Raw genomic sequence first — 70880 nt, 5'->3', positions numbered from 1 at the left:
TCTCTGGCACTTGAGTTATTTAGATTCTGGCTACCGTGAACAGCGCTGCAATGAACAGATGCATATGTCATTTCTATCGTGCTTTCTTGCACCCTCTGGATATATTCCCAGAAGCGGTATTGAGGGATAATATGGAAGCTCAATTTCTAATTTTTGAAGGAATGCCCATATTGTTTTCCAAATAGGTTGGACCAGTCGGCATTCCTACCAACAATGAAGAGAGTCCCTTTCTCCCTGCATTCGTGCCAGCAATGGTTGTTCTGGTTGTTCTTGTTCTTTTTAATATGTGCCAGTCTCTGTGGTGTGAGATATTTCATTGTTGTTTTGATTTGAATCTCTCTGATCATTAGCCATTTGGAGTATTTTTTCACGTGCCTTTTGGTCATTTGTATTTCTTTTTTGAGGAAGTTTCTGTTCATTTCTTCTCCCCATTTTTCGATGGGGTTCGAGGTTTTTTCCTTGTACAATTCTACTAGTATCTTGTATATCATGGATATTAATCCCTTATCAGATGGGGATTGGAGAAACTTTCTTTTCCATTCTGTGGGTTTTTTCTGTATTTTGGTCACTGTTTCCTTTAAGGTGCAGAAGCTTCTTAGTTTCACATAATCCCATTTGTTTGTTAATTGTTTGCTTCTTAGTTTAATGTAGTCCCATTTGTTTGTTTCCACTTGCTTGGTCAGTGGTGTCTCATCCTTAAAGAAGTTTTAGCATCAATGTCATGGAGGGTTCTGCCTACATTTTCCTCCATGTACCTTATGGATTCAGGTCTGATACTGATGTCTTTAATCCACTTTATCTGACCCTAGTGTCTGGTATGAGACAGAGGTCAGAGTTAATTTCTTTGCAGGTAGCTGTCCAGTTTTCCCAGCACCATTCATTAAAGAAGCTTTCTTTGTTCCACTTCACGTTTGTTATTCCTTTATCAAAGATTTAGTGATCATATACTTGAGAGTTTGCGACAGAATATTCAACTGTGCTTCATTGATCTGCAGGTCTGTATTTAGTCCAATACCATGCTGTTTTAATTACTACTATATAGTTTGAAGTTAGGGAAGGTGATGCCACTCATCTTCTTTTCCCCAAGGATTGCTTTAGCTATTCGTGGGGGGTTATTGTTCCATATGACTTTCAGGAGTGTTTTTGTCTATTTCTTTGAAGAATGTCATGGGTACCTTGATAGAGACTGCATTAAATCTGTGTGGTGCTTGGGGAGTATTGCCATTTTGATCATGTTAATCCTCCCTATCCATGAGCAAGGGATGTGTCTCCATTTCCTAGTGTCCTCTTTTATTTCTTGAAGTAGTGTTTTCTAATTTTCTTTGCATAGGTTCTTCACCTCTTTAGTTAAGCTGATTTTGAGGTATTTGATTTTCTGAGGCACTATTGTGAACTGGGTTTTTTTTTTTTAAATATCTCTTTCTTCTCTTTCATTATTTATATATAGAAAAGCCATGGAATTCCTCTTGACATCATTCCGTAGTTCTCTCACGTGTTGTTTTCATGGAATGTAGTCTTTTTCCCATTTTCTTTTTTTCTAAAGGCTTCCTGTATTCCGTCTTGGGACTCCCTGATATTGTCCTCAGTTGCTGTCACTCTGCTCATTCTCTGGAATTTTTCATTTCACTACCAAGCTCCACGTTGTCGGTTCTGGGTGCAGTTTTCTCTTCTGACCACACACTTCTTGTCCCCGTTCCATCGTTTCTTTGAGCTTCTTGAACATCCTCAGCGAGCTGTGTCTGAGGCGCTCATTTGAGAGCTTACTGAACTGTATAGTGCCAGTCAAGTCTTGAGCTATTCTGGTCCCTTTAAGATGGGGGGGGGGGGGGTGTCCTGTGCTGCCCTCCATGGTGGATTTCACAGTCTGGGGGGTCTTCTAATTCACTCCCCTGTCCCTCCACCAGAGAGCTCACCAAGTGATTCCCGTGTCACTTTCTTCCTTTGTTATTTCTGAGTAGTTGTTTGGATTTTCAACTTCCCTGCCTCTCTCCCCCTGTCATTTCTGACTCCTGCGACTACCTTCCTGTGCTGGGGGGGTGGTGCAGGAGGTTGGGTCCCGACTTAGCATTCACAGAGTGGCTGGGAAGTGTTTGGTGTCACCGTGGGAGCCCCACAGTCTCCCTGATGAAGTACAAAGGCAGGACATACTGCTTCTGGGGAAGTGTTTCCCACTGAGGTTTGCTGCTGTGTCATGGAGGTCATTTTTACAATAAATTCCTTTGTGACTATTAGCAGTGGATGTCTGATTTGTGTATCTGTTTGGTACACCTGTATACCCAGGTTTTCATAACAATTTCTCAGAAGCAAAGAGGCTGTGGATGCGAAAAGTTTTAAGGAGCCCTTCCAGGGCTGACAGGCCCTAAACCCTCCCCACTTGTTTTTGTCAATAAAGTTTTATTGGAATAATGCTGTGCCCATTCATGGACATTTTTTCTTGCTGCTTTCCCCTTGCAAAAGCAAAGCCGGGTAGTTGTGATTGGCTGTATGGTCCCCAAAGCCTGTAGTGTACAGGGCTCAGGAGCAGGCGGGGCTCACCTGGCTTCCATCCCGGGAACCGCATCATCCTGCACAACACCGATGCTGCCCTGGAGGCCCCCAGCAGTGCCTGGACCGTGGCCCCGAGCAGCGCAGCGACCTCAGGCCCACACCTGAGCTGCTGCCTGACGCAGAGTAGCACAGGGAGTGCCCCACGTCGTGATCTCTCTCTGTTATATATGTTTCTGTATGGTACTTGTAGGATTATATACTTCTCTCATCCCCTTATGGGAAATGTTTGCTGGGTCCTGTGCCAGAAATGTTGGTTTGGTTTTGCTTTGTACGCAGTTGGTCCAGGTAGCACCAAGCGTCTCACTGCAGACCACTGTTCCCATATCCTCCCCGTTGCCGTCTTTGCTGTACGCTTTGGACTTTTGACCCAGCACAACTTGTGCCTGCTCATCCCCACGATTAGAGGGTGCCTGCTGCCCTCTCAGAGACCTTCTGACCCCTCCTCTGGCTCCAGGGACCCCGTTTCCTATTCGGTAACTGAAATGACCATGTTCTTTGTGAAATCTGGAATTTCAGCTGCCGCCCCTGCCCTTGCGCAGGTCCAGGGGAGAGGGACAAGAAGTGGGAATGGGAATCCCCCCTACCCCCACTCCTTCTGGCTTGCAGAACCCTCTCTCATCTCCTCTGCTCAGAGCAGTGAGGTTTGTGACCGTAGCAGATTTTGATCCCTGCCCTGACACAGCCCCTGAGACCTCCATACTGAGTGCTGGCCATGCTCAGGGTGTCTTCCCAACATTTGGTGTTTGATGTTTCTGACAAACACCATTTCCTGACATTTGGCTCCGTTTCCCTCCCCCAAATCTCTTGGAACTTCCTGGTAACAGGAGCATCTTTTGTTCTAAAGAGGCAGCATTGGTGGGCTCCCTGAGACCTTCCGGTGTCTCTGCTCAGCAGACAGACTTCCCACCCACTGAGGAGGAGAAAGGAGCCAGGCTGGCGCTGGTAGTCAGCTGCGCCTCTGCAACAAAACCTCCGGAAACTCCTTCCAGCATTCAGAGTCCAGGTTACTGAGCCACAGGGACCAGAGCTCCAGCCAGGGATACCGCACCCTTCCTATGAACTGGTCAGGCAGCCGGGCCTCTTCTGAGCTGTTCAGCCAGCCCAGGAAACAGTTGCTGGAACCTCTCACCTGTGGCCAGTTCGAAGTGACTTCCTAGCCTGGAGACCAGGAGAGCGAGCAGCGAGGGGAGAGAGGCACCCGGGGGAGTTGGACCTGACCCTGGCAGGAACTGCATCCTGCCCAGGCAGGAGGAATCAGAGCTGAGTTGAACAGTACCTGTATCAGGTTCGAAAGTTGGAGATCGGCGGAGGTGGAGAAAAAAATCCACACATTTGGTATTGGGAGTGTTGCGAGTTGAGTGGAGAAACAAGAGCTCTTGAGGTTTTTTCCAAGAGTTTTATTGGTCTTTGGGCCACTCAGTGGTACAGGGGGCTTACCAACCTGGCACCGTACTGAGGCGTCACTCCTGCTAGTGACCGGGGTCAGCCACATGGAAGACTTCATACTTGCACTTTCTTGTAGGCTCTCCTCTGAGAACTTTTGCTGCCTCTGCTACCAGGAAGCCCCCCTCCCGCCCCCCCCCCCCCAGGTATGGCCAATCCTCAGGTTAAAGCTGTGGGAAGAGAGGAAATACTGGACAGAAGCGACCCCCCAGATAACTTCTCCCAGTTTGTCAGGCTTCCCGCATCCTAGTTCTCCACTAGTTGTTGTGTAAAGACAAAAAAAAGGACGGGCAAGGGGGACAGTGGTGGCCTATCTCTCCCGCCGCCCGCGTTCGGTAATCTCAGGCCGTTTCCCCACTCCACGGAGGTCGATGGCGATGGTCAGGCGAAGGAAGGAAACGAGGGCCAGGCTGGTTGGTCTTAGCAGCCGTTTATTACAGGGAAGAGATGTATGTCATGGAGGCCGCAGGATCTCTCAAGCACGTGCACCTTTGTTCTCTCAGCTTCTGTCCTCAGCCCCATCTTCCCAGGTTCTCTGACACACGTGTCCCCCCAGAGCCTGGAATCTCCCTTATATAGATCATGTACCTCTAAAGGGCACAATATAGTGATGTCATCAAAAGGAGTTACAGAAAGAACATTGAGGCAAACCAGACATGTTTCTTGACATCCACATTGTTTCTTGACATCCACAGGCCAGGAATCCTGGCCTCACCTTTTACAAGCACTTGGATTTGCATCCCAAAGACCAGCCTGGCTAGAGCTGGGAATCTACATCCCAAAGATCAGGCCTGGCTAGCACCTGAGATCTGCATATCCAAGACCAGCTAGGTTTCTGTGAGAAAAGGGAAACTGCCTCCATATACTGAAATCATTTACTGAAGGCAGTGTGAAGGGGAGAAAGTTCAGTCTCATCCAAGCTAGTCAGGACACACAGGAAAACTGCTTCTAGGACAGTTTCTCATTTAGCAGATCAACCCACCCTAGAACAGATTTCCCTGGATGTGTTTCTCCTCTCCTTGTCTGACCAACCTATTATAAGAATACATAATATAAACCATTTTATATGGACACAGTAAGAAATACTTTGAGCTGGGGCTGGAGCGATAGCACAGCAGGTACGGCGTTTGCCTTGCACGCGGCTGACCCGGGTTCGATTCCCAGCATCCCATATGGTCCTCTGAGCACCGCCACGGGTAATTCCTGAGCGCAGAGCCAGGAGTGACCCCTGTGCATTACCGGGTGTGACTCAAAAGCAAAAAAAAAAAAATACTTTGAGCTTATAGAATTGCTCTCCCCCAGGGCCATCTCCATCTCAGACTGCAGTGCCCAGGCCAGATATCTTTCCTATTCCCAGCAGCAGGGTCCTAGTCTCGTCGTTACCTTTGGATCATGACAGCATTTGCCTATGATCAAACTCTTAACCTATAGTTGAGAGTCGTGGCACCTTGGCCTGGCCCATGGCGATGCCAGTGCAGCACATAACTTACCAGCTTGTCCTGGTTCCATCCAGTCCCACGTCGCGACCCTGCTTTTGGGGTGCTAGGAAGTGAGGGCAACTGAGGCTTAAGTTGAGAAGGCAGGTGCCCAGGATTGAATCATGTTCAATGCCAATCAACTCCTACGTTAGAAAGCATAATATTAACGGTCTTCCTATATCTGTACAAAAAGGACATTGTATTAAAGCAAACTCTTCAAAAGACATACGGAGAGGAGAAAGGCAATATTAACTTACAGTACAAGTTCAGTGTCCTTGAAGGATGAGCCCTTACAAATTGGTTGGGGAAAAGAGCACAAAGAAATAGTTACAGACAAACAAAGTAATGGGAGTGGCTTGGGAGCACTGTGATGGGTGCGACCTGATAAACCTAAGCTCCTTGTACTCCAACACCCATGGGATGTTGGGAATCGAACCCGGGCCAGCTGCGTGCAAGACAATTTCCCTACCTGCTCTACTACCTAGCTCCAGCCCCGATGACAGGATTTGGGATACAAACGTAGCAGCATCCTCCTGTGTTACATTTATGATCATCACCTAAAGTTCAGTTCTATTGCAGTCAACAGGAACAAATGAAATAATCAAGAGAATATTAATTCAGCATTTAAGGAAATGACACAGCAAGGTCTCCCTGGCTTCGTCTTGGTGGGTAGGGGCCTAGCCAGCGCCTGGTCTGGCCCAGGCCTCTCTGTGTCCGCCTGCGTTGAGGTGCCTTGGGACCACCGGGCCAGGTGTCCAGGACTCTCTTCAACAACTGTGCAATGGGGTGGGACTCTCTTGGCTCCCCGCCTTGGAGCCTGGGGACCCCGGCCCCTGGGGCTGCTGGCCCAAGGTGTTGGGCTGGAGAAGGACCTTGCCTACCGTGGCGCCCTCGCTGGATCTGTGGTGGATGACAGGGGCATCCACGCAGTCCCCAGCGGTCCGGCACAACACAACGATGTAGGTGGCTGAGACACGGTGGTCTCGGGGTGAGGCTGCAGAGAACGGGGCCCCACCAGACGGGAGCCGGCAGACCAGGCCTGGGCTGGACTCTGGACAGCGGGAGGGTTGCCCTGGAAGGGTGGTTTTTGTGGGTGTCTCGGGGCAGACTGCAGGGATGGGCCTCCGCGCAGCTGGGGGAGCCAGGGCAGGAGCAGTGGCTGTCGACGGGCAGGATGCAAGGTGGCAACTGGGCGTGGACAGCGTGGGCCTGCTGATCGACTTCACAGTGAACCACTGCTGGCGAGGCAAAACGTGCCTGGACACGAGGCCTGGGCCCGAGGAGGGGTGGGGAGTGGGGCGGGCGTCCAGGACTGGGAACCTGCAGGGGAGAGGCCTGCGGGGCCCAATCCCGTCGCTGGACGGCCACTCTTCTCTGGTGGGTGGAAAGGTGCTCCGCAATCTAGGAATCCACGCCCCGGCACAGCAGGAGGACCCGAGACATCCAGCCTGTTCCCGCGCTGGGATGAGAGGTGGCGGAGATGTCCAGGAAGTGAGGGCAACTGAGGCTTAAGTGGAGAAGGCAGGTGCCCAGGATTGAATAATATTCAAGGCCAATCAGCTCCTAAGTTACAAAGCATAATATTAACGGTCTTCCTGTATCTGTACAAAAAGGACATTGTATTAAAGCAAACTATTCAAAAGACATAAGGAGAGGAGAAAGGCAATATTGACTTACAGTACAAGTTCAGCGTCCTTGAAGGATGAGCCCTTACAAATTGGTTGGGGAAAAGAGCACAAAGAAATAGTTACAGACAAACAAAGTAATGGGAGTGGCTTGGGAGCACTGTGATGGGTGCGACCTGATAAACCTAAGCTCCTTGTACTCCAACACCCATGGGATGTTGGGAATCCAACCCAGGTCAGCTGCGTGCAAGACAATTTTCCTACCTGCTATACTACCTACCTCCAGCCCCGATGATAGGATTTGGGATACAAACCTAGCAGCATCCTCCTGTGTTACATTATGATCATCACCTAATCTCGCCTGCACGGCAGAGCCTGGCAAGCTACCCGTGACGTATACGATATGCCAAACACAGTAACAACAAGTCGCACGATGGAGACGTTACTGGGCCCGCTCGAGCAAATCAATGAACAACGGGAGGACCGTGACCGTGAAAGTTCAGTTCTATTGCAATCAACAGAAAAAACAGAAAAAACGAAATGATAAAGAGAATATTAATTCAGCATTTAAAGATATGACAGCAAGGTCTCCCTGGGGTCATCTTGGTGGCGTCGTCCGGGCCCTGGGGCTGCTGGACCTGGGTGTTGGGCTGGAGAAGGACCTTGCCTACCGTGGCGCCCTTGCTGGATCTGTGGTGGATGACAGGGGCGTCCAGCGGTCCCCAGCGGTCTGGCACAAGACAATTATGTAGGTGGCTGAGACACGGTGGTCTCGGGGTGAGGCTGCATTGATCGGGGCCCCACTGGACGGGAGCCGGCAGACCAGGCCTGGTCTGGACTCTGGACAGCAGGAGGGTGTCCCTGGAGGGGCGGTCGTGGTGGGTATCTCGGGGCAGACTGCAGGGATGGGCCTCCGCGCAGCTGGGGGAGCCAGGGCAGGAGCAGTGGCTGTCCACGGGCAGGATGCAAGGTGGCAGGTGGGCGTGGACAGCGTGGGCCTGCTGATCGACTTCACAGTGAACCACTGCTGGCGAGTCAAAGCGTGCCTGGACACGAGGCCTGGGGCCAAGGAGGGGTGGGGAGTGGGGCGGCGGTCGTCCAGGACTGGGAACCAGCAGGGGAGAGGCCTGCGGGGCCCAATCCCGTCGCTGGACGGCCACTCTTCTCTGGTGGGTGCTCCGCAATCTAGGAATCCACGCCCCGGCAGAGCAGGCGGACCCGAGACATCCAGCCTGTTCCCGCGCTGGGAAGAGAGGTGGCGGAGATGTCCATAAAGAGGTTGGAACCACTGGCCGGCGTGGTGATGCTGCCGCTACCCTGCTGGGAGGCCAGCGAGTGGTTGGAGCTGTCCGCCAATTCGCAGGAGGTGTGGATGGTCGCATCAGGGGAGCCGGAGGCCTCGGCCGCAGTGGTGGCGGTGGCGGCAGTGGCGGCGGTGGCGGCGGTGGCGGCGGTGGCAGCGGCCGGGGCAGCCATAGCCGAGGCCGATTCTACGTCGTCCTTCGCCTCCTGCATCTTGCGTTGGAAGGACCACAGCCACCAGATAAGGCTGACGAAATAAAAACTAGCAGCGACATAAATCATCGCAGACCAGGACCCCTGGCCGGTCCACACTCCAGCTAGCAGCAGGGAGACGCTGGCCATGATAAAGGCCAGTGTCAAGGCGCACAACAGCTGGATGCGCCGCAGTACCACCCACCGCTGCTGGGCAGACAACTGCCACTTCCCGGGCAACCACGTGCTGCCCTGGGATTCCATGGCATAGGACAAACTGTCACTAGGCGTATTGAAGCTTCTGGCCTGAAGCACAGCTACAGGCCAAATGAAGCCTAGGCAGCCCCTGCCTCTCCTAGGCACCACATCGGGGCGTGGCCCGCACTGTTATGTCATGTACAGGGCACAATGGGCTGGGACAGGAGGGGTTGGGGCCCGCATGTGCAGTTGCTCTGCTCAGCCTGCCGGCCTTCCCTGCCGGCCCCTAACCCATCCATCTGAGTTGTCCTGGGAGGAGGGTGGTCTGTGTCCTGGCCACGTGGCACAGGAAGTGGTGCTGCTGCCTCCTCCCAGGTCTGTGCCTTCCAGAACGAGGGCGAGGTTCTGGAGGAGAGCCAAAGTCAGCCAAAGTCACTCCCGGCAGCCAGTGTTGGTGCTAGGTCCCGAGTTCTCCGTCCTTTGGTCCCTGCGAGTGGGTACCAGGTGGTTGTTGATTCTGAGGTGGGAGGAGAGCCTAGACCCCCAAGGACCGTGGATTCAGGGAACTTCCAACAGACCAGTGATGCTGCCTGGCCCCGAGGTGCAGTCGCCTGTGGGATCTGAGTTTCCCCACCGTTTGGGACCTGCAAGTTGGGTGTGGGGTGCTTATGGTGTTAGGTCTTCCGTGGGCCGGATCTTCTTTCCCATGGCCTGGCTGACTAGTGAGATGGTGCTCTTGGTGGGGGGAAATAGGTCAAAGAGCTGAAGCACTTGCGTAGTGTGACGCAGCTCCAGGTTTGATCTCTGGCAATGCCAGGGTGACCCCACACCCTCTCACCCCAACCCCAGCCACAAAGTTGGGACCCGGAGGCAGGGTGTATGAGCAAAGATCACTCCTTGAGCTAGTCAATAGCAAGCCTGGATGTGTATTCTCTCTATGGGTTTTCAACCTGGCTTCTTTCCTTCCTTCCCAAAGATCAGGCCTGGCTTAGCACCTGGGATCTGCATACCTACGACCAGCTAGGTTTCTGTGAGCAAAGGGAAACTGCCTCAATATACTGAAATCATTTACTGAAGGCAGTTAGGGCTGGAGTGATAACACAGCGTAGGGCATCTGCCTTGCACGCGGCCAATATGGCCGACCCCAGTTCGATTCCTCCACCCCTCTCGGAGAGCTTGGCAAGCTATCGAGAGTATCTCACCCGCATGGCAGAGCCTGGCAAGCTACCCGTGACGTATTCGATATGCCAAACACAGTAACAACAAGTCTCATTGTTGGGATCGGGAGTTCCCTGGCCCTGGGAGGCGCGGAAAGACCAGATAGACACAATTCCTGCAGGAGTAAAAACGGGGTTTATTTAGACCAGCATGCTGGGGCTCCGCAGCATACCCCGAAAACGGGCAGTGGCTGAGAGCCCCGAACTTCTTCAAAGGGGATCTTATATAGGCCTTCACTGGCCGTTACAGCAAAGCCCGCGCATTTCATAGCCAATAGATTTGTAACAACATATACTTTCTTAACCAATCCATTTAAAAGTACCTCACTCCTTAGCCTATAGATTCAAATATCAGCATTTACGTACATCGATTGTCAGCACAAGCAAGGTTATAGCTGGAATCATTAAGCCTTAGGTAATCTCCCTTGACCATCCTCGTTTTGTGTTACCCAAGTCTGCAGGGTGCTTTAGTGAGACAATACATTCCAGGAAAGGGCAATTTCCCCCAACCACCAGCATCCTGAGTTAGCCTTTACCCAAATCTGCAGGGTGCTTTACTGAGACAATACATTTCAGGGACAGTAAATACACCTGAATCTTGTAGAAAGAAGTTATGCCCTGTTCACTTTGCAAGTCCCCTCTCCCCCAGGTGCAAAGCAGCCAAGCAGTTTTACAGAAAGCAATGTTGCAAGTTAGCTAAAGTACACAAAAATTTGATGCCCTAATATGGATTCTTTCATCATGATGGAGACGTTACTGGGCCCGCTCGAGCAAATCGATGAATGGTCACGGAGGACCGTGACCGTGAAGGTAGTTTGAAGGGGAGAAAGGTTCAGTCTCATCCAAGGTAGTCAGGACACACAGGAAAGCAGTTTCTAGGGAAGATTCTCATTTCACAGATCAACTCACACTAGAACAGAATTCCCTAGATGTGTTTCTCCTCTCTTTGTCCAACCAACATATAAGCATACATAATAGAAATCATTTTGTATGGACACAGTCAGAAATACTTTGAGCTTATAGAATTGCTCTCCTAGGGCCATCTCGATCTCAGACTGCAGTGCTCAGGCCAGATACTTTTCCTATTCCTAACAGCAGGGTCCTAGTCTCGTCATTACTTTTGGATCATGACAGCATTTTCCTATGATCAAACTCTTAACCTATAGTTAAGAATCATGGCACCTTGGCCTGGCCCATCGCGATGCCAGGGTAGCACATAACTTACAGGCTTGCCCTGGTTCCATCCAGTCCCACATCAGGACCCTGCCCTTGAGGTGCTAGTAAGTGAGGGCAACTGAGGCTTAAGTTGAGAAAGCAGATGCCCAGTGTTAGGGCGCAGATCGTGATCTCCCTTTAATGACAAAGAGACTCCAGAGACTGCAAACAGCAAGCAAGGTTTATTGGAAGACTGGCTAGCCAGGGTCAAGCCACCTACACAGACACGGTGGTCAGATAGGCGAGGCAAGACCCCGAAACTCTTCAAAGGGGATCTTATATAGGCCTTCACTGGCCGTTACAGCAAAGCCCACGCATTTCATAGCCAATAGATTTGTAACAACATATGCTTTCTTAACCAATCCATTTAAAAGTACATCACTCCTTAGCCTATAGATTCAAAGATCAGCATTTGCGTACATAGGCATTGTGGCTAGTGGGCTAGTGGGCATCTGGTAGCTCGGACATTTGGTTATCACCAGGCTCCCTTTGATTTGGTGGAAGTGGATAAGGGAAAAGTTCCTAACAGAGGTAACAGATAAGGAAGGGCCAACAAATGGTTTCCGAATTTGCATCCCAGCAGGGAAGAGTCAACAAATGGTTTCAGAATTTACATCCCAATAAGGCAGGGCTTCACAGCTAAGGCTCTACTAGGAAGGGGGCAGGAAAGGGAGAGTTACGAATTAGTGGAGTTTTAACTCTGGAATCTCCCTCGGGGTCCCAAGGGACCTTACACCAGGAGTGAATAATATTCAAAGCCAATCAACTCCTAAGTTTCAAAGCATAATATTGTCTTCCTGTATCTATACAAAAAGGACATTGCATTAAACTATTCAGAAGACATAAGGAGAGGAGAAAGGCAGTATTATCTTACAGTACAAGTTCAGTGTCTTAGAGGGATGAGACCTTACAAATTGGTTGGGGAAAAGAGCACAAAGAAATAGTTACAAACAAAGTAATGGAGTGACTTGGGAGCACTGTGATGGGTGCAACCTGATAAAACTAAGCTCCGTGTACTCCAACAAGTTGTATTTTGCCAAAGTTGTTTCCATTATAGTTGTGGCAGAGAAAGTCTAGTGGACTTACTCCATCTTGTCTAGAACCAGAAATCCAAACTTTTTTTTTTTAAACCAGAACAGTTTATGTACAGACATATTCCACACACAGTACTCATCCCTCAGCTGGCCTCAGACCTGTTCACTGTATTTTATTTATTTTTAAATTCTGATTAAGATTCATTATTGAGTGCTAATTTGAGTTTGAAAAATTCACCTCTACTGAAACAGGAAAAATAAGGTTGCACTCATTTAAATAAATGTGAACACATTTCAGTAAGTCCTGAATAATAAGTATCAGAGCTGATGGTATAATGGATTTAAGAATAAAATCTTTTTAAAAAAATATGATGGAAAGGACCGGATAGTATAGTGGAATGGTATTGGCCTTGGCACTGCCAGGAGTGATTCCTGAGTGCAGACCCAGGAGTAATCCTTGTGCATCACCAGGTGTGACCCAAAAAGCCAAAATTAAAAAAAGTACGATGGGATTATAGAAATGATAGCATTGGACTCTAGGAGGCTCCCCCTGGGAGACACCCCACTGCCTAACCCTAGGACCCTAGGAAGGCTCCCCAGGAGAGAACCCCCATTGCTTAACCCTGTTTGTTTTTAATTGACTCACCATTAGATACAAAGTTACAAAGCTCTTGATGATCCAGTTTCACTCATACAGTGTTCCGTCACCCATCCCTCCACCTGTGTACATATCCTAGCAACAGTGTCCCCAGGTTCCCTCCCACTGCCTCTCCCTCCCCCCCCCACACTCCCAGCACCCTTTTTGGCAGTATGATTTGAAATACAGAAACTGAGAGGTTCTCATGTTTGTTCCTTTACCTCCTTTCAGCACGTCTTTGCCCTCTTTTTTCCCTTTCCTCTCCGCCTTAGTGAAATCAGAGTGTTAACACATTTGAGCTGAACGCTAATCCTTGTCAAGTGAAAGGGTGTAGCTAGCCAAAAAGGAGTGTGATGTTTCCTGCAGTGCTAATTTCAAGTGCAAAACATCGACTTCAATGACTGATTGCAGATATCTCCAGAATGTAATAAATTTGATGACGCATATAAGTACTTCCTAAAAATACACTTGATTACAGGCATCAGAACTATCTTCATCTCTATGCTTCAAACTCCACGTTTACATAAAATAGCACTCAACACACAAGCTGTCCGAAACTGTAGCACTGTCCTCCCTTTGTTCATTGATTTGCTGGAGCGGGCCCAGTAACGTCTCCATTGGAGACTTTGTTGTTACTGTGTCTGGCATATCGAATACGTCACGGGGAGCTTGCCAGGCTCTGCCATGCGGGCGAGATACTCTCGGTAGCTTGCCAAGTTCTCCGAGAGGGGCGGAGGAATCGAACCCGGCTTGGCCGGGCTGGCTGCGCACAAGGCATTATTTTCTCCTCACCTACTTGTGGTTACCTAGAACATTTTCCTCTCAAAAACATCTACTCCTGTATCCTATTCCTGAATCCTTCCCATAGAGTGCTTGATATGGGTATGGGCAGAAAGGAGATTAAAAAGAAGAAGAAATAGAAGAATAAGTGTAAGGCTGGAGAAATAGGACAATGAGTCGGGCACTTGCCTTGCACGAGGCCAGCCCGGGTTCAGTCACTAACACCCCATCAGGAGCGATTCTGAGTGCAGGGTCAGGAGTTACCTGAGCATTGCAGGGTGTACCCTTCCGCAAAAAAAAAAAAAAAAGGGAATACGTAAAACAAATGAGAGTAGTCATTTGTGAAATATACCCCAGCTTCACAATCAATCAATACACACACACACACACACGCACGCACACACAGACACGCATGTACACACATTCATTATCTAGGATTTTACTCCCCCACGTTATCTGAATTCCTCTGTGCCCAGGAACCCCTCACTTCCCAGCTTACTCCCAAGATGATTGAGTGAAACAATCTGTTGAAAAGCTTACCTGCATTCTTACAGACTACGTAGAACAAAGAGATTTTAAGATGTATAACAAGAACCCTTTCTTTGCTATTCAATCTTTTGAAAGCATAGTAAATGCTACTTATTCCTCATGGAACCTCACACGTTTCAGACCTATTAGTAGAGCTGGGCTCCCAGATTGGACCGATCCTTATTTACAGAGGGAAGTATTTTGTTTAGCCACTTAAAAAACCTGAAGATGGACGAGAAGAGTCCCGAACTAACTGAAGGGGTGTCTACAGCTATTAGCTTAAAGCGGAAACCATCCTTCTCCCACATCTTTTAGGGCAGAGAAAAGACAAAGGGAAATAGGCTTATACCTGCAAGCGAAGATTGCTGCAGATGACACTCCATTTTTCCACAACAAATACCAAAGAATTGTTGGGAACTTACTACATACCCAGCATAGCAATCTCAAAGCAGTTAACCAAAATCCTATAACCCTAGAGACAGTAATACAAATTAAATGCTTCCATTATCATCACCTGCACTTTACAAATGGGGAAGTAGGTTTGCAGAAATCAAGTAACTTCTCAAGTTCTTAGATCAAGTAGGTATCAGAATGGGCCTGAATGAAAACTATTTGACCTAGACCCTGCCTTCCGAAGTGTGCCAGTCGCAAGCCTGGCATCTCAGCTGGTTCAGCACGACCGCTCTGAGGTCTAGGACCCTGTGGAGCAGCACAGCGAAAGAAGCAGAAGCACTGCCAGGAAGAACAGCTCCAATGAGTATGTACGCTGAACACTGGCGACACTAAGACCACAATTTGGGGTGGGGGTATTTGGGCCACGCCTGGCCGTGCTCAAGAAATCACTCCTAATGGTGAAATGCCGCAAACTGAACCAGGGTCTGCCACTGGCAGAGCAAGGTCTGTGTCTGGCTCCACAAGCAGGACTTAGGTATCTCAGTTAAAGGTGTGACACCAAGCCAGCATGTGAGCACTGTAGCGGAAGGATTCGACCTGGTGAGTACTGAAGACAAGTGTCCAAGCACCACTGCCTGACATGGCCGGATAAACACTCAGAAACTGTGCGTCAGCCCGTCAGCAATAACCCCGGGGGGGGGGGGGGGGCAGCAATGAAAACAATTATAAAGAAGAAGCAGCTATATGAATTGAGCATACAAATAAAAATGCACTGATTATGAATCATAAATATATTTTAGGGGCTGGAGAGATAGCACAGCGGGGAGGGCGTTTGCCTTGCATGTGGCCAACCCGGGTTCAATTCCCAGCATCCCATATAGTCCCCTGATCACCGCCAGGAGTAACTCCTGAGTGCAAAGCCAGGAGTAACCCCTGCATCGATGGTGTGACCCAAAAAACCAACAAAAAAGATATTAATTTTAAAATAAAATTTAAGAACCTGGAGAGATAGTAAGGGGGTTCATGAGTTTACCTTGCATATGACAAGCCCCAGGTTTTTTAAATTTGGGGGCCACACCTGACAGTGCTCAGGGGTTATTCCTGACTCCACACTCAGAAATTACTCCTGGTGGTGCTCAGGGAACCATATGGGATAACCAGGGAGCAAACCCTGGGCCAGTCCATGCAAGTTAAGGGCTTACCCACTCTGGGCCCTGGTCAACCCGTTTGAGCCCTAGTACTGTCAGGAGTGAACCCTGAGTATAGAGTCAGGAGTAGCCCCAAGCACCATCAGGTATAGCTCCAAGTACACAAATAAAATGTTCCCAAACCCCCATATGGTTTTGCAACCTGTAGTTTAAGACGCAAGGCTTAGAGAAGGGCCAGGGTAGCTAAAAGGAAAAGCTCCTGAGAATTCCTGTGAGATGGCAAAGATACAGAGAGCACAAATTTATAGCATTCTGCAAGCTGCCTCGTGGAGAAAGTTCCCTGCAGGACATGGAACCAGGGACAAGCTCCTAGCTAGGGAGGGCTTCCCTGGGTGCAAGCGACTGAAAGAGGAGAGGCGCCAGCGACCCAGAGTCAGGAAATGCCAACCTGAGGTGGGAGGGTGCAGGACATGAAAGAATTAGAGAATTCCAGCCTCATACCAGCACTCGCAGAGCCAAAACCAGACTCAGATCCCGTGTTGAGGGTGAAAGCACAGTGGGTACTACTGCTGGCATGGACTGGGAGCACCGTTCCATGGTGCACCCCTCCCAGTGGCACTGTGTCAGGGTCCGAGATTGATAATCTCCCCTCTCCGAACCACACAGAGTCCAGCCAGTAATGCAGAACACAAGTGTTTATTCAAGCCAGCTAGCTGGGGTCAAGCTCTTGGGCACGCAGGTTAAAGCAAGACCCTGAGCAAAGGAGAAGCTGCAAATTTTATAGTCAGTGTGTGCGTCATATGGGGGGGGCGTGGAAGAAGCATAATTCTAAGAACCAAGACCGAGTTTTCAACCCAGACATCCTTTTTTTGCAGATGGCAGGGTGGGGGGTGGGAGGGAGGAGCAAAATCCTGAGAAAGCCAAAGTGTAGGGGTATGGAGTTACCAGGGGCTCTAAAAATGGAGTCCGTTATGGAGCCCGTCTTCTCCCGCACCCAACAACCGCAGCCTTATCTCTCCCCTTCAGACTCAGCTGACAGGGCCCTGCCCCCCACCCGGTTGGTGCTGAGTGCCAAGGATTTTTATAGAACTTAGTTTTGTACTTGAACCTGCCGAGTTGAAAAATGTCTTGACTTCTGAAACCCAACAGAGGGCACTGCCATCCCCAACCCAGACTGGAAACATTGTCCCCAAGGTCCCTCCCCCCCCCCCCCCCAGCACACTTAAGCTCCACCCAACAGGGCTCAGCTTTACAACCAACCTCCAGGGTCACAGTTGTGCAGGCTGATAGATGGGTGGCCATAGCCAGCCCCTCAGGGTGGGCGCACCAGACCTGTCTCCAGGAGAAGAGAGAGCTCCACTGGTGCTTTAAAACCCAGGGTGTAGCTGTCCCTAGGCCATAGCAGGGAGAAAACACCAGACGTGAGCCCGTCGCCCTCGCTGTGGTTCAAAGCAGATATCCCCAAACTGATACTGGCAAATTCAAAATCCTCCCATAGCCATGAAGGTCACCTTGCTGAACGGCTATTACAGGGTTCAAGGGATGGGAGTCCAGTTACCAGATGCCAATCGGTGCGCAGACCAACTAGCCTTGGTGCTGTAGTAGGACACTGGTACCACAAGCACCCTGAGTCAGGCCATTATACAGTTCAGGCCACGGGCGTTAAGTTTGGTCTTGCAGCGTTTAAGAAGTCTTTGCAAGTGATTTGCAAACAGCTGACCTGGGTTTGATCCGGGATATCCCATAGGAGTCCCCAAGCTCACCAGGAGTTGATTCCTGAGAGCAGAGGCAGGAGACAGCCCTGTGTACCACTAGGTGCAGCCCAAATATGAAAGAAGGGGGAGTGGGGGAGGGGGAGGGGGAGGGGGAGAGGAGAAAAGCAGTAAGAACAAAAGAGGAAAGAGAAATCAAGTCTTTACAGGGCAAGCGTGTTTGCCAGAAGTCACTGGCGAGAAGCCTGGTACTGCAAAGGCTTCACGGAATTGGTGCTCACGGAAACTTTAACTCATATCTTCACCCTTAATGCCCACGAAGCCCCAGAAATCGTTGGAGGAAAGTAGTGTTGTTCAGTGTTGGTTATGAAGATTCCCTTAGGCAGGCTGAGGTGCTAGACAAGGAACACAAGAGAAATTCGTTTTTACAGAGGGTCATAGGACTTGGTCAGATCGAGACGGAAGGCAGCCGGCTCTGCCTCCTTTTATTTGCTGTCTTAATGTAAACCCGTCCAATGAAATTCAACAGAGTGGGAAGAATCAAAACAAGGAAAGGAGAGACAGGATGAGCATGTATCAAAGGATACATTGTTTTGCCCTAATTAGGAGGCCAACAGTTGCCATCTCCAGGAAGGAAAACGTGGTCAATTACAGTTTCTGGGAAAGAAACATGGTCAGTACTAGGTTCCATAGATCACAACTTCTTCACACCCGGGGTCTGTGATAAATAGGAGGGATGTTTACATCCACAGGTTAGTTAGGTCTGAGATACCTGAGAAGTGGAAACTGCTTCTTTGTACTGTGGGAACTTGCTGGCCACAGAGGGTCGGTTTGGCCTTTTCCAGACCAATCAGATTCACAAGTTTAGGCTTGCCCACTTAGTGCAAAGTGGGGTCCTGGTTCTGCTTCCCGCTTGCAGGACAGCGGCCAAGGACTCATCCTCATGATCTGGTTGGGCACCAAACGGGTGGGGGAGGGATTGAGAAATTTAGCTACTGGGGCTGGAGCGATAGTACAGCGGGTAGGGTGTTTTGCACACGGTTCCCAGCGTCCCATATGGTCCCCCACGCACCGCCAGGAGTAACCTCTGTGCATCCCAGGATGTGATCCAAAAGGAAAAAAAAAAAAAGAAAGAAAAAAAAAACAAATTTATACACTGCCCATGACCTATGGTTTCAGATCACTTGATCTCATGATATCCCGTTACTCACCGAGTTGCTCGAGCGGGCGCCAGTAACGTCTCCATTCATTCCTGTTGCATGCTAGCGTAGCCCAATGGCATCTACTCATTCTAGGAACTTAAGTTTCAGATCAATGAGTCTCAATGTTCATTGAACTGAGGAAAATACTGGAAGAGATTCAATAAACATGAAGAAGTAAAATTGATGGAAAACATGAAAGCGCTCAACCAGAAATGGAACTAAATGAATATAGCAGCAGGCCACAGCAGCAAAATGGGAGAAGTCAGAAACTGACCTTGAACACAAGGTACACTTATCAAATAAAAAAGAAAATATGAAAGAGTTGGTTTTTTGTTTCTTTTTTGGGGGGGCTTCTGTTGTTGTTTGTTTTTCATTTTTGGGCTACACCTGGCCATGCTCAGATATCACTCCTGGTGGAGTGCCAGGGGTCGAACCCAGGTTGGACTGTGCAAAGCAGATGGCCGACCCACTGTACTATCGCTCTGAAAGTGTTTGGGTCTGAGGTTGATAATCTCCCCTCTCCAAACCACACAGAGAGTCCAGCCAGTAATGCAAGACACAAGCGGAGTTTATTTAAGCAGCTAGCTGGGGTCAAGCTCTCAGGCAAGCTGGCCAAAGCAAGACCCTGAGCAAGGGGGAAGTTGCAAGCTTTATAGTCAACGCTTACATCTACTCACATGCACGCAGTGCAAAGAAAGCATTAACAGGGAAAGGGGGTTACAAGAGGATATTAAGACAGCAAAGACTTGTCACATTTGTAGGTCCAGTGCTCGCAGCCTCCGAAAAGGAATCCAAGGCCAAGCAGCCTGGCACCGTGAGCTACAACCCCTTGCACCTGGAGTGATAAGGGGATGTGGACATTCGTCTGCATTGCAAGGCTGAGCTGGGTTAGGGATCTGTGAGAGGGAAGATTGCTCTATGTAACACTAAAACCTAAAAAACAGTCAAGAGAAGAGATGTTAACCCTTTCCCAACCAGTCCAGACACATGAGTCATGGCTGGCACATTTTCCGGGGCCTGTGCTCCGGCCCGTTTGTGGGTCAGTCTCCAAAGGCTCATCCTAACAGTCTGGTTGGGCACCAACCGCGTCCAACAAAAGAGTTTCTTAATGAAGAAATTTGAAGTTGTCCATTAGGCAATATCCAAAGGAGCAGTTGCATCATAGGAATTCCAGGACTAGAGGAAAAAGAGATGGGGGGGGAGGGGAGGGAATGGCTCACGTGTGAAATTACAGCTGAGGCTGTTCCCAGTCTGAGGAAGGAGATTTGTGTGCTGTTCCTGGGTGGCCAAGGCATGAGCCCAAACAGAACAACACTTAAACCAAAATGGCAGTCAGCAATGAAAGAAATCAAAAGCATCTAAACTAGGGCAGGGGCTAAGGTACAGGGGGAGGGTGCTTGCTTTGTAGGTGACCGATTCGGGTTTGATCTCACGCACTCCAGTGCTGGCCTGGCAGACAGCTAGCTGATCCAGGGTTGAGCCCTGGCACCACAGGAGGTCTCCTGAGCACTGCCAGGTATGATCCCTGAGTAAGCCCAGAGCACAGCTTGGTGGGGAGGAAGGGAAGGCGGGGGCGGGCGGGGGCGGGTGGAGAGCTGAAACTTGGATGGAACATATTAAGTGAAGTAAGTCAGAGGGAGAAGAGCAAACACGGCTGCTCTCGTTCATCTCTGGTATATAGAGAAGCACCAAAGGAGATCGGTATGGAATGAAGCTCACCCTTTGGCCTTAATTACAAAACTGTATTAGCCAGCCATTGGGAGGAGGGTGGGAGGGTCTCCAAGGGACAAAATGTCAGGGGTGGAGGGTTTTGAGCACTTTCGTGGTAGTGGAGATGCAGTGACTTTGTACATTAGGACCTTAATTGTTGACATCATTATAACCATGTTGCCTACGCAATAAAATTTTTAAAAGAAGGTAGTCACACACGCTAGGGGATAAGGCAGCTCAGATAGAGAAAGGAGCACCAAATAAAGGGTGTTGGGAGGATCCTCCCAGGATGGGAGATGCATGCTGAAAGTAGACTATAGACCCAACACGATTGCCACTCAGTGCCTCTTTTGCAAACCACAGCACCCAAAAGGAGAGAGAGAACAAAAGGGAATGCCCTGCCACAGAGGCGGGGTGGGATGGGAGGGTTGGGGGGTGGGAGGGCTACTGGGATCATTGGTGGTGGAGAATGGGCACTGGTGGAGGGATGGGGACTCGATCATTGTAGAACTGAAACCCAAACACAAAAATTTGTAAGTCTACAACTGTACCTCATGGTGTTTCACTAATAAAAATTTAAAAATAAAATAAAAAGAAATTTTAGAAAAAGAAGGTAGTCACAAAGCCACAGAGTGAGCAAAATGGCATCTCTTTGTTCTAGCCTTTCATTCCACCTTGACCTAGGGAGATAAGATGGGGGAAGAGGGGAGAGGCTTAATGAGACAACCGTTTCATTAGTCGGACTTCTAATAGGTGCCAGACAGCTGCTGACCAAAATTTATGTTCATGTTCCTATAGAAATGCGTTTGGTAATTAACTGACTGATGGGCCAGATAATACATTTTCCAACCTTCCTGGGGGCTATATGAGGTCATGTCACCATTTGTAGCCAACACAATTTGAGCAGAGCCACATACATCCCTTTGGGACAGAGAAAGTTAAATAGATATTCTGGGTTGAAGAGATAGGACTAAGGGGTAAGGTGCTCGCCTGTGGCATGCATCCACCCAGCTCAATCCTGCTACATCATGGACCCTAAGCACTTCCAGGGACAATAGCACAGACCCAAGAGGGGCTCCTGAGGCAGTGCAGGGTGTGGCCCAACCCTGGGCCCAAATACATTTTTTTCTTCAAAAGTAAGAAACTGGGGGTTAGAGAGAGAGTTCAGTAGGTAGGACGCTTCCTTTGCATGTGGCTGACCCAGGTTCGATCCCTGGCACCCCATATGGCCCCTGAGTACCACCAGGAGGGATCCCTGAGCACAGAGCCAGGAGTAAGTCCTGAGAGCTGCTGGGTGCGGCCCCAAATGGATAAAGAATCAAAAGCAAAGAACGGATATTCTCTCCTGTTTACACCTTTCCCCTCGTTACAGAGATTTCAAAGACCTGAGTTTCTGAGAACTCAGTGCAGGCTTGACACCACCTTGGTTAGTGAGCTGGACAACTCCATGATTGATACATTTCCGGGGTCTGGAGATGTGGCACAGGGATTAGAGCACCAATTTATCTTGCAAGATGACCTGGGTTCCATCCCCAGCACTCACATTGTCCCATGAACACTACTAGGAGTGATTCCTGAGCACAGAGCCAGGTGGGGCCCAACCACCCCTCTAAAATTATTTTTGAGCTTTTATTGATTAGGTTACTAAAATTTGGGGGTTGATGTTTTGGCAGCTAGCATTATCTAAGTTAATATGCAAAGTATATATAACCAGTGACTAAGAACCCCCTCCTCATCTTTCTTGTTTGCTTTAATTTTATTGTTTTTAAAATGGAATTTACCAGACCTGTTATTGTTTTCTTATTTTTTTTTTCGGGGGGGGGGGCACACCGATACCTGGCAGTGCTCAGGGCTTACTCCTAGCTCTGCACTCAGGGATCACTCCTGGTGATGCTCAGGAGACCATATGGGGTGCCAGTGGGTCAGCCACACATAAGGCGAATGCCCTACCCGCTGTACTATCTCCTCAGCCTCATGTGCCTGTTTTAAATTTTTATTTACTTTTTAATGCCACACCAAGCTGTGCTTGGGGCTCCCTCTTGGCTCTGTGCTTGCGGATCACTTGCAGTGCCAGGGATTGAACCCAGGTTGGCCACATGCAAAGCAAGTGCCCTAGCTCTATACTATCTCTCTAGCTCTGTGCCAGTTGTTTTATTGCTTCATAACAAACTGCTCCAAATCGAACTGGCTTACACAACATGGTTGTCTTGCGCCCACACTGTGCGTTATGAACTCAGACACAGGCATAGCAAGGGTTGCCTGGATCTATCCCATGATGTCTGGAGCCTCAGCTGGACAGCCTCGAAAGCCGGGAGTGACTCCCTACTGGGGTAAGGGCTGGCGTCACGTAGGGATCTCCATTCCCACGTCTGATGGCTGGTGCGAGGGGCAGGTGACGCTGAGCAGCAGTGAGGACCGCAGCCGAAGCTGGCATCCAGAGCCGCATCTTGGTGCTTGCTCTCCACTCCTCATGGTGACCGCGTTCCAAGAGCATCATACAAAGGCCTGCTGGAAACTGGAAACTGCATCTTTGAACAGCAAGGCATGTCCTGCTGGAGCCCACTGATGACCAAGGCCCAAGGGGAGGATTACGGATGATATTTCGCAGTGGGAGGAGCACCAGTATCATACTGTAGGGGCATGTTTGGAGGGAGATGTCCTCCCATCTCAGAAGACAATCCACCACATTCCTTCCGCATTTCTCTCCTCGGGAGACCCTGGTGCTTCTGACACTTGTGTCATTTTCCTCTCCCAGTGTAGGTGCTAATTTTAATGTCCCTTGGGTTTGTTCAATTAACCGTAACTGAGCCTATGATAAGAGACAGGTGTCAGGCCCTTGGGTGTTAGAAAGAGCACCCCACTCTTTTTACATCCTGTTTTTTCTTCTCCCCTTTTCCCTCTTGATGTGGGTATACCTCAGGCCTTCTCTACCTTATCACTATTGAAGTTTTGGCCTGGGAAATTCTTACTGTGGGATCTTGTGATTTGTAGGATATTCCATGACACCCCTGGCTTCCATTCATTAGATGCCAGTGACCCCCCTGCCCCTGTCATCATAATCTAAAATGTTCCACAGCCAAATGTCCCCAGGGGTGCGTGGGTAGGAGAGTGCAAAACCAGTTGTGAACTGGTTTTGGGAACTATAGTTAGAAGGAAAAACAGAGTTAATAGAATCCAATTCCCAAATCTTAGCACTGTTAGCACCGTGCTCCCGGGCCCAGTAATGTCTCCATCGTGAGAGTTGTTGTTACTGTGTTTGGCATATCAAATACGTCACGGGTAGCTTGCCAGGCTCTGCTGTGCAGGCGAGATACACTCGGTAGCTTGCTGGGCTCTCCGAGAGGGGCGGAGGAATCGAACACGGCTCAGCTGGGCCGGCCACGTGCAAGGCAAACTCCCTACCACTGTGCTATCGCTCCAGCCCTGTCATGATTTTGGCCCCAGTCACGATTTGAAAATGTATTTGTATACATACATATCCTCTCTGTTGTTCATTTGCAAAAGTCTGTTTTTTTAGTCTCATGTTATTTAATTAATTAATTTTATTATTTATTTATTTATTTTTGCTTTTTGGGTCACAACCAGCGATGCTCAGGGACCTACTGGCTCTGCACTCAGGAATTACTCCTGGCGGTGCTTGGGGGACCATATGGGATGCTGGGAATCGAACCCGGGTCGGCCGCGTGCAAGGCAAACGCCCTACCCGCTGTGCTATTGCTCCAGCCCCGGCACTGCTTCATTAACATCTGCAGCGATGCCAAACCGCGTAATTTCAGGTACCCAGGTGCCCAGGCTACAACTCTGGGTCTTCCCAGAGTCAAGGTGGCAGTCTTTACCTACCTCTCTACTTCCGGAAGCCCCAGCAGCCATGTGCGTCTCCCATGGCCTGGTCTTTGTCACTTCATTGTTCTCAACCATAGATCCTCAAGTCTGGACTGAGCAGCATCTCCTGAAATCCCAGTAGGAGCACACCAAATTAAATGGGAGTGTAACATAGGAGCCAATTAAACTCAACAAACAAAAATGATAACAGAGAAGGCTCACTAGTAACAAACAGGCTTAATTAATCCTTAGACAAAGACATAACAACCTCTTGATCATATATAACAATTTACACCGAAAAACTGATTTTTTTGGTGGGCTACACCTGGCAGTGCTCATGGCTTACTCTTGGCTCTGCACTCAGAAATCACTCCTGGTGGTGCACGGGGGACCATATGGGATAGAAGACGACCTAGTAGGCGCCATAGCAACCGTACACACTCCAGTCCCCCCAAATTTAGCACAGCGGGTAGGGCGTCTGCCTTGCACGCAGCCAACATGGCCGACCCGAGTTCGATTCCTCTGCCCCTCTCGGAGAGCCCGGCAAGCTACCGAGAGTATTCGATATGCCAGACACAGTAACAACAAAGTCTCCAATGGAGACGTTACTGGGCCCGCTCGAGCAAATCGATGATCAACGGGAGGGCCTTTACTTTACTTACTTACTTATTGATTTTAATATTGGAGCTTTGCTGTCTACTCAATTTCAACTCTAGACTTGTATCAATTGTGTGGCTTTTGTCTACATTTAAATTAATTTAAAAAAATTACATGAGGGGCAGAAGAGATAGTACAGTGGGCAAGCTACTTGCCTTGCATGTTGCCAACCCAGGTTCAATCCCTGACATCCCCATATGGTCCTCTGAGCCTGCGAGGAGTGACCTCCTAAGTGCAGACAGAGCTAAAAGTAAGCCCTGATAACCACCGGGTATGGCCCCCAAACAAACAAAATATATTACATGAGGGGCTGGAGTGATAGCACAGCGGTTAGGGCGTTTGCCTTGCACACAACCGACCCGGGTTTGATTCCCAGCCTCCCATATGATCCTCTGAGCACCGCCAGGGGTAATTCCTGAGGGCAGAGCCAGGAGTAACCCCTGTGCATCGCCAGCTGTGACCCAAAAAGAAAAAAATATATTTGACATGAAAAGCATATGATAAACACACACAAAAAAGGAGATAGGGGCTGGAGCAATAGCACAGCGGGTAGGGCGTTTGCCTTGCACGCAGCCAACATGCCCGACCCGGGTTTGATTCCCAGCATCCCATATGGTCCCCCGAGCACCGCCAGGAGTAATTCCTGAGTGCATGAACCAGGAGTAACCCCTGAGCATCGCCGGGTGTGACCCAAAAAGAAAAAAAAAAGGAGATAGATACTATCTTTTTTTTTTTTTTTTGCTTTCTGGGTCATACCCGGCGATGCTCAGGGGTTACTTCTGGCTCATGCACTCAGGAATTACTCCTGGTGGTGCCCTTTTTGGATGCTGAGAATCGAACCTGTGTCGGCCATGTTGGCTGCGTGCAAGGCAAACGCCCTACCCGCTGTGTTATTGCGCCAGCCCCGATACTATCTCTTCTTGTAAGTGTGAAGTAGATACTAATTCATCCCGAATATTTTATTTTTTTCTTTTGGGCTACACATGGGAGGGCTCAGGGGCTTAACTCCTGCCCCCGTGCTCAGGGATCACATTCGTCCCATCTGCTCTTCCTGAGGCCCTGCTGTACCCCACCCCATATAAACAGCCTTCCTGACAGTGCCAAGGCACCAAGATTCTCCATTCTCTACACTGGTTGGTCTCCTCCATAAATAACCAACAGACCCACTTTTCTTGTTGCTGGCCCCAAGTGCTTCCTTTGGAACCAGGAACCATTACACACAGGCTCTTAGCAACCGACACTACTGTACAACGGGTATGTGTCACCTCACAGGGTGAGAGATTACCCAGGAAGTCTCCAACACCCTTGTTTGCTGAATCGAAGAGCCTTTATTAACCTGCAGGGCTGCCGAGTCTGAGAGCAAGGGTCTCAGTGCAAGGAACAGCCCAAACCGGAGTCCAGGCAAGGTTCGAAACATTCCTTATCACATTCTGCTTGACTGCATCAATCAACCTTCTCATTTGCTAAAGCAAGCACAGTCACAGTACAGAAGTCAGACACTTGAAGTTAGCCTGTGTGTAAACACAAAAGCGGTCTATCTCTCCCGACGCCTGCGTTCGGTAATCTCAGGCCTTCGGTAATCTCAGGCCGTTTCCCTCCACTCCAGGGAGGTCGATGGCTATCCTACGCCTCCCCCAGCCCACTCTTACAGTCTCATTATATTCCATAAGTTTATGTCATGGAGGGCCAGGTTCTCTCAGACCTATCACCCCTGGTTCTCTCAGACCTGTTACCCCCAGGTTCTCTCAGGCCTGTGTTCCCCCTAGAGAGCCCCGAAAATCTCCTTATATAGATCATGGTACCTTTAAAGGGCACAATGCAGTGATGTCATCAAAAGGAGTTACAGAAAGAACACTGAGGCAGCAAAACATAGATTGTTTCTTTACATCTGCAGGCCAGTAATTTTGGCCTTCAGAAAGAAGATACAAAAAAACCAAAACTGAAAACTTTCACTAGCACTTTTCACAAGCTACAAGCACTTGGATTTGCATCCCAAAGACTAGTCTGGCTAGAGCCTGGAATCTACATCCCAAAGATCAGGCCTGGCTAGCACCTGAGATCTGCATGTCTAAGACCAGCCAGGTTTCTGTGAGAAAAGGAAAACTGCCCCTTACAATATACTGAAATTATTTACTGAAGGCAGTTTGAAGGGGGAAAATGTTCAGCTTCATCCAAACTAGTCAGGACACACAAGAAATCTTGCCCATTTACATGGGTCCCTATGTTCCTGCCCGTTGCGTGGTGCAGTCTACGTGGGCTCACCCTGGCAGCTCTGTCCAGTCCCAACAGATTAGGGTAACAATTACACATAGGTGTGGTCACAATCAATAGAGATAGTTCTTTTTCTCTGGGATAGCTGCTTCTAGGACAGATTCTCATATAGCAGATCGACCCACCCTAGAACAGAATCCCCTGGGTGTGTTTCTCTTCTCCTTGTCCAACAAACATATAAGCATATATAATATAAATCATTTTGTAAAGACACAGTAAGAAATACTGTCACTGTCCTCCCATTGTTCATCGATTTGCTTGAGCGGGCCCAGTAACGTCTCCATTGTGACCCTTGTTACTGTGTTTGGCATATTGAATACATCACGGGTAGCTTGCCAGGCTTTGCCTTGCAGGCGAGATACTCTCGGTAGCTTGCCAGGCTCTCTGAGATGGGTGGAGGAATCGAACTCGGGTCAGCCATGTTGGCTGCGTGCAAGGCATATGCACTACCGGGTGTGCTATCGCTTCAGCCCAAGAAATACTCTAAGCTTATAGAATTGCTCTCCTAGGGCCATCTCGATGTCAGACTACAGTGGTCAGACCAGATAGTCTTTCCTATCCCCAGCAGGGTCCTAGTCTCATCGTTACTTTTGGATCATGACAGCATTTGTCTACGATAAAACTCTTATAGTTAAGAATTGTGGCACTTTGGCCTGGCTCATTTTGATGCCAGGGTAGCACATAGCTTACCGCTTGCCCTGGTTCCATCCACTCCCTTCTTGGGACCCTGCTTTTGGGGGCGCTAGGAAGTGAGGGCAACTGAGGCTTAAGTTGAGAAAGCAGATGCCTGGGAATGAATAATATTCAAAGCCAATTAAATCCTAAGTTACAAAGCATAATATGAACTATCTTCCTGTACCTATACAAAAAAGGACATTGCATTAAACTATTCAAAAGACATAATGATTAACTTACAGTACAAGTTCAGCGTCCTAGAAGGATCTGGCCTTACAAATTAACAGATTCTGACTAGGGGAAAAGCTGATTACCTGGTTGAAGTGAAGAACATAGAAAGGGTTACAGATAAACAAAGGAATGGGAGTGACTCGGGAGCACTGTGATGGGTGCAACCTGATAAACTTAAGCTCCTTGTGGCAAGGAAGAAAGGACAAATCAATTCTTATCCTACAAGCCTGGAGGGGTTGAATTTTTTTCTACTTGGCAGCTAAAAAGAGCTGTGTGTGATAGCTAATTAGTCTGAACTTGGGTGTTGCCTGGGCATCCTGTCCCTGCATCCTTGGAGTGTCCTTGGAGGGTTTCATCCTGCTTCCCAGCTCTTACCAGCCACCTGCTTCTCTAACTTAGGGTCACCTCATCCCATATGTAAGAAATGAGTGTCTAAAGGGGGTGGGAAAAATGTTGCAAGCCTTACCCACAAAGTTACTGCCTCGGGCTGGAGTGACAATATAACGGGGAGGGCATTTGCCTTGGCAGCTGACCCAGGTTCGATCCTGGCATCCCATATAGTCACCCGAGTACTGCCAGGAGTAATTCCTGATCGCAGAGCCAGGAGTAACCCTTGAGCATCGCCAGGTCTGAGCCAAAAAGGAAAAAAAAAAAGTGATTTACTTGCATGCAGCTGACCCCACTTTATCCCCAGCTCTGCTTACGGTTTCCTAAGCACTAAGGGTGACGACCCTCGAGGACAGTGCCCGAGGTATCTGAGCACACGCTTGGCCAAATCCTACCTCCCCCTCGCCCCAACCTTCTTGACTTCAGTTATTCCCCACAGGCACACGTAGGTTAACGGTTCCGAAAACACGGTGCATGCATGTATTCTGGAAGTGACACTTCAGCACACGGACGGAGACCGTCAGGGCCCGGGTCTCTCCCGCCCGGCGTGGAGGGCGGCGCAACGAGTGCCCGACCCAGCCGGGCCGCATCCGCAGTGGGCGAGGGCACACACGCGGGGCCTGCAGTGCGGGCGGGGTGCACCGCCGTGCCACCGTCAAGTCACGTCCGACGGTCGCCAGGTACCGGCCTTGCTCTGAACCTGGGCGGCGCTCCTGCCCCTGCCTGCATGCTGCCTCATAAGGGAAAAAAAAATCAGACAAACCTCAATCAAGGGAATTTTATAGAACAGCTGACCAATGCCCCATCTAACTGCCGAGGCTCAAGCCAAAAGGCAGGGGCTGGAGCATCAGCACAGCGGGTAGGGCGCTTGCCTGGCACGCGGCCGACCCGGGTTCGATTCCCAGCATCCCATATGGTCCCCCGAGCACTGCCAGGAGCAATCCCCGGGTGCAGGAGCCAGGAGGAACCCCTGAGCATCACCGGGTGTGACCCAAAAAGCAGAAAACAAAAAGCAAAGCCAAAAGGCAGCCGTCCCGGGGCTGGAGCAATAGCACAGCGGGGAGGGCGTTTGCCTTGCACGCAGCCAACCCGGGTTCGATCCCCAGCATCCCATATGGTCCCCCGAGCACCGCCAGGAGTAACTCCTGAGTGCAGAGCCAGGAGGAACCCCTGGGCATCGCGGGTGTGGCCCAAAACGCAGAAAAAAAAAAAGCCAAGAGGCAGCCGTCCTGACGCCGCCTGGCCGAGCCGGGAGAGCCAGGCGGGCCGCGTCCGGGTGGGCAGACGGCCGCGGGCATCGCCAGGGCTAGTGCATCCCTGGTGCTTCACCGGGGCGGCCGCGTCGGGGCGGCACCGCGCAGGCGCGGGCGACGGCGGGAGGAGGGGGAGGGCCTCCCCAGGGCCGGGACTGCGCAGGCGCGGGCGACGGCGGGAGGAGGGGGAGGGCCTCCCCAGGGCCGCGACTGCGCAGGCGCGGGCGACGGCGGGGGAGGGGTGAGGGCCTCCCCAGGGCCGGGACTGCGCAGGCGCGGGCGACGGCGGGGGAGGGGGGAGGGCCTCCCCAGGGCCGGCACTGCGCAGGCGCAGGCGGCGGCGCGTCCGGCCGGCCGGCATCGCGCAGGCGCGGCGGCCCCGGCGGGCGAGCGCGGAGCCCGCGCGCGGCGCCGTGCGTCCGTCCGTCCGTCCGTCCGTGCGTCCGCCGATCGCTGGGCGCGCGGCCCCTGCTCCCGTCGGTTCCGGTATGGCGCGGGCGGGGCGGCCGGGCGCCGGCGGGCGCTGAGCGGGCCATGGGGGCCCCGGGCCGGGCCTGGTGTCTGCGGCGCCTGGGCGCCGACGCCGAGCGGCTGCTGCTGGAGGACGGCGCCGAGGTGCGCGGGGCGGCGCCGGGCGGGCGGGGGGCGGGGGGCGGGGGGCGGGACCCCCGGCCGGGGCGCCCGACTCCGCGGGCCCGGAGCACGTCGGGCCGCGGGGGTCGGGCAGGGCGGGCCGAGGCCGCCGGACGGCGGGAACGGAAGGCGCTGGCCCGCGGGCGGGGACCCCCGCCGCGGCAGCCGCGGGGGGCGTCTGCTGCGCCCCGCCGCCTCCCGGTGCGGCCGGAGCCCGCGGGGCGCAGCAGCCCCCCTCCACCCCCGGCAGGCCGCGTCGAGACCGGGTAGCCGCTAGGGAAAGCGGAGAGAGGTGGGTTTGGTTCTGTTTTTTTTCTTTTCGAGTCACACCTGGAGATGCTCAGGGGTTCCTCCTGGCTCCTGCGCTCAGGGATTACTCCTGGCGGTGCTCAGGGGACCGCATGGGATGCTGGGAATCGAACCCGGGTCGGCCGGGTGCAAGGCAAACGCCTTACTCGCTGTGCTATCGCTCCAGCCCCGGATTTTGTTCTTTATCTCGTTTGTGATCCGTCCCCTGCGATGCCCCGGCTGGCTCTGCTCAGGATTCTCTCCTGGTGGTGCTGGGGACCACCCGGAACGCCAGGGGTCGAACCCAGGTCAGCTGCGTTGCAAGGCAGACCCCTTCCCCATTGTACTGCCGCTCCGCAGCACTCTTCCCCCCCCCCAAATTACCCCCCAAATTTTAAGAGACTTGATTCCTCCTTCCTCAAGGTTACTTTCAAAACCCCAAATGATCCCAGCAGCCGAGCTCGTGGGCCCCCTTCAGCCTCTCTCCCACACTTTGTGATTCTCTTCCTCTAGCATCACTCACTACGTCACCAGTGGGTCCCCCAAGTCAGAGGACAGGTGGGTCTGCAGCCTTCGGTACTGCGAGGAAGGGCGGGGGGAGAGAAGGCTTACTGGAAGGCTGGGGTTGAGAAGCACCAGGGGCCCCTCTGCCTCCAGGTCTCTCTCCTGTCCAGGTGTGGCTTTGTGTCCCTGTTGGGCAGTTCTGCTTTGGAGTGGAGCACTGCCCTCTCCAAATCCACGAGCCTTTAGGAAGGTGACAAGTGAAGAGATGGATACTATGTGGTGGTCACCGAGTCCTGTAACGTACTTGATTCATCCAAGTCCTGTGCCTCGGCCGTTCCTTATGTTTGCTGGGGTTTCTCATTCTTTTCCATTCTGTTTGCTGTGAATTTATACCTTCAAACAGCTTGGTAGCTTTGCGGGTGGGGAAGATACCACAGCAGAATTGAAGCAGACACCTCAGCAAGGCATGAGGACTGGAAGGCATGCACTCCTGGACATGCTTTATTTTTCTGATTTTATTTTTATAAAGTTGTTCACAGTAATTGATTCAGTATTCCAACATCAATCCCAACCACCATTATACCTTCCCACCACCATCATTTTGAATTTTCCCACCACCTCCCAAGCCTGCCCCTAAAGCAGGTCCTAAATAACTTAATTTTGTATTGCTTGTTATGAATAATCCATTAAAAGTGATCCAGATAAGTTTCCTCAGAGGAGAATGTGAAGATAGTTGTATCTCACCCTGGTGCCATTAAGCCCTTGTATAAGAGATCACTAACATGTTATGGGGTGAGTGTTGTGTGCTAATATTGACTTATTTAATGTTTGATCAAGATCAGTTGCCTTCTACCTTACACCCCTTCTCCTGGACAGATTTTAAACTCTTGGGTGACTTATATGGCTCCACATCCGTGGGGAGAACCACATAAAAGAGTGGATGGTGAATTTGAGTGTGAAGACTGACTTGCCACTTGGGGTCCTATATGGAGGGGCAATTTGGCAGCTGGCTCTCTGAAAGGTGGGGGACCATATGTGGGGTCGGCCACATGCAGGGCAAGCACCTTACCTGCTATACTGTGTTGCAGGTATTGCAGGTAAGTTATATAATTTCCACTTTGACCTCAATAATGCCTGTTTAGGGGCTGGAGCAATAGCACAGCGGGTAGGGCATTTGCCTTGGACGCGACCGACCTGTGTTCGATTCCCAGCATCCCCTGGGGTCCCCGGAGCACCGCCAGGAGTAATCCCTGAGTGCATCAGCCAGGAGGAACCCCTGAGCATCGCCGGGTGGGACCCAAAAAGCAAAAATAAAAACTGTCCATTTCGAACATGGGAGGTTTCGTAGGTAGACCTCTTTTGCATTTATCTATCTGTATGTACTGTATTTCTCATTCATCTACTCATGTTTATTGTATTTCTTATTCATCTATCTGTATTTGCTTTCCAGAAAATAGTCTAGAAATGACAACCCTACTAGCCACCCACAAATATTAGAATTCAGGATGCTTTATTAGAAATAAAGTAACTTAAATAGAAATTCTTATGGAATAAGGACACCAGATAAATCCTTGCACATTGCATTCGAAATGTTTTATATATAAAGATCAAAGGATCCTCTGGAATTAACTGAATTTCTGGTTTTGAAAAAGAGGCTTTCCAATAGAAAACAAATTGTCTACGGTTGCCTTTTTGGCAGATCTGAGTGTTGGGGCAAAGTCCCAAATAATAATGGTAGCTCTTGTATCAAAATACTGAATGTAATCAAAGTAGAGAGTAATGTGAAAATCATCTGCACCACAGGTAGAGGGAGGATGTGGGATCGGGGGTTTACTGGGGTTTTTGGTGGTAGAGAATGGGCACTGATGAAGGGACAGGTGTTTCATCATTGTATGACCGAGACTTAAACCCAAAAGCTTTGTAACTGCTCTCACAGTGATTCAATAAATTTATAAAAAGGAAAAGAAAAAGTAAGGTGGAGTTCATGCCCAATTCAATCAACCTAATCAATGACTGAATAAATAGCAGTACTCCTACATTAAAATAAAAATAAAAAAAGCTTTCAAAATGAAATTTTGGGCAAACTAAAAAAAAACCTAATTCTGGGTTTCATTTATTTTTTTTTTCTTCTTGGGTCACACCTGGCAATGCTCAGGAATTACTCCTGGTGGTGCTTGGGGGACGTACAGGATGCCAGGGATTGAACCCGGGTCAGTTGCGTGGGCAGACTTTCAAAGGCAAAACTTAAGACTTGGGTTTTGGTGAAGGTGACCACCACAGTATTTTACTTTAACTTTTTAACTGAATCACTGTGAGATAGACCATTACAAAGCTGGTGATGATGGGATTTCAGTCATACAGCATTGCAGCACCCGTTCCTCCAGTGTCCCCAGGTCCCCTCCCATCACCCCCTACCCACAGTCTGCCTCTGTGGCAGGCGCTTTTCTTCTCTCTCTCTCTCTCTCTCTCTCTGTCTCTCTCTCTCCCTTCCTCCCTCTCTCCCTTTTCTCCCCCTTTGGGGCATTTATTTTGGTTTGGGGGCCACACCCAGCTGTGCTCAGGGCATAGTACTGGCAATACTCAGGAGATCGTATGTGGGGATCGAACCGAAGCCAGCCACATGTGAGGCAAGCGCCATGCCTGCTGTCATCTCTCTCTGGCCCACGCACGCAGTGTTTAAAAGGAGCAAGTCCGATGGCATGATGTTGTCACCACATCGGTTTCTGGTTGGGAGGGGTTTTCTACTTTTGACCTCAGTAATGCCCATTTAGAATACGGGAGTTTTCTTAGGCAAACCTCTTTCTCATTCATCTCCCTGTCTTTGCTGAGTACTATGCCAGGTATAGAAAAACAGTTGCACACAAAATAGAAAAGTAAAAAAAAATCTTGTGGGGGCGGGGCTCGGGGTGGTGCTCAGAGGCTACTTCTGCTCCATAGGCTTGGTGGTCACTCCCAGAATTCCTGCAGGCGACAGTGTGGTGGCAGGGATGAAGTTGGGGGCCTGTATGCCAAGCCTGCACTTAGCCCATTGAGCACTCTCTCAGCCCCAGACAAGATTGGGATGATAAGTGTGTGGTAAATGACGGGAAGGAACATTCCCGCCTCCCCTGCTCCTGCAGGAATTGTTAGATGATCCCAGTTTGCCTCTGAGGGAGAAAAACGCGATAAAGGTGTAAGGAAAGGAGTTGGAGCAGTAGTACGACAGGTAGGGCATTTGCCTTGCACAGGGCCGACCCAGGTTCAATCCCCGGCATCCCATATGGTTCCCTGAGCACACCAGGAATGATCCCTGAGCACAGAGCCAGGAGTAACACCTGAGCATCGCCAGGTCTGGTCCCTCAAAAAAAAAAAAACGCACGAGTAAAGAGTGCTGCAAACCACTAAGGAGACACACGGATGATCAGAGATCAAGCATGTGATGGTCTAGCCCCACACACCAGCAACGTCGGTGTTCTGCCACCTGTGACGTAAGGCCCCTGCACACCACCCTCATATCTCTGACAAAGTTTTTTTTAGTTTGGGCCACATGTTTACATTAGCACTAATACTTAAACGATTTTTGTTTGTTTGGGGGTCACACCTAGCAATGCTCGGGCTTCCTCTGACTGTGCTAAGTTAGGATCACTCCTGGCGAGCTCAGAGGGCCATAATGGGTGCTGGGGATCGAACTCAGGTTGGCTGCATGCAAGGTGAGGGCCCTCGCCACTGTCTTTATTTCTCGGGCTCCACTGCCTACAGTTTTGATGTACACCTCACTGCCACCAAAGTGCCCAAAACCCTCCACTGGTGACCTTGTGTTATTTCTGTGTCTTTATCTTTGTTTGAATAGAGGGCATCGTATCAAATTGTCGGGTGACTCAGCGCTAGAAAGAATATCGAGTATTTCTGAAGGCAACATAAACTATCAGAAAGGTTTTGACAAGCTCATTTGATAGGCCAAACTAGCAAGGTGGAATTTAGTAGAAATCAATTTAAGGGCCTGCACTTGAATTTAAATTTCCAGCTAGCCAAGTATGGGGCATGACTTAGCACATCAATTCTTGGGGGAGGCTTCGACCAAAGAATTTAATCATTCCTAAGCCTGAGGATTCATCGGGAGTGTGATGGGTGTGCTGCGGAGACTAATGTAATTCTATGCTCTAGTGATAATGGCTAGAGCTGGGAGCATGATCCTGGCATTTACCTATGTGATCAGAATTCTTTTTTTTTTCTTTCTCTTTGTTTTTGGCCTATACCTGGCAATACTCAGGAGTTACTTCTGGCTCTCCACTCAGGAATTACTCCTGGCAGGCCTTGGGACCACACGGGATTCTGGGGATCAAAATCAGTTTGGCCATGTGTAAGGCAAAATTTGCTCTACCAACTGTACTATCGCTTTGCCCCCTACCCCGAATTATTTTTCTTATGGTATCTAGGAATAAAAATAAACCTAGAGTTCCTTCTCGGACACATTACTTTGGCAGAGACTAGAGTATCAAATGAAGATGAAAAAACTCCCATTCTAGGAGTCCATGGTTAATGCTTTGTAGCTGTTTTCTCTTGTCATAACATCTTGAGTTTGTGCTCCTGACTCCCCTCAGGAGCTGTGGGAGGGGAGGACTAATGATCAGCTGGGTTGCCTGGGGGTCTGTTCAGTCAGGGTGTCTGCACACCGCTGACTGACAGGATTCAGAAGGCCTTCCCTCGAAAGCACAGTGGCTAATCATGTTGTCTTTGCAGGTGACTATAGGCCGAGGATTTGGAGTCACTTACCAGTTGGTGTCAAAAATCTGCCCTTTGATGATTTCTCGAAATCACTGTGTTTTGAAGCAGAATGCCGAGGGCCAGTGGACAATTATGGACAACAAGGTACTTGAATATACCATAATGATTTTTATTAAATGTTAATTTTTTAATTGCTTTTTTGGGCATAGGTAAGTCATGGTACCAATATTAGCATTTTCTTCTCCCCAACCACCCAATTATCCCCTCCACAGTTAATCAGTTCTGTTTGTTTCCGGAGAGTAGGTTATACTGAAATAACTTCTAAGGACGTGTTGAAGTTCGTTACTGGATATGGGGGGTTTTCTTTTTTTGTTTTTTGTTTTGGACCACATCCAGTGGTATTCAGGACTTACTCTTGGCTCTGTGCTCAGGGATCACTCCCGATTGGTTTGGAGACCAATATGGGGTGCTGGGTTTGAATGTTCATGGAGTGCATGCATAGCTAAATGCCTTAGCTACTGTGTTATCTCTGACCCTGCAGTTAGTTACTATGGAAGGAGTACTTGAATCGTGGTAAGCCCTGCTCCAGAAAGCAGTCTGAGGTTTGGAGGAGTTGCTCTTGTTATGTCAAAAGGTCCAGAGACTCTTGGAATCTGTGGAGGATTCTTTGTCCATCTGGTGCTCAGGGCATGGAGAGGAGAGAGCAGCTGAGGAACTGCACTTCTGTTGGAGTTTGCGGGGAAGGGCTCCCTCTGTGCCACCAAGGAATGCTCCCACAGTTCACTGGGTTCTGACACTACGGGCTACTGTCCTTTTGTCCCACGGACTCAGTCTCCCGGACTGTCTTCCACTTAACATGCCACTGGCAAGTCCGGACTTCTACTGGTACTTCAGACTAATAGATAAAAATCAGAGGTTCCTATAGCCTAACACCTCCCTCCTCCCTGCCTTGGATTCTGTTAGGGTATTTTTATTTATTTATTTTTAATTTTTATAAAGTTGTTCACAATAATTGATTACATTTAATATTCAAACACCAATCCCACTACCATTGAACCTTCCCACAACCGTATTTCAAATGTTTCCACCCCAAATCCCAAACCGTGACTCCCCAAAGCAGAACCAAAACAATTTTGTGTTGCTTGTTATGAATACTCTGCTGAAAATGGTTCAACAGGGTCTGGAGTGATAGCACAGCAGGTAGGGCCTTTGCCTTGCATGCGGCCAACCCGAGTTCGATTCCCAGCATCCCTTATGGTCCTCTGAGCACCGCCAGGAGTAATTCTTAAGTGCAGAGCCAGGAATAACCCCTGTGCATCAGCTGGGTGTGGCTCAAAAAAGAAAAAAAGGTTCAACAAAAAAGTTTTTAGAGGAAAGTGTGGAAGATTGTTGTATTTCATCCTGGAGCCATTAAGCCCGAGATTGCTAACAGGTTAGTTAAATCTCGTAAATGTGTGCTACTTTTGATATATAGGTGGCGTAGAGTATGAGGGGTTGTGTAAATGCGGCCAGATACTCCAGGAATTCTAAAAGTTAGAATACGTTTATACAGCAGATTCACGCATGGGTGAGGTCCTTGCGATTACATGGTGCCAGGGACAGTTTGTGGGTGTGACCAGCCAAGCTGCTGGTCAACTAGGAAGATGGGAGGAGGAGGCTCAGTCCCACTCTGAGTGAGCTTGGAGATTTCAATCATGGGTCTCGAATACCTGGATTTTTCTGCAGATTCATGGGTGAGGCTTGTCTGAGCCTGTGAAGAGAGGCAGTGAGCGTGGCAGCCATGTGAATTCAGTTTTAATAAAATAATACAAAAGATAACAGGAGCCTCTGGATGACGCAGGGCGAGGGACCCAGCAGGGCACGGTCTCCCGCTCTGCGAGCGTGTCACATGCCCAGCACCAGCTTGGAAGCTCTCCGGGCCCATTCTTTCTGGATTTTGCTTGTTTTGTTTTGCTTTTTTTGGACCATAACTGGCATGCTCTGCACTGGGAGGTTATAGTTGCTGGGAATCTAACCTGGGTCGGTTGCATGAAAGGCAAGAGACGTACCTGCTGTCCTATGTCTCCAGATTGGTGGTTTCTTTTTTTCTTTTTGGGTCACACCCGGTGATGCTCAGGGATTACTCCTGGCTTTACATTCAGGAATTACTCCTGGCAGTGCTCAGGGGACCATATGGGATGCTGGGATTCGCACCGGGTTGGCTGCGTGCAGGGCAAACGCCCTACCCGCGGTGCTGTCACTCCAGCCCGGTAGACCGTTTGTTTCCCTACATAAACAAGATCAAATAAACCAGGCTTTCAACGTTTCGCACCTTAGACCCATAGACTGGTGGTTGAAAGCTGCTGTCAGTTAAGTGGTAGTAACTATGGACTGACAGGAAATTTCTATGGAACAGAACCTGGAAACTATTGGATTAAGTTATTGTGGCCATTGGTGATGAATCCAACCTCCAGCTCCTCTTCACTTTCAGGAGGGCCAGCGCACTACTGCACGTCCCTCCTTTCCATCCCTGGGGAGTTTCTAGGCAGCCAGCGGCCTCCCCCCAGCTGTAATTTAGGGCACTCCTGAAGCAAACTCACTATTATAACGAAGGATGTAGGTTGCCATCAAGGTGTTGCACCTGTCCTGGGTTCGATTTCTGGCAGCAGGTGGTCCCCTGAGCACTGCTCGCTGTGGTCTTAGGGTCTCCAGGTGGCCCCAGTGTCTGGCACTGCAGCACAGACCTGATTGGCTGAGAATTCCCCGTGAGGACTCCTGAGTACTGCCCAAGGACATCCCCCTGCCCCCATAAAAAATAAATCTTATCCCCAAAAAAACAAAAGCAAAAAGGTCATAACACTGAGTAGGAAATTTCAAGGCTTGTTTTTTTTATTACTTGTTTTTGGTCTTTGCTTTTCGGGTCACACCTGGCGTTGCACAGGGGTTACTCCTGGCTACACATGCATGCACTCAGGAATTACTCCTGGCAGTGCTCGGGGGACCTGGGAATCGATGGGATGCTGGGAATCGAACCCGTGTCAGCTGCATGCAAGGCAAACGCCCTCCCCGCTGTGCTATCGCGCCAGCCCAAGGCTTGTGTTTCAAAAAGCAGCTCTGTGCTAGAAACGGGGTGCCGAACAAGCCGACCCACAGTATCTCAGGTGTCCTCAGTTTACATGCATGAAACTGCTCGATGTGAGCTGTACCCGAAAATACTTGGCCACGCTAGACGTAGGTCGAGTTTGCACTGTGCCGAAGGGGAGGCCTAAGCGCTGAGTAAGGTGGTTTTGCACTCTGGGTAAGGCGTCTGAGCAGAGACCGCAGGAGGGGACTCAGAGATCTCCGCGAGGCCCAGAGGGGACAGCTGACTTGCCCAAGTCCTTCTTTGTAACTGGCTGACTGAGTTGAAAGAGCCAGACTCAAGCTCAGGCCTACTATTTCCTGTTGACAAAAACCACTAAAGAACACAAGCAATTTGCTTTCCTGGCTGCACTGCATGATTTGAAAAAAAAAAAAAAAACCCCACCCAACTGCATGTTTGCAATAGAGGCACAATTTCACTCCCCACGGCCTCACGGTGCCTCAGGTACCAGTGTAGGCTGCGCTGCACTCCTTGCCGATGCGCCCTGTGGATGTGCAGCAGCGTTGAGGGGAAGCAGTGTCTGATTGTAACAGTTGGCCTCAGAGACCCAGAGCCGCCTGGGAGCAACAGCCTGATTGCTTCTCGGTTGCTTTACTCTTTCCTTTTTGGGGGGTGGCACACACCTGGTGGTGCTCAGGACTGCTCCTGGTTCTGCCTCGAGGCATCACACTTGGCGTGCTCAGGAGACCTTACGAGGTGCCCAGGTTGGCTGTGTGTAAGGCAAGTGCCCTGACCACTGGTATAGGATTGCTTGCCCTGCAGTGTTTTCTTTTTAAGATCTTTCTCCTGGGGCTGCTGTTACCGTGACACTTTCTCAGGCCTCAGAAGGATCCTTTAGTGGAATGGTGGCTCCCGATTCTTCGGGTTTTTTCTTTGCGGTTGGTTTAAGCCTCTTTGAGTCCGTATTTGGGAGAAGTAGGAACTGGGTTGTTCAGTGGACTCACTGCTTGGGAAATTTGCTCCCTTTTTCTCCTTTACCTTCCCCCTGACTTATTTTTGCTTGGGGGTCACACCCACTAGTGCTCAGGGCTGACTCCTGGCTCTGCACTCGAGGATTACTCCCGGTGGACTCGGGACCATATGGGGTGTGAGGGATTGAGATATTTCAGGTTGTTTTACTGTACCGTGAGGCTCAAAACTACTCCCTCTGGGGCACTGTAAGGCTTTGGGGTTCCACATGCTTAAATGCTGAGCAGATGCGGAAGTGAACCAATTTCTCTTCGCAACTATTGTTCACACAGGCTCTAGGACAGACTTGAGTTTATCTAAACCATCGTGTTTGCGTTTGTATCCTGGGCCATTGTTCTTACAAAGCCTTGGTATTTTGGTCCTTTTCAGTAGTTACCTTGTGAACAACTCAGGGTTGTGGTCCAAATTACACCACTAGATGTCACTAAGGAGTGACCGATGGATAAACTGAGGGATGGGAAGATGTCGATTGCTTCTGAACCAGGCAGGTAACTAGAGTCTGGTGGAGGACTACAGTGGGCCTTGGAAGCTTGCCTTGTTTTCTTAATGGATCCCTGTTTTTTCTAGACTTAAGGGGCTTCTGAACCAACCAATCTTCCTTCCCCCTCTCCCCCCCCCACACACACACACCCCGTGGTCCTGACTCTGCACTCAGGGATCACTCCTGGTGGGCTCAGGGGACCATATGGGATGTCCCAGGGATCGAACCCAGGTCAGCCACATGCAAGGCAAGCAAATGTCCTACCCATGTACCATCACTCCAGCCCCTTGAAACCTTTTAAATTTAACTTTACGTTGCCTCTGAGTCTGTATTTTCACATTAAGTGACCTCCGATGTCATATTACTTTTCCTGAGATGTTTTTCTAGGCATAATCTAAAATGAGGGTTTTGTAAAATGGCTCCCATGTAGGTTCTTCTGGCCTTCATCTCGTTCCTTTGTTATCTCCACACATGGGAGTCACCAGAACTCATCACTGCCATAGTTGCTCAGCTGAAGAAAAAAATTGGGATAAGGTTGGTCCAGTAAGCCCGGTCAGGCCCATGGCAGCGTCTAAAGGTCAGATGCGCCCGAGGCCAGGGTCATCTTTTCCACCCTCTCCGCAGCTAGAGCCATAGTATTAAACTGCACACGAGGGCCTCATCCCAGTCAGGGCTGAGGCTATTCCCTCCTGGAGCCTTTTGGCCCGGTCAAAGCCCCCTGGGCTTCATATTTGGGTCAGACGGACAGTTTTTCTACTTGAGTCTTCTTGAGCCTGTGAGCTGCTTCTCTGGCCTGTCCTTAGATGAGAGGGGTTGTCTCTAAACTCTGTCCCACATTTGTTTCAGGCCTCTTTTAGCACCCCTCGGCCCCCGGTTAGCATCACTTAGCTAGTCCGTCCCCACATAGCACTCCTTTGTATTTGGAGTCTGTGCTGTATGACTGTGCCATTGCGTGTTTGCACCCTTGTCTTTTCTATAGTCAGCTGCTAAAAAGTTTCATCCTCTACTTAGATACTTTGTGTATTTACATTGCAAGATGTTGAGCAGAGCTGAGATTGTTGACAAATCAGTTGAGCCAGAATTATAATAATAGTAGCGGACACTTACATAATGCTTACCACGTGCTAGGCACTTTTCTAAGTACAATGCATATGTTATCTCATTAAATTCACACAAATACCAAAAGGGAGAGGCTGTTATTGTCCTCCATTTTATGTTGTAATAACTGGGACGTGGCTTAAAAAGAAACGAGTGCTAAGTGACCAGAGAGATGTAGTATGGGGATTAGGGCCCTTGTCTTGCATGTGACAGCCCTGGTGTAATACCAGATACGTCCCCCGAGTACAACCAGAAGTGATTTTTCAGTGGAGAGCTAGGAGTACTCCCTGAGTACGCTGCCCTGCCCCAGTTTTGCGAAGTCACAGCTGCTAAGTGATGGAGCAACGCACCCCAGGGAATTTGGCCTTCATCTCCTTCCTTTGTTATCTCCAGGCTCCATGCTCTTAACCTCAACACAGGGGTGGTGGGGGGGTGGGGGGTGAAAGGTGACCACAGGTGACATTGCATGAGTGGGGAGCCATTTACAGGGGAGCTGCAGGAAGGAACCAAGATTAGAAGGGGCCAGATCAGAACAGGGTTGAAAAACAGTGGTCTAGACTATGGCTAAATTAAAGCCACAAAAGGAGCAGTTTCTGGAAGTCGCTGTGCTAGGTGTCCTATAAGTAGTGCTCAAGCCCACACCATCTCTGTCTCACAGACAAGGCCGAGGCACGGTTCTCGCCCTTACCCGCTCTGCACTCCCCAAGAGCTTCTGGTTCGACTGCTTGGGTCCGCTTCCATCTGCAGTTCGACCCCAGAGAAGTTGATAGGCTTTAGTATGTGTACTGGGCAGTGCTGGGCCTCGGGGACACACCCAGAGATGGCGCTGGGCCTCGGCTGTCTGCACCCACCTCTCCAACCTCATCGTTAGATACTGCTTCCTTTCTAATGGGAGTTTTTCCACTCTTGGACAAAATCTTTCAGTTCTGGCCAAGCGGAGCTATATTGTTTCATTTTCTTTCATAAATCCATTAGCACTGAGTAATTCATCTACCAGTAATGCTGCAATCCTCCTGTTAGGCAATTCTCTGTGGAGCCATGAATGTGGAATGTAGACTAAAAAGCAAACAGACAATGCGCTGTTTCAGAATGCTATTTCTGAGCATGGTGCTTTATGAAACTTTCTTTCCTGTTCCCAAGGGTTTTCCTTCTGAAATAGCAAAGAGTTTTGCGGCAGCAGGATAGAAATTCCATTCAGAGGAGGAAATCAGGGCTGGACAGATAGCTCAACAGGCTGAGCGCGTGCTTTGTTGCGAGGGGGCCCAGGTTCAGTCCCTGGAATCACATGGTCCCCTGAGCACTGCTGGAAGCACCCCCAAGCGCAGAGCCGAGAGTAGCCAGACACGGTCCCAAAGTTAAGCTCAGTCAGACACACAAATTTAGGAAAATTGTGAATTTCGTTTTGTCTCCCTTTTCTTTCTCCAGAGTCTGAATGGTGTCTGGTTAAACAGAGAACGTCTAGAGCCACTGAAGGTCTATACCATCCACAAGGGAGACCGTATTCAGCTCGGCGTGCCTCTGGAGCATAAGAAGAATGCAGAGTACGAATATGACGTTGCGGAAGAAGACTGGGAGACGTTGTATCCCTGTCTGGCCCCAAAGAGTGACCAGATGATGGAAAAAAAGAGGGGTTTGAGAACTAAAAGGAAAAGTAGTTTGGATGGATTAGAGAGCCCTGGAGTTGAAGGCCCCTCGAATTTGAAGTCCAAAATCAGCAAAGTGTCCTACGAACCTGGATGTCCTGTGAAGTCGTGTGAGAAAGGGGCAGAGACTAGCCCCGCTGCTGAGTGTGTGGAGTCGAAGCGGACCTCTCCCGAGCCAAGCGAGGTGACCACCACCGCAACGCAGACCTGCCCTGGCCCCACTCAGGCCTTGGAGCAGCCCCCGAAGCTGAAAGCCTCAGACTCCTCCGCGCCGCAGAGCGACCTGGAGCTGTTCAGGGTGACCATGTCCAGGATTCTGAAGCTGAAAACACAGATGCAGGAGAAACAGGTGGCTGTTTGGAGAGTGAAAAGGCAGGCGCAGAAAGGGACCTCCAAGAAAATCGAGAAAATGGAGCGGGAGCTCAAGGCCTTGCAGTTCCAGCTGTGCACAGAGCAGGCCCGGCAGCAGGCCCGCGCCGAGCAGCTGGAGAGGACTTTCCAGGAGAGCAAGCAGCTCCAGGTACCCCCACATGCCCCCCCACACACACACGGAGGGAGGGAGGGAGGGAGCAGGGGTGAGTGCCCCTTGGGCTGGCCCGCGCAGTGTTCTGTGGGTCAGGGACATGGAATGGGGCCAAGAAACTTGATCTTCCTGAATTTCTCCTCTTGTTTTTAACCTTGCATAATGCTGATCAAAGCCCAGTCATGTAGACCCGAGGCTAGCACGGGCGAGTCGGTTGGTCACTGTACCCTTGCTGGAACTGGCAGTTGCTAGCCCGGATGATCAGTCCCCTCTGGGAGAATAACTAGGAAGTAGAAGCAAAGTCCCAGCACCTGGAGGGGCAGTAGTACTTGGGTGTTGGGAAAGGGATGTTTCACTTTCATTGTGGGTTTTTTTTTTTTTGGCTTGTGGGGTTACACCCAGCGATGCTCAGGGGTTATTCCTGACTCTGTACTCAGGAATTCATCCTGGTAGTGCCCTGGGGACCATAGGGGATGCTGGGGATTGAACCGGAGTTGGCTGCATACAAGGCAAACATCCTGCCTCCTGTACTATTGCTCCAGCCCCTCTCTGTGGCTTTACCGGAAGGTGAGTGTTGGCGTTTGGGCCACCTCTGGGCCTTGCACAGTCATGTGCTTACACAACACCTCCTAGCACTAAGCAGCCAGGCCCACGCCGATCCTGTCCCTGCTCAAATGCCATTTCCCAGCTGGCCAGACCCACATTTCACTCAGGTGATGCTGAGCGTCAAGAACTTCCACTCACTGACTTAGAACAAAGGAGGACCAATTAGAAGGGAGTGAAAAAGCTTTTCTCTTGGTTCACGTCACTCAGGGGCCAGGGACAGCCTGGAGTGGTGGCTTATTTCTGAACAGTTTGTAAATTTTTTTTTCCCCCTGCTTTTGGGTACTCCTGGTGATGCTCAGGGGTTACTCCTGGCTCTGCACTTAGGAATTACTCAGGAATGATCTCTGGAGGTGTTCAGAGGACCATATGGGATGCTGGAGATCGAACTGGGGTAGGCCGCATACAGGGCAAATGCCCTACCCACTGTACTATTGCTCCAGCCCTCATTCTGTGTGTGGGGTTTTTTTTTTTTTTTTTTTTTTTTTTTTTTGGCCACCTCTTTGAACTGGTAGTATTAGAGCAAAAGTGCTGGATTAAATAGACCTTTCTGAGGGGATGCACTGCGTGTGTGCCTTTTTGCTTCCCTTATCTAGTCTGACCTGTTGTTGAGATTAATAGAGGAAGGTTTATTGCTGGGTATGTAAGGCTATGATGCCTTCCCCAGACAGAAGCCTTTTTTTCTTTTAAAGGCTCATGTGTCTTAAGAGCACGACTTACTCTTAATTAGGTCTTTGAGTGCTGTGGGCATGCTTCAAGGTAGGTCTGTAAAATCTTTTTCCTTACTGAAACGGTTAAGAAAAGCAGGACAGACTAGCTCAGATAATTTCTCCAGGTGTGAGAGGATCACATAGAAATTGCTTATAGTGACGTAGATCTGTAGGATAATACTGGTTTGTCCTTTCCGCCTTACAGGAAGCTTAGGTTTATTGGGTCACTCCCATCACAGTTCTCCCATTCCTCTGTTTATTTGTAACCTCTTTGTGCTCTGTTAACTTGTAAATACTGCTTTTTCTCTTCTCCTTAAGCCCTTTGCATAGTTAATTCAGAGCAATGTCCTTTTTGTATGGACGTAGGAAGACAGTTAATGCTATGCTTTTGTAACTTGGCACTCAGTTGACTCTGAATGATACTCACTTCTGGGCATCTGTTCTCTCGACTTAAGCCTCAGTTTCCCTTACTTCCTAGCACCCCAAAAGCAGAGTCCTGACGAGGGACTGACTGGACCCAGGGCAAGCAGTGAGCTACTCTGGCATCGAAATGGGCCTTGCCAAAGTGCCATAATGCTTAACTATAAGTTAAGAGCATGGGCATGGACAAATTTTGTCATGATCCAAAAAGTAGTAACTAGATTTGGACCCTTCTAGGGCCAGGGCTAAGGAAGGATTAATCTGGCCTGAGCACTGTAGTCTGAGTCTGTGGCGAGATGTCCCCAGGAGAGCCACCTAACAAGCTCACTGTATCTTACTGTGTCCATACAGAATAATATTAAGAAGTAGAATTAAGATGTTAATCAAGATGTTAATTAAGGGCTGGAGTGATAGCACAGCAGGTAGGGCATTTGCCTTGCATGCAACTGACCCGGGTTCGATTCCCAGCATACCACATGGTCCCCTGAGCACCACCAGGAGTAATTTCTGAGTGCAAATGCAGGAGTAACCCCTGTGCATCGCCGGGTGTGATGCAAAAAGCAAAAAAAAGTTAAGAGGTTAGTTATTGGACTAAGGAAAGGAGAAAAACATCTTAAGTGATGTTTTTGCTCATACACAAAAGAAGGGGGCTACTTCCAGTGCAGAGAGTTGGTGGGGGGAGAGAGAGAGAGAGCAGGGCAGCAGGATGAAGCAGGGAGAGACTAGCAAGGGGAACAGAGGAAGAATGTCGGGGTAGAGTGCAGGAGCAGGCGTGTGGAGAGACGAGAGTCGCGGCTGCGAGAGGGAACGTGAAGAGATGAGCTGGAGAGACAGGAGGAGACGGGAATGAGGGGCGGTGTGAGACTGGAATGGGAGGCTTAGACTGGAACAGGCGCGTGGGAAGAAGGGAATGAACGGCAAGTGATCACCAACCAGCTTGGCCCTCATTTCCTCCTTCGTCTGCCCGTGGCATCGGCCGGCCCAGGTGGGCGAGCAGCCTGAGTCCACCAAACGCGGGAGGCTAGAGCCGCCTGGAGATTACACATACATCTTTTGCTTTTTGCTTTTGCTTTTTTCGGTCACACCCAGTAATGCTCAGGGGCTACTCCTGGCTCTGCACTCAGGAATTACTCCTGGTGGTGCTCGGGGGAACGATATGGAATACTGGGGATAGAGCCCTGGTTGGCCACAAGTGCCCCCCTCACTGCATTATTGCTTCTGGGCCCCCGTGACATATATCGTGTCCTTTGTTAGTTGTATTTCTTCTCTGCCACCAGGCCTTTGGATTTCTCTCTCCTTACTACGTACTCAGAAGCTCATTTCACCCTTGTGCTTCACCCCAAGCTCACACGTTGCCTAGTGGTTATAAAGACAATATAGTTAGATGTTGGGCTTTTGTTTTTGTTTTTTGCCCTTAAGGAGTATTGGTGAAGCAAAAAGGTATGTGTATATACAAAATAATCAGCACAGATTTCAGATACTTAAATTCCAGAGTATTTCAAGGAAAGCTCTGCCAGTTAAAGTGAGTAAGGTGAGGAGGTAGGAGCGCGGCTTCTGCGTGAAAGGCAGCCACAGCCACATCAGGAGGAGCCTTCGCGGGCTTCGGTGGCACAGAACCAGGAAAGAAGTTTGGTGGAGCGCCAGCTGCCAGCCTGGCTCGTGACCATTAGACGTAGAAATCCTCTCCTGAGAGTCTTGGCCTCAGCAGTGAAGGAGACTTGGGGCTTGGGCCCAGAGTTGCTTCAGTGCACATGATGGGCGGCCTGGAGGCGAGAGCTCCGAGCAGTTAACTGTGCCAAGAGCTTGAAGTAAAACACTCCGTCCTCTGGGCATGGTGGAGGGATGGGGACTCGATCATTGTATAACTGGAACCCAAGCACAAAAATTTGTAGGTCTACAACTGTACCTCATGGTGTTTCACTGATAAAAATTAAAACAACAACAACAAAAGACACACCATCGCTGCCGCCCGCTGCTCCCAGTTGCTCGTTAACCCTCCTGCTCTGCTTGTTCCTGGATTCCCCCCTCCCCTCCCTTCCTGCAGGGAAATCTTCATCTTGTTTTTGGTTTTCTAGGATTTGGGGAAAGAGCACGGAGAAGAGGACTTGAAGCAGCATCTGGCCCAGGCTCTGCGGGAGGTAACCTTTCAGACCACGGTGCTCGGATTAAAGGGGGGCGGGGGGGAGGGCTGCCTCTCCTGCTTCGCCCATGCCTCTGTGGCACCTGCAGACTATAGACAGAGCAGATGGCAGCTGCCGGCGCCGTCAGCTTGGAGATTCGGAGCCTCCAGGCATGCAACCTAACGTCTTCATCTGAGCAGAAATTGCTTGCTGAAGGGACCTGGTGCCCCTAGCTGTGGGAGCTGCTCAGGGGCAGCGACTGACCTTCTTGAAAGGAGCTTTCAGCCCCACCAGGGCCTGCAGACACTTCCTGCCTCCTCATTCCTGGGTTGCAGCCCTCCAGAAACTGGCCAAGAAGGTGCCAGTTAAACATACGGGTCAGATGGAGAATGTACAGTTTTGTCAGTAAAATGGTAATTTACCAGAAGGGCAAGGTCTTCCAGAAACAAGTGTTTCTTAGAAGATCATAATTTATTTCACTTAATTTGACTACTTTTGGGAGATGGGGGGCGGGGTTTGGATTTGGGGGCCACACCTGGCAGTGCTCAGGACTCACTCTTACTCCTGGAGGGCTCGAGGGACCATATGGGATGCTGGGGATTGAAGCAGTGCAGGTATGCCCTACTGTTGCTCCAGCCCATCTTCTCTCCTTTTTGTGCCGTAATTAGTAGTTTCTGCAGGTTTAACTAGAGTATTAGCAGGCGGGTTCCTGAGCAAGAGCGAAGTGAGCAGTTGCATCCGGTGCGTTTCAGAGCTTTTGCTTTGCTCTGCCACTCAGCTGCACGCTGCCCTCCTGGCCTCGTCACAGGGCTTGGGACAGTGGCCACCTGCAGTCTTTTTTTTTTTCCATTTTTTGCTTTTTGGGGTAACACCTGGCGTTGCACAGGGGTTACTCCTGGCTCATGTACTCAGAAGTTATGCCTGGCAGTGCTCGGGGGCCCATATGGGATGCTGGGGATCGAACCCGGGTCGGCCGCGTACAAGGCAAGTGCCCTACCCGCTGTGCTATCGCTCCAGCCCCCACCTGCAGTCTCTGAGGGCTGGGTGTACCATAGCAAGACATGGAGAAAAACTCAGTAGTCTTGAGTTTTGATTTTCTAAATGAGTTTCCTATTCAGGGTGAAGGGAGGGTTGGGAGCTTTTATTTTGAATTTTGTTTATTTTTGAGTCATCATGAGATACAGTTACAAAGCTGTTTGTGTTTGGGGTATTATCCCACAGTGTTCCAACATCCATCCTTCCACCCATGTACCCCCAGCCTACCTCTGTGGCAGGCACTTTTTTCCTTTCTCTCCTTTTAGACATTGTGGTTTATACAGGTGCTGAATGGTTGTCGTGTTTGTGCCTTTGCCTACTTTTATCACACAGTTCTTGTGTAGAGTGATTATTTCCAGCTATCATTACATAATGGTCCTTTTCTATCCCAACTGCCCTCTCCCCCAGCCCTTGAGGCAGGCTTGCAACTATAGACCAGTCCTCCTGGCCCTCGTTTCTGCTGTCCTTGGGGGTTGGTCTCATGCTGGTTTTTTTTTTATTTCCCACAAATGAGTGCAGTCATTCTGTGTCTGTTTCTCTGCTCTGACTCTTTTCACTCAGGATAATACTCTCCATGTCTATTCATTTATAAGCAGATTTCATGACTTTTTTGGGGGAAAGAGGGCGTCATACCCAGAGATGCCCAGGGGTTACTTCTGGCTCTGCCCTCAGGAATTACTACTGGCAGGGGACCCTACCCGCTGTACTATTGCTTTGACCCCTCATGATTTCATTTTTCCTTGTGGCTCCATTGTATTCCATTGTGTAGATGTGCCATAGTTTTCTTTATGTAGTTGTCTGTTCTCGGCCCTCGGGTTGTTTCCAGATATTGGCTATTGTGAATAGTGCTACAACGAACACAGAAGTGCAGGTGGCATTTTTGCTGTGTGTTTTTGCGCCCCCAGAGTATATTCCCAGAAGCGGTTTTGCTAAGCCCATTGAGAAACGGAAGTTCGGTTTCTAGCCTTTTGAGGAATGCCCGTATTGATTTCCAAAAGGACTGGACTAGTTTGGATTCCCATCAACAATGAGTAAGATCCCTTTCGCCCCACAACCACGCCAGCACTGGTTGTTCTTGTTCTTTTTGTGTGTGTGCCAGTCTCTGTGGTGTGAGATGTTATCTCATTGTTTTGATTTGCATCTCCCTGATGATTAGTGATGTAGCACATTTTTTCCTGTGCCTTTTGGCCATTTGTATTTCTTCTTTGAAGTAGTCTCTTCATTTCTTCTCCCCATTTTTTGATGAGATTGGATTTTTTTCCTTATATCACTGATACTAACCCCTTATCTGATGGGTATTGGGTAAATAATTTTTCTCATCTGTGGGCTTTCTCTCTTGGTCACTATTTTGAGATGCAGAAGCTTCTTAGCTTAAAGTAGTCCCATTCGTTTATCTTTGCTTCCACTTGATTAATTCCGTGGTGTTTCATCTTTGAAAGATACCTTTAGTGTCAGTGTCATGGAGGGTTCTGCCTTTGTTTTTCTCCATGTATCTTATGGATTCAAGTCTGATAATGAGGTCTTTAATCCACTTCGATCTGACTTTTGTGCCTTGCATTAGAGAGGCACAAAATCTTTTTTTTTTTTCAACAAAATCGTTCTTTTGCACATAGCTGCCTTAGTTTTTCCAGCACCACTTGTTGAAGAGGCTTTTCTTGCTCTACTTCACATTTCTTGCTCCTTTATCAATGATTAAGTGATTTGAGGGTCTGTTAGAATATTCAACTCTATTCCATTTGTCTGTGAATCTGTCTTTATTCCAATACCATGCTGTTTTCATTACTTCAGGATGGTACAGTTTGAAGTTGGGGAAGGTGATGTCTCCCATCTTTTTCCCAAGGATTGCTTTAGCTGTTTTGAGGGGCTTATTGTTCATAGGACTTCCAGGAGTGTTTTATCTATTTCTTCTAAAAATGTCATAGAAAAAAGTGGGTATGCTTATAGGGACCACATTGAATCTGTATAATGCTTTGGGGAGTATTGCCACTTATGTTAATCCTCCCAATTCATGAGGAGGGGATGTGTCTCCATTTCCTTGTGTCCTCTTTTATTTCCTGAAGTCACGGTTTAGGTCATGGTCCTCCCGTTGTTCATCGATTTGCTTGAGCGGGCCCAGTAACGTCTCCATCATGAAACTTGTTGTTACTGTGTTTGGCATATTGAATACGTCACGGGTAGCTTGCCAGCCTCTGCCGTGCAGGCGAGATACTCTCGGTAGCTTGCCAGGGTCTCTGAGAGGGGCAGAGGAATCGAACTCGGGTCGGCCATGTCGACCGCTTGTAAGGCAAACGCCCTACCGCTGTGCTGTCACTCCAGCCCATTTCCTGAAGTAGTGTTTTATAATTTTCTTTGAATAGGTCCTTTACAAAGCTCTTTAGTTAAGCTGATTCTGAAATATTTGATTTTCTGAGGCACTATTGTGAATGGGATTTTTTAGTGTTTCTTATCATATTATTTGTATATAGGAAAGCCATGGACTTTTGGGTATCAAATTTGTAACCTGTCACTTCACTATACAAGTCTATTGTTTCTCAGAGCTTTTTGGTAGAGTCCTTAGGAGTTTCTAAGTATGGTATCATGCCATCTGCAAATAGTGAGAATTTGACTTCTTCCTTTCCTGCTGGGATGCCCTTGATATCTTTTTCTTACCTAACTGCTATGGCAAGTACTTCCAGTACTGTATATGCGAGAATGGGCAAACTTGTGCTTGATCTTAGAGGGAAAGCTTTTAGTTTTTCCCCATTTAGGACAATGCTTGCTGTGGGCTTGTGGTAGATGATTTTGACTGTATTGAGGAAAGTTTCTTCAATTCACATTTTGTTTAGAGTTTCTATCATGAATGGGTGCTGGATCTTATCAAATGCTTTCTCTGTGATCATATGATCATACAGTTTTTATCATTTATTGATATGATGTATTATGTTGATTGATTTGGAAATGTTAAACCATCCTTGCATCTCCAGGATGAATCCTACTTGATCATGGTGTATGATTTTTTTAGTGAGTCATTGAATTTGGTTTGCTAGTATTTTGTTGAGGATCTTTGCATCTGTGTTCATCAAGAATATCGGCTTGTAATTTTCCTTCTTTGTGGTGTCTCTGTCTGCTTTAGGTATCAAGGTGATACGTCCTCATAGAAACTGTTTGGGAGTGTTTCTCTTTCTTCAGTTCCCTAAAAAGTCTTGGAAAGGATTGGCAGTAGGTCCTCTTTAAATGTTTGGAAGAATTCACAAGTAAATCCATCTGGGCCTGGGCTTTTGTTTTTGGGAAGAGTTTTGATTACCATTTCAATTTTCTCAGTAGTGATAGATTTGTGCAAGTGGCACAGATCTTGGTTCAGCCTTAGGAGTTCATAGGAATTCAGCGATATATTTATTTCTTCAAGGTTCTCTTGTTTGGTAACATAAAGATTCTCAAAGTAATCTGATGGCCCTTTGAATTTCCGTGCTTCCTGTTGTGATGTCCCCCTTTTCATTTCTGATTCTGTTTATTAGGGTTCTTTCTCTTTCATTGTGAGTCTTGCTGTTGGTTAATTGATCTTGTTTATTTTCTCAAAGAACCAGTTCTTGGTTGCATTGATCTTTCAGGTTGTGCTTTGGGACTCCAGCACGTTAGTTCTGGAAGCTCTTACTTGGAACTGACAGGAAGAGAGCATTGTGCAGCCATTTGAAAGCCCCACTGCCTTAAAACAGAACACTTTTGGGTCTGTGACGCCAGGCCCCAGGGCACATGCTGCGCTCTCAGCGTTACAGTACAGGGCTGCTTGTTCCTCCTGCTGTTCCCCTGAAGCCCCACTTTTTGCTCGCCATTAGGAGAAATCTGCAGAAGCCTTCCTGAGTGCTTTTATAGCCATTACTGGATTGGATGTCAGGGATTGAATTTGGGGATTGAACTTGGGTCGGCTGTATGCAAGGCAAGTGCCCACCCCACTGTTCTGTTGCTCTGGCCCCAGCCATAATTTGATTTCTTACCAATACCGATGCAAGTGGATACTTTTTAAAACGAAGGATCTGAGGTGAGCAGATTTTTTGCACAGGGTCTGAGACAAGAGTTTTTGTATAAGTGTGAGGAAATGGAGACGTTAGGTGCTGGTGTGAGTGGTTTGCAGAACACACCGGCCATTCTCCTCCAGCTGTCTTCCGATATGTCGTATACAACTGGGATGGGTTAAAGGTGTTTTTTACTTAAGTGAAAATGATTGACTTGGAGACAGGTATTACAGCAGATAGTGTGTTTACCTTGCACGCAGCCGGCCTGGGTTTGATCCCTAGCACCACATACGGTCCCCTGAGCCCTCCAGGAGTGATCCCAAGCACAGAGCCAGAAGTAAGCCCTGAACATGCTGGGAGTGACCAGAAGAAGAAAGAAAGAGAAAACAATCCATGTTTCCTTTTTCAACCTTGTTTCCTTCCTGTGGGTGTCCTGTCCTGACTGAACCCCCAGTCCCGGATCATGCACACCCCCCCCTTCATTTATTGTGACTATCACCCGTAGCATTCGTGAAATATTCCTGGGGCCCATCGATGCCCATGCAACCCCCCAGCTGAGAAATGCTTCTCTTTCTTTTCTGAATCCCATCTTCCGTTGATTCTGAAGCTTCTCTTGTGCTAGGTCACCTCTAAGTTTCTCGCTGTTCTTGACTGTTGTTCCCGTAACTGCCTGGATGACTTAAAATGCACATGTTCAGGCTGGAGCGGTAGCACAGCGGGTAGGGCGTTTGCCTTGCACGTGGCCGATCTGGGTTCGATTCCCAGCATCCCATATGGTCTCCTGAGCACCGCCAGAGTAACTCGTGAGTGCAGAGCGAGGGGTAATCCCTGTGCATGGCCGGATATGACCCAAAAAGCAATAAATAAATAAAAGCACATTCTTGGGCTCTCACTCAAACCCACAAAGTCAGACTCTCTGGAAAGCATTGAGTTCTTCAGCCAATTTGTGTGGCCACTAAAATTGGATTAGTTAATCCTAATTTGAAAATAAGTAGCAGACAAGTGTGATATCCTGAGGGGAAGGAACACCGCCAGCCAACCCGCAGAACCCTTGCCTGGTGGGAGGGAAGGGGGCCTGTGGCTGAGAGGATTGTGGAGCTCATCCTGAATATGTATCTCTGATATTTCAACAGTATCGTGCTCTAATGGAAGAGCTAAATCGTAGCAAGAAGGACTTTGAAGCAATCATTCAAGCCAAGAACAAAGAATTGGAGCAGACCAAGGTACTGGAAGAAGAGGAAGGTTTAGAGTTTGGTTAGTATGTGTAACACAACAGCTTCAGCAGTGCAGGAGTGCTGTGGTCAGGGGAGAGGTTCTGCTCTTCCAGCCTCACAGGGAGGAATCCCCACAGTTACTTGGGCCTGTGGCCAGGTAGATAGTTGAAGACCCCCACATCCACCAGTCTGGTCTTCAGTTTCTTTGGTCTTTTTTCTCTATATATTACAGTTAGTTGTCTAATAGATACTTTTGGAGTGTTTTGGTGGCACAGCTTAAGGAGTGGGGCAGTCTTGGTTTCTTTGGGGGACCTATAGCCCCGTGGTGCTCAATGCTTACTGCTGGCAGAGTCCGGGGAAACACAACCTCATTTGGGTGCTTATAAGGCAAGAAAGAGATTTACCTGCTGTATTCCCTCTCTGACCCCCAGAGAGTAGTATAGTTTTAAAAAATAGTTCATCCTATAATTCTTTTTTACAGCTAATCAGTGGAACTCCTACACTAGAGATTATAAGCTCAGATGCCTGCCAGGAGAGTCATGTGGCCAAGTTACATGAGATAGTAGCTAATGGTGAAGACAGTAACTGATGGCAAACACCGGGGTGCCCCCCACCCCTACACCTTCCCCCACCCCCTCTTCCACTCTCTGCCACTCTTTCTGCACCCCCTTTTCACTTCTTCCCCCTCTCCTGCCCCTTTATCCCACTGTTCTTTCTCAAAGGCAGATCTGCTCTGTTGCGACCAGAAATTATATATAGCCCTGTGCTATGAGAGCTTCTGAATTTTTGACAGAATATGAAAATCCAAATGTTTATGTAAGATACTCCAATTTGAAACACTAGAAATGAGTTTATTGTTATTGTTGTGATTATATTTTTAATAGCATGATCGCCAGACAGACCAGAGTCTGTATGCTGGATCCTGTCCCCAGGCCACCAGTTAGCAGCCTGTAGCCGGAAGTCAGTGCACTGGTGTGACCACATCTCTCAGCCTCCAGCTCTATGGCAAAGAGGATAGGAAAGAAAAAATCTCTTTCTGGTTCTAATCTTACTCTGTCTTAATTACAGAGAAACTTCTCCAACCTTCAAGAAACCTACTGCATTTAAAAATACTCAACTGTTCATGAGTTCTCAGAAAATTTGATTTTAGTAAAAATGGATCCAAACTCTCTGCAGATCCCTGAGAATCCTGGCAGTGTTTGCTTGGCTTTGGAAAGAAAATAAAAAGATAATAAAATTCATCAACTACACACGTATAGTCAGAGTGGCCGTTCCTCTCTCCCTCTCATCCTGGTGCTTTTTGTTTGGTGGACGAGGTGCTAACATATACGTCCGCTTCAAGAGAACACATTTAAAAACTGTGCCCATGAGGTGATCAGATGTCTTGTAGGAAGCGTAGGGAAGGTATCCAGCAGACCCCGTAGGGATGGAAACGAGCAAGTACCTCTCAGGCCCAGCCTCAGGGAGCCAAGAGGCAGCGCAGAGCGCAGAGAAGCTCCCAGACCAGTTTCAACTTCCTGTCTCGGAGGACTGCTCTTCCCATCTCCTGCCTTGCTTAGAGAGCTCTGGAACTACGTCAGCTACTTTTGGTTAATTTGGGGATGGAGACAAACTGCAATGCAGATAGTGAAAGAAAAGCAGAGAGCTGGGAGGAAGGAGGGCAGGGACCTCTGGGAAAGCAGTTCTGAGCAACGGTATCCTGCAGGGAAAGTTCTATTCTTCTGGGACGGTGCTGGAATGAATTTTTAATTAAGACTTCTCCTGTGTCCTGTCCCCTTGCTGTTTTGCATTCTTGTTCCTTCTCCCAAATGACAGGTCTGGATTGTGCTATCTTTGCAGGAAGAGAAGAAGAAAGTGCAGGCACAGAAGGAGGAAGTTCTTAGCCACGTGCATGACGTGCTGGAGAATGAGCTCCAGTGTATTATTTGCTCCGAATACTTCATAGAGGTACTTGGGAGCAGTGGCTCCCGCTTCCTTGCTCTCCCAACCCGGAATGGAACGTGGGCCATCCAGCACAGGTCACAGCAGCTGTAAGGAAACGTCCCGAAGAGAGTTTTCTTCCATGAATTTACTGTAGCTATTTGATCTCAAAGTGACCTCTAGAGACGATCAAATATCATTTGTGTTCTATTCACTGTCCTTTTTTTTTTTCTTGTTCTTGAGTATTTATTGGTATAATTAAATTTTAGAACTGAAAATAAAGTCATCACCACTGGTGGGGAGGAAACAGCCTCATAGCTTTAGAATTTTTTTTTAAGTAGCAGAATAAAGCATCTCAGTAAAGCTATTTTTTTACTCAGAAGGGGGCATGGTGCTGAGTGGGTGTGTAGAGCAGCTTTTAAGCAGGGTGGTGAATTGTCAGCGCTGTGTGGTTACTGTGGGAATTCAGCAATTCAGTGGAGCATACTTCAGGGACTCTGAGCGCCTTATGAAGATGAAACATCTAGTCTGTGAAAATTTTGCATTCTTTCATTTTTCACAGATTCTCCCATTTGTGACCAGTTCATCTGAGAAGTGTAAAACTCAGGTTGTTAAATGACGCTGCTTTTTAGGTGCCCTTAAGAAAGAAAATGTGTACACGTACACATTTTCCCTTTTTTCAGGTGGTCTTTATGGAGGGCCTGCCAAAGGAAGACAAGAAAAGGGAGATCAGAGTGGGAGGGATTAGCCAGCCTGGAGCATCTGCACAGATATTTAAGAGACAGTCTGGCTGTGTGGTTTGACAGCACACTGCCTGCCTGACCTTTTCTACCAGTCACCTCTTAAAGGCAGTGTTGGAAAAAGGTTTCATTTTAATCAGACAGATTTTGGTCTGTTTATTAGAGTTTATTTCACATAGTAAACAGGGTGTCTTGGCTTTCTGGGCCCAAATTGACTTTTAAAAATACATAATTTTTATGTTATTCTACACTTAAGCCCTAAATTCAGGAAAGCAGACAGACTTTTGAGCCCCAGAAAAAGTTAGGTCTTAGGAGATGTAAACAAGAATAACAAAGAGAGTGGTTTATATTCTTGACAATAAAAAGGGTCTGCAGAAATCTGATCTGCAGATCCAGGCTTCCCTCTGCTTCTTCTCTTCTCATGGGGTTCAGACACTGTCCCTGAACACAGTACTCTTTGTTGTTGTTACATTTTTTTCAAATCACGTTTTTTTAAAATTTTATTTATTTATTGCTTTTTGGGTCACACCTGGAGATGCACAGGGTTTACTCCTGGCTCATGCACTCAGGAGTTACTCCTTGCGGTGCTCAGGGGACCATATGGGATGCTGAGAATTGAACCCTTGTCAGCCACATGCAGGGCAAACTCCTTACCCGCTGTACTAACTCCAGCTCCTCGGATCACCATTTTACTGATGTCTTTTACATTGACTTTGAGCAGAGATGATGCCTTTTACCTTTCAACCCATTGAATACTTAATATATTCTCCCCCTTTATTTATTCATTTACTTATTTATTTTGCTTTTTGGGTCACACCCAGCGATGCTCAGGGGTTACTCCTGGCTCTGCCCTCAGGAATTACTCCTGGCAGTGCTCAGGGGACCATATGGGATGCTGGGAATCGAACCCGTGTCAGCTGCGTGCAAGGTAAATGCCCTACCCACTGGGCTACCGCTCCGGCTCCTGTTCTCCCCCTTTATAAGTAAAGATTGAAGTTCTGATTTGCCAATAACTGGACATAACTTATTTTCCTAAGAAAATTAGTGATGCATTTTGACTCAAGATTTGTGTACAAACCTACTTGTGTTTGGTGACCTTTTTTCCCCAAGAAAGTTAATCCACATTGGCAGAAAGAGTTGGTAGAACAGAACAGACAAATGAGCTTGCCTGGGGCCTGAATCTATGAACTTCACTTTGAGAAATGACAATGAATTGTCTAATCTGAAGCTTAAAATCTCCTATCCCCAGGAATAATTCTAATGTCCTTTGTAAGTCCCCAGATTCCATGACAGCAAGCTTTCCATTTGGCCCTCGGGTTGTGTCTGTGTGGGGAAGCAACAACTCTGATACCTGTGCTTACCTTCCCCACAGGCTGTCACCTTGAATTGTGCCCACAGTTTCTGCTCGTACTGCATCAGTGAATGGATGAAGCGGAAGATAGAATGCCCCATTTGTCGGAAGGACATCAAGTCCAAAACCCATTCCCTGGTTCTGGACAACTGCATTAATAAAATGGTGGAAAATCTGAGCTCAGAGGTGAAAGAACGACGAATTGCTCTCACTAGGGAACGAAGAGGTAGGTGATGTGATCAGAGGCGTCCTCTCAACAGAGAATCTAAGAAATGAAGAGGAAGTGGAAGCAATGGGACTTACTGGTAATGTGAGGAAGGACTCGGGTAGAATTAATTTGTTGACTTGAGCTCAGGGGCTAAGAGGAGGCTAAAAAAGTATGTGCCTTGGTTATGGGGCTGATTAGAGTGCCAGAGAGAGTTAGACGGGTCAGGCACTTGCCCTGCATACACCCACCCCAGTTTAATTCCTAATACCTCACGTGGTCTCCAAGCCCCATCGGGAGTGACCCAAAACACAGAGCCAAGTGTGAGCTTTAACCACAGCCAGGTGTGGCCTGGACCCATCCCTTTGGTCCCCCCGAAAATGGTTTGAAGCCACTGGGTCTGACAGTTTGCTGCATTTGTACTAGCCGCTAGATGGTGCTGTTGTTCAAGACAGTTTGGTCGTTGACTGGGTGTTGCAAAATCCTTGGGTTGAGCATGTAATAAATTATAGATGAAATGTGTGTGTCAAAGATCTGAACATGGAGAATGAAGAAGACACATACATAGGCAAAATGAGTCACAGTTTAAATAACAAACTGGGCATAATGTTAAGCCAGAGAGAGAGAAACTTAATTGACGGTGTGTTCTTTAGGGATCCTACTATATTTACCAGCAGGTCTCCCAGCAGGATCAAGGTTGGGGGGGCATGGCTGAGTTTCCCTGACCCGCACTTCCATAGTGAATAGCTGCTCGTTTAACCGGGTAATTTCACTCCCAGGCCTGCTATTTTAAAGGCTGCACAAGACCTGAATATACTTAGGGTGAAAGGATGTGTCCTGGGGAAATGTATGAGGCAGCTAATGGATAGTAAGGGCGGGTGTGGGAGGAGGGGGAGAGTACATAGAAGCAGGGACGATAGGAATTTGTTCTGGTCCAGAAGAGCAGTGCCTTCCAGGAACCTCGGTCTCTGCCAGTCCTATCAGAGAAGAGGAGCTCAGTCCCTGCAGAGGCTGCTTACGCCTGTCCGTTGGCCTTTTCTGTCACCTGTGCTCAAACGTAGGTCTGTGTGTGCTCTAAGTTCAGAGAAGCAGAGGCCTAAAGGGTGCCTGGCCGCACTGGGCATCAGCTCAATGATTCGGATACTTGAGGCCCTGGCTTCTGTTCCCAGCAACACCACCAGCAAAATGGAGCCATGTAGCTGCACATGGGACCTCCTGGTCCCTACACCTCTGTCCTGAGGAGCGACTGTCACTGTTGCGGACTTGTAGGCAGCCGCGATGTGAAATTGACCATGACTTGTGTGCCAGGGGAGAGGTGGCAAGTGTGCTGCAGTGTCAGGAGTAAGGGTGCTGAACTTGTTTTGACCCAGAAAGATGTTCTGGTCTTTGCCCTCCAACCTGTGTCTTTGCTCTCCGACCTGTGGGATGGTGGTGGTCTTTGGAAGCAAAATACTTTCCACTTAATCGACAGTTGTGAACTTTGGGGCTTCGTGCCAGTTCTGAGCCCTTCAAAAGATATTTTAGCTATCCAGAGCCACTTGATTCTGGCACAGTCCCATTGCTGTCCCTTCCCATAACCTGTCACTCTGACTGCATTTCTATATATCTCTTTACACACCAGGATAGAGGTGAACTGAGGACATGGAGAGGGGGCAGGCATGGGGGGCTCGCTCCTTTCTTCTTGTGTCATGATCCTTTCTACCCCTCCATTGTGACATGGGACCAAGCTAGTACTGGGAGAAAAAAGTCTTGGGGTCCCCCGCCCACAGCTTCTGTATCTCCCAGACTGTCGCATGCTCAAATTCTGTGTCCTCTCCTCCGCACCTTGGATAGTGGAACTTGTCACATCACCTACTTGCCTTTTACAAACTGGGAGCGCCGAATTATCCTTCTCTCTCAGTGTGTAAATGATCCCAGCCCCCACCACTCCCATTTCTCTCCGAGGGCGAATGTGGTGCCTCTGTCTTTGGTATCCCAGGGAGCCTGCACCAAGGATTGTCAGCCTCCCTCTTGCATTCATTGGCTGAGAGCAGCCCTGGCACCAGGCTCGATTTCTGCACTTATCACAGTGACTGCAGCTTTGAGGTTGTCTCTGGAGAGAGACAGAAGGTTTTGAAGCCCGATTTAGAGAAACATGTGCCCGAGCCGTCAGCAGCTTCACTGGGCTGCAGCGTGGGGTTTAGAGAAAAATTCTCAGCTCTGACCTTCCTGCCAGTTGAAAGCAGTTTAATCCCCAGTGCATGGGAATTTTAAAAAGGGCCAAATTTAGAATCTGGGAACTTGGATTGGCGCGCTTACAGCTGTCGGCGTTTTCCTCCCGGGCTGGGATTGCTCTTATCACAGGCTCGAGGAGACCTTTCTGTCCGTGGTGGCATCCTGGGACCTGGGTTTCGCCAGGAGCAGCCCGTCCCTGCTCTATCCCCTCAGGAGGAGTCATTCTTCGTGACTGATGAGCTCTGAACCCTTGTAAGCTCTGTGAGACCTGATTACAGAGGAGAAGAGGAGGGGGGAGGTGGTCTGCTGCCAGACCTGCTCAGAGGTGCTGCAGAGCCTGGCAGATAACACTCTCCAGGCCGGTGGCTGTCACATGAGTGATGGTGTCTTTCCAGAATATTGGCAGGAGATCTTTTATTATTATTATTATTTTTTCTGTAGGGGAGTCTTTTTGATGTCTAGAACTGGTGAGGGGCTGGAGTCGGGTCTCTGTCAGTCATGCTTCCAGCTTCCCTGTTGGTTCTGTTCTCATTAGGTGTTTGTTGGTTGCTTCTATTAATAGTCTCACTTTTTACTTTCTCTGGTAGTTTCTTTTGATTGTACTCAGAAAAGAAGCACAAATTTTCTAGAAATAAAAGAGCCTGTTGGTCCTTTAAAATTTAAGTGGTGCTTTTTTTAGTTCAGTTTATCTAACCATGTCCAATCCCCAGCAGCACCAGTTTGTGATAATAAAGGCTGACATTCTCTGCCTTTGGGAATGTGCCCTCAGGTGTGCCAACAGTGAAGAGGAAGTGATGAAGCATAGCATTTTTGGGTTGGAAGACCCTAGTCTCCAGAGGGTGGGGTTCCAGCAGATCTAGGAAGACTGGCTGGGTCAGGGCATGTGGCTTGGGGTGCTTCTGGCTTCTGCAGGCAGAGGGATGTGATTCAGATGTAGCACAGAAGTGTGTAGTCTCTGAAGAGTGCCCGCCTGCCGGCCCTTTGGAAGATTCCCTGGTCCTGCCCTTCTCCCTTGCTGAAAGAAGGGGGCTGGTAAGAAAGAAGATGCAGGTACCTGGCAAGTGACCCTTTGGGCTGTGTCAGACACTCTGTCTCTCAGCAAGGTTGGTGTGTGGCGAGGCTGTGCACATCATTCAGATTCCATGTAACACTGAATTGTTCATGTGTTTTATAATCGGATCTGTCGTGGGTTTCTCAGGGATCAGAGAGACAGCATCTCCCACCCATCACCTCTCTCCACAGGCACCCAGAAAGACTTTGACAGTTTGAGGAGTGAACGTCTTAGAGTATGATTCATGATTGTTCAGTGCACCCCAAACACAAAGATGCCTAGATGAGGGAACCAATGTCTGTAGGGTGAAGAGATCCAGACTGGCCTGGAAGTCAGGAGCTCTGGGGAAACTCCCTTCACCCCACTTCCTGTAATGCTGAATGGGAGGACCAGCCCTTGCAGGCAGGAAGCACTTCAGACGTTTCTCCTGGGTGGGTGGGTGGGTGGGTGGGGTCCCATTTTAAAAAAATGATGAGTTACTTTGATTCTCCTAAAGAGTGGACCCTCACTCCCCACTAACATAGAGCGTTATGATTTGTTTTTCAGATATAATTCCAGGAACTTCATATTGTAGAAGACCACTTTTATAAATACAAAGTAGGGCTGTTAAGCCAAGAACTTGTCCTTGAAAGTGTCTTGTTTCCTGCCCTTAACTGAACACAGCGTTTTTGATGCAAAGCCCGAATAAATTTTAATTCTTTCTAAGATTTCCTTGAACTAATCATGGGAAGTGACTAGGGTCACTGCTGCCGTGTGACAGTGCCACAGTATTGGCTGCAACCTCCTTCCCCCCCCCCCCCCCCCCCCAGGTGCCTGCCTGCTGCAGTGGTCATGAGAAGCGCCCGAGAGGGTGGGGAGGATAGCGCCCAGGGCTGCGGGGCCGTGGAGCCGGTGCCCCTGGCCTTAGCAGCGCATGCGCACGCCACTCTGCCGAGTGTCCCTGGGTCTGGGGCCCGGGGCGCTGCTCGGGGAAACGTCCCCTCTCCTAAGGAAACGCGCTGTGGAAAGGCGCGACGTGTCTGTCCCTGGCGACGGCCGCGCAGCCTCGAATGCGCGCCTGGGCTCCCCTCGGTCAGAGCCCGGCAGAGGAAAGCGCTTCCGCTTGCTTGCGCACTTGCTCCCGGGCCTGCCTTGCTGAGGTGGCCGGTGCCCAGGGTGGCCGTGGGCGGCCCCTCTGCGGGCGGGCAGGGTCCCCCGAGCGGCCAGGGACGGGGTGTCCGGGGGCCGGGCGAGGGCGCGCCCGTGGCGAGGCGGCCAGAACAGGCGGGAGTTGGGGGTCTGGCTTGGTCCGGGGGCCGGGGGTCGACGTCGCTCCGCCTCAGGGGACTGACTGCAAGAGGCAGAGAGGAGCCCCTCGAGGGCCACACCTTGCTGTCGGCTCCTGTGAGCGCGACTGGGAAAGTGACCGAGTCTAGAAAAGACGCGGAGGCGAGGAAGAGCGGCCGGCGCCGGGTTCTGGGGGCGAACGTGCGCCTGCGGGGGTCGTCGCGCCCCCACAACCTGAGCTGCTGAGGAGTCGGCCAGAGTAGGTGCCGCCAATGGGGACGGCGGGCGCGGGCGCCGACGGCGCGCCTGCTGCAGACCGGGCTTGAGGCTTCGGGAAACTGGCTGGGATGGGCGGGAGCAGCGCCGGGAGCAGGCTGTGATTGGGCGAGGCCGCACCGAGAGCAGGCTGTGATTGGGCAAGGCCGCACCAGGAGCAGGCTGTGATTGGGCAAGGCCGCCCCCGGGAGCAGGCTGTGATTGGGCGAGGCCGCCCCCCCCGGGAGCAGGCTGTGATTGGGCGAGGCCGCCCCCCCCCCCGGGAGCAGGCTGTGATTGGGCGAGGCCGCCCCCGGGAGCAGGCTGTGATTGGAGGGAAGCAGGTGGAGGAGGGTTTTATTTTATAGTCGGCTAAGAATTGGTTGCAGGAAAATTTCCCTTTCCCTCTTGTCAGGAATCCTAAACGCAGTAGGATGTGAATGAATGAGTAAAAATGTATGGGTTGAATATGTTTGACTGTTGATAGGGAAGATTCTGTAGAGAAGTGGCTGAAGAGCCAAGGGAGCAGACCTTGAGGCTGGTGGAATTGCTTGGACGGAGGAGAAGAGGAAATGCAGAGCGTATTGGAAGGGAATACTTTTCTCTTTTTCTCTTTTTTTTCCTTTCTCTAGCAGTGCTCAAGGGCCGGGAGGGTGCCACTTGCAATGACACTTGGCCTGTTCTTCAGGCCCAGCAGTGCTGGGGTCCCAGGTCCCCCCAGTGGTGCTCAGAGGACATACACTGCTGGAAATCAAACCCTAGCTCGAAGGAAACAGACTTTGCTTCACTAAAAAAAAAAAAAAGTATATTGGTAAGGGTAGGAATGTACATTTGCTTGAAGAAAGTCAAGAAAATTTTTTGGGTTTCGCGTTTTCACTTGTCGATCTCGTAAAGTAGGTCTGATTCGTGCTACTAAGGAAAAACGAAGTGAAGGAGTCAGGGCCTGGGAGAATATCTTAGAGACCTGCAGTGTGGCAGCCCCGCTTCAGTTCAGACCCCAGAACTGCGTGGTCCTCTGAGCACTGCCAGGGGTGGCCCCCGAGTCTCCTCCCCACCCCTCTTTACACCCCCCCCCCCCCCCCCCAAAATGGTTGAACAGTGGTGGGAAGGGCATTGTCAGACCTGGGTACGGAAACCAAGAAATCATCTCCAAGATGTATCTGAAGAAGAAGCTCTGAAGGCAGCGGGCAGGCTACCAAGTGGGCCAGTGCCCTTGGCAAAGAAGGAAGGGAAAGCTGGGCACGCAGCCCAGGGTGAGAAGCAGCATGGCTGCAGTGGACGGGAGGTTGGGCTCCTTGCGGAGGGTCTAAGAGGCTTTTGGAAGGGCTTTCACTTTGGCTCTGGGAGATGTGGGGTGTGATTTTGAGCAGGAAGCCATGGACTCCAGCTTCTCTTTCAGGGCATGGCTGCTCTGCATGGGGAAGAAATTGAGGCTGTTGGAGGAAGGCTGGTGACCTACTTCAGCCTCTTCCTTAATTTCTCTCTTCTTTCTCTCCAAAGCAGAAAAACCATCTTGATGTCCAGGTTCCAGGGGCATTTGGAAGATTGCCAAGCAGTGGGGACTCGGAATGGTCTGGAAGATCCTCTGTAGATGGTCTTGGGCCAGTCTGGGACAGAGCATGAAACTGCCACGCGGACAGACTGGGGGGCACGGATCCCCCTTCCACATGGCCAACCACCTGCTGCCCCCTTGCGGCGCTCCTGGACCCACCACCCCCACTCCTGGGCTCAGCGAACGAGTCCCCACACGTGGAACAGGCTGTGTGGTTCTGTTGCGCTTTTCAGATTTACTGTTCTGTTATTGTTTGGGTACCCCAGAAGCACCTCTGTTGACTTGTTTTAGACAACTGGTTGTGCCCTGACGGCTGCCCTGAAGTGAAGGGGGCTTCTACCTGCAAAAATGGCTCACCTCTTCTTCGTGAAAACAAGATGATATTTCTTGGAAATAAAATGTAGAAGCCTGTTGGTTGCTCAGCTGGGCTTTGGCGTATTTGTCTTCCCTTCCTGCTCTCAGTCTCATAGATAAAAACACTAGTGGCTCATAAATTGCAACCTAGAAAGTGTATCAGGGTGGAGTCAGCTTTATCAGCCCACGGAGCCAGCCAGGCTCAGGCCAGAGGCCACAGCAGGGTGAGCTCTATGTGGCTCCAACCGTTGTCTTTTCCTTTTCTTTCCAGGGGGGTATTGCTGCAGCGAAGCTGTTTTTAGGGTAAGGTAAACCTCAGGATAAGGATAACCTTTCAGCTAGGGTTTGAAAGTTGTTTTTTAATCGATTTCCTAAATGCCGGGCCCGGTGTGATAGCACAATGGGTAGGGCCAACCTGGGTTCGATCCCCAGCATCCCATATGGTCCCCAAGAACCGCCAGGAGTGATTCCTGAGTGCAGAGCCAGGAGAAAACCCCTGAGCATTGCCAGGTGTGACCCAAAATCAAAGGTCATTTTTCTTGCCTTCCCTTTATAAAAAATACCAGTTTGATATTTGAGAGATACAGCTTAGGAAAATCTGTGGTGTCTGTGATGAGAATTAGGTGGGAGAGTGTTTATTTGGAAGTAGGGTTTTCTCCATAATATGTCGGGGATTTTGTTTATTGTTCGGTTAATTTGTTTTTGGAGGCCATACTCAGCAGTGCTCAGAGCTTTTTCCTTTCTCTGCACTCAGGGATCACTCCTGGCGGTGCTCAGAAGGCCCTATGGGGTGCCGGGATGGAACCCTGCCCCGGGAAAGAGTACTGTCAATATAATGGTCTCTTATTTTCCCCATGTATGTGATAAGGCGTAATTTTTTTTTTTTTTTGCTAAGTTCACATCTGTTCAAACACAAAACACTGGACTCTCAATTTGACAAAATCCTGCCAAGTTTTTGGCTAAAGCACCTCTGGAGTGGGGGGACAGCCCAGGGTCAGAGCACATGTCCTATGCTCCTGGGTCCCAGCATTACCAGCTGTAGCCCTTGGTGGCCCCCACGCAGCACCAGAATCACTCTAGTGCCAAATAACATGACCTGCTACAGCCCTAGCATGGAGCCACCTTATGTGGTTGGCTGAGAATTGTGAGACGGCCCCCAACCACCCGAGGAGTCCCCCTCCAAAAAATAAATGAAACACCTGCCTTGCAGACGTGAGGCCATGAGTTCCACCCCTGCTGCTGTCCATGTGTGCCCAGTGTGGTCCTTACAGCTCTGCCACCTGGATCGCCAGCATCATAGTGTCTCGAGCAGAGGGTGCAAACCCTGCAAACAGAGACCCCCGTTGAGTGCCCTGCCACCACTGAAGGCTTGAGCCCCAGGGCATGACAACTGCAGCTGAAAGGGAAGAGGAGGGAAAATAAAGCAGACCTGACTGCCGGGAGTTTCCCACAGTGACAGCCTTGCTCCCCAGGGCTGGGGAGAGACCTCTGCGGACCTGGAGCACAGGCTGCGCATGTGGGAGGCACGGATTTTTTTTTTTTAATTTTCATTAGTGAAACACCATGAGGTACAGTTGTAGACTTAAAATTTTTGTGCTTGGGTTTCAGTTACACAATGATCAAATACCCATCCCTCCACCAGTGCCCATTCTCCACCACCAATGATCCCAGTAGCCCTCCCACCCCTCCTCCCCTCCCCATCCCACCCTGCCTCTGTGGCAGGGCATTCCCTTTTGTTCTCTCTCTCCTTTTGGGTGCTGTGGTTTGCAAAAGAGGCATTGAGTGGCAATCGTGTTCAGTCTATAGTCTACTTTCAGCATGCTTCTCCCATCCTGGGAGGATCCTCCCAACACCCTTTACTTGGTGCTCCCTTCTCTATCTGAGCTGCCTTTTCCCCTAGCATGTGCGGCTGGGGAGGCACGGATTTGATCCCTAGTACTCATTGTCCTCTAAGCAAACGAGCTGGGAATAGCCTCAGAATACTGCTGGGTGTGGCCCCAATATTTTAAATAGTTGACCTGTGCCCAGTCATTGCAAGAAAAAGACAGTGCGGTCACTGCACAGCCACATACGGGCACAGCAAGGAGGGCATTTGCCTTGCACACAGCTGACCTGGGTTCAATTCCCAGCATCCCATATGGTCCCCCGAGCACCACAAGGAGTGCATGAGCCAGGAGTATCCCCTGTGCATCACTAGGTGCAACCCAAAAAGCAAAAAAAAAAAAAAAAAAAAAAAAAAAAAAACCAACCAAAAAACCCAGCCACATACATTTTGATAGGATATGGACTTGAGAGAATGAGCTGCTTCAGTCAAGTTTCTTTACTACTAATCCTTGAAAGTTGTGTTGGCGGGATAGATCAGTTGCTCCCTAGCTGGAAGCCTGCCTCATGAGCAAAGGGGAGAAGGAAGCTGGAATAGAGAAGGGATCACTAAGAAAAAGATGGCTGGAGGAATCGGCCGGGATGGGAGATGTGTGCAGAAGAACCAAACATAGTAACCTCTCAGTGTCTGTATTGCAAACCATAATGCCCCGAAGTAGAGAGAGAGTATGGGGAACATTGTCTGCCACAGAGGCAGGGGGAGGGTGGGAAAGGGGGGGGTATACCGGGGATACTGGTGGTGGGGGATGTGCACTGGTGGAGGGATGAGTGTTTGATCATTGTGTGATTGTAACCCAGACATGAAAGCTTTTACCTACCTCACGGTGATTCAATAAAATTAAAAAAAAAAAGAATGTTGTTTTGGGGAGTCAGAGAATGCAGCACTCAGCATACACCCAGTCCAGCTTCAGTTTCCAGTGTGACATGGTCTCCAGAGCATTGCTGGCTGCAGCTCTGGGGCTCCCCGGCAGTGCTGGAGTGGCCCAACTCCCCGGCACTGCATCCCTGCATTGAGAACTGCCACTGAGTTCTGGGACCTGGGACCTCCTGAGCACTACTTGGGAGCCCCCCACCCCCCAAAAAAGGCTATGTGCCCTGCTCGGGAACTCCCAGCGAGCTGTGCAGTTTGTATCATCTGCTGGTTCTCACAGCATGAATGGCTTTAGTAGCTACCAAGAATACTGTCCCGCCTTTGCTCTGGTGTGGTGGCTGCACTGGACACCCAGGAGTTGGATGATGCCCACCTCAGGCCAGATGGTCACTATGTTGGGGCCCACTGGACCCCACTTTGTCTCTTTTGTGGGTTGCATCCAGCAGTGTTCAGGGCTTGCTTCTGGCTTTGCATTCAGGGTGCGTACTCCTAGTAGGACTTGAGGGACCGTCTGTGGTGTCAGGAATCAAACCTGGGTCAGCCACTTGCCAGGACAGCACCCTACCTGCAGTGCTCTCTTGAGCACCTGCACCCCACTTTTAATGCCACCAGCCAGAAGCATCTTTGTACATACCTCACAAGCTCCGGATGTGCAGACACAGAGCTAACAGACCCGGCTCTTACTGGGTCCCTGCACAGAACTTTTTGGGTGATTTGAAGACTCTCTCCCTGTAGAGTACTACCCCCCACCACACACACACCCTCCCCTCAAGTTCGCTACTCCGGTTAAGAAAGTGAGCTCTTAATTACAGACTTTCAAAAGGGGAGAATAAAGTTTAGCTGTCAATCTGAATTGGTTTGAATCCCTGCTTTGGTTTGTTTATTTGGTTTGGTTTGGGGGCTCGATGCTACAGTGCTCAGGGCTTGCTGAGCACTGAGCAAGCACTGAGCATTTCTGGTCTTAGAAATCAGTCCTGTTGGGCTCAGGACCATATGGGCTGCAGGGACTTCAGCAACATGCAAGGCAAGTACCTACCCTCGGTACTGTCTGCTCCACATCCCTGCTTTCTATAACTCCATGGCCTTGAGCCAATCCCCCAGTCTTTCTGAGCCTAGGTGTCTATTTCTAAAACACCCCATTGTATTCTTTTTTTTTTTTTATTTCTTTATTGAATCACTGTGGGAAAGGTTACAAAGCTTTCAGGTTTATGTCTCAGTCATGCAAATATCAAACACATTTCCCTTTACCAAAACTTATTTTTTACCATGAAGAACCCCAATAAAACCCCACCCCTCACCCTCCCAGTCCCTGTGAGGCAGATGAATTCTAGTTAACACTATCTGCTTTGATTAGATTCATTGTTTCAATAAAAGATTCACCACTATTATTTAGAGTTTACCCCCCCCCCCCAAATCAGACATGCTGAAAAAGCATTGTGAAGTGATTTGCTTTCTACAGCTGGGTTCAAGAATTAAATGTTGGTTTTGGATTTCTGCTATTTTACTTATTGAACCTGGAAGTATTTCTACTGAAAGTCAGATAGTTAAGAAATTGGTTTCTGTGCACTGGAGACGTGGCCGTGCTGGAGAGCCGCTAGTGGGGGGCAACTGGTGGCCTCAGTAGGGCGTGAAGGGCGGACCGAAACGCCCCCCTTCCCATGAGGTTTTAGTCGCCCCCACTACCCCGGCTCATACCTGCTGTCCACAAGGCTCCCATGCGGCCGCCATCTTTCTTTCCAGAGAGGAGAAGGCGACTGGGGCAACACCCTTTCCCCTCTGGACAGACCTGATGGCCTGGATTAACGCATAGTCCATTCACTTTTCTGCTCCAAGCTGCCGGGTTCTGCATTAAGTCCTTGTGCTTCTAGGGCCGTGGCCGTGCTGGAGAGCCGCTCGCGGGGGGCAACTGGTGACCTCGGTAGGGCGTGAAGGACGGACCGGAACGCCCCCCTTCCCATGAGGTTTTAGTCGCCCCCACATCCCCGGCTCATACCTGCTGTCCACAAGGCTCCCATGTGGCCGCTATCTTTCTTTCCAGAGAGGAGAGGGCGAATGGGGCAACACCCTTTCCCCTCCGGCAGACTTGATGGCCTGGATCAACGCATAGTCCATTCACTTTTCTGCTCCAAGCTGCTGGGTTCTGCATTAAGTCCTTGTGCTTAACACCCCATTGTACTCTGTGAGGCCTATATAATCACGCCAGTCATTGTTGACTCTGCTCACAAAACCTGACTCTTGTTCTTTCTCTCTGGAATATTCTACTTTTAAAAGATCCAAATGGGCCCCCAAATTAACCCAAACTCTTGCATTATTTCTCTGGGCCACAGCTTGTTCTTTCCCTGGAGAGAGATCTGATATCAGACATTATCCACATTTTGTTTGCCTGGAAAAAATACACGATAACTTTTCTGCCTCGCAGCACCAAAGCGCAGCATAGCTGAGCCGCGCTGCTGTGTGCTTGGCTCTGATTAAAGGCATGTTCTGTGCACCAGGGCTCTGGGAACCGGGGTAGAGAGGGCTGGTTTGCGAGCCTGACCGTATTAAGCAGGCAAATGCAGCCAGCTGCCTGTGTGAAGCAGGTGGCAGTGAAAGGCAGGGGTCCCATCTCCATTCAATTACGCCAGCCCAGAAAGGGCTCATTGCCTCTCGCTAGCCTTGGTGGGCTTTGCCTTTTGTTGTATGGATGGTGGAAGCCCACCAGCGGCTTGACTGGAGGCTGTTTTTATCACCACTGCTTTTTTCCTCCTGTCTGAACGGACAGGCGGGGCAGGGATGTCTGGACCTGACTCTCCAATTGCCTGCTTGCTTTTATTTATTATTTTAATTCAATGTAGGAGTACTGCTATTTATTCAGCCACTGATTAAGCTGATTGAAGCAGACATGAACTCCGCATTACTTTTAAAAATTTTTTTAAAAATTTTTCATAAACTTCTTCACAATCCCGTGGCCTACCAAATATGCCAAATACCAGTAACAATGATGGGTCTCATTCTCCTAAAGAGCCGTGAATATAATCTCAGGGCTAGGATGAAAAAGACGTTACTGGGGCCTGCTCGAGGCAATCGACGATTAATCTTCACAATCCTACCACCATTGCATCTTCCCAATACCATTTCTTTGAATCTTCCCACCCAAACCCCAGCCTGCCCCTTAGGTAGATGCTAAGTAATTTATTTTGTATTGCTTGCCATGAATTAGTATGAGGCGTCACGAGGCCACAAAGGTGACCATGTGCTCTTGGAATTCTACAATTTTTAAATATTTGGGGTCAGGAGGCATCTCTGTGGTGTGCTGCTCTCTTGTGAGATTCATTTGTGAGTCTTTGGATCATGCCCAGAGGCAGTTCTTGGGCATGAAGGGCAGGAAGATGGTGTGAGGTCGTCCATCCCCAACTCTGTGAAGCCTGGAGTTTTCCATCACTAATTCCTCATACCTGAGTTTTACAGCAGATTCATTGTCATGCATGAGGGGCTTGGAACGAGCCTGTGGTAGTCAGCTGTGAGCATG

General features: G+C 49.4%; 1 protein-coding gene across 2 annotated transcripts; it reads left to right on the top strand.

The window, feature by feature from the left end:
- The first annotated feature begins 30113 nt into the window (after nt 1-30113).
- On the top strand, nt 30114-64630 carry RNF8 (ring finger protein 8). Of its 2 annotated transcripts, none has more exons than XM_056137367.1 (8): nt 30114-30272; nt 35802-35930; nt 42881-43618; nt 47430-47492; nt 53632-53721; nt 55552-55659; nt 57745-57949; nt 64218-64630. In XM_056137367.1, exons 1-8 carry the CDS (start codon nt 30192-30194, stop codon nt 64229-64231), a joined length of 1428 nt encoding a protein of 475 aa, XP_055993342.1. In that variant the 5' UTR covers nt 30114-30191; the 3' UTR covers nt 64232-64630. The 2 variants fall into 2 exon arrangements, with proteins under 2 accessions (XP_055993342.1, XP_055993341.1); XM_056137366.1 differs by having other exon boundaries at nt 30116-30272; nt 64215-64628.
- The last annotated feature ends 6250 nt before the right edge of the window (nt 64631-70880 follow it).

This window comes from Sorex fumeus, unplaced genomic scaffold (assembly GCF_029834395.1).
Source record: "Sorex fumeus unplaced genomic scaffold, SorFum_2.1 ptg000123l, whole genome shotgun sequence".
Lineage (NCBI taxonomy): Eukaryota > Metazoa > Chordata > Mammalia > Eulipotyphla > Soricidae > Sorex > Sorex fumeus.
This window is presented reverse-complemented; position numbering and strand designations above follow the sequence as displayed.

What these genes read in the sequence shown, in the direction of transcription:
- RNF8 (XM_056137366.1), top strand. Translation starts at nt 30,192, where the DNA reads ATGGGGGCCCCGGGCCGGGCCTGGTGTCTGCGGCGCCTGGGCGCCGAC. An exon ending in TGCTGGAGGACGGCGCCGAG is followed by an intron (nt 30,273 to 35,801) that starts GTGCGCGGGGCG and finishes TTGTCTTTGCAG; the next exon opens with GTGACTATAGGCCGAGGATT. An exon ending in AAGAATTGGAGCAGACCAAG is followed by an intron (nt 53,722 to 55,551) that starts GTACTGGAAGAA and finishes CTATCTTTGCAG; the next exon opens with GAAGAGAAGAAGAAAGTGCA.